Genomic DNA, 72089 nt, shown 5'->3' on the forward strand with positions numbered 1-72089 from the left:
AAGGCTGTAGTGATGGTTCCTGCTTTTGCAGGAGCAGCAGAGCTGTGTGCTAGAGGGATGATATCCCTACCATGAAATCCCTGCACTGCCACTGTGTAAGAATCATTATTTCTCCTCACGGGTGTGTTTTGAAGTGCAGGTATATCTGTAATGTCATTTACACGCAATGTGTGCAGAAGAGCAGCCTTGTCTTGAAGATTTTAGAATTATGTTCTAAATGTTGTGTTGTAGCAGAGAAAGTAACTGGGAGACTTCAGATGGAAAAGTGCCCAAAATCATGTGACTGTTTTAAAATAACAGCCTTTTATTAAAACATTATAGAAACCCCCTATTTTCTTCTGGAGCTGTTAAAATACAAAATCTACTCTCTTTGCTCTGTTACTGTTGCATTCCAACCAAGCAAAGCCAGAGCCTGGTAAGTCGTCTGTCTGGGAGGTTTTTAATCCTTTAGCTTCTTTCCAGTTCACGTATGACTTTGAAAAGCTTCAAAAAATATCAAAGGATAAAGTAAAAACTGAATCTGATGAGTTTTACAAATCAGTAAAGAAAGAATGATAAAAAAAACCTAACTAAATTAAATCTGCACAAATAGACCCGTGTAACTCCAAGGACAGCAGTGCTTATCTACACAGAGCAGTAGCAAAAGTAAAGAAAGAACTGGGAATCCTATTGATAGAAGAAAAACAAAGTATTTATCCTGTGGCCAAGGAGGAGATGCTGAAGCTGGATGGTGTCTGAACAGTGATATTGAAAATATTTCCTTTTTCATCTTTAAGGTCACTGACATGCTAACACTCTCTGGCAGTGATGAGGACACATTCTTTGTGTGTACTGAGCGTGAACCCCCTTTTATTCCCAAATAATTTTCCTTAGGTTCTTCCTGGTCCATCCAGTGTTTGGGCTGGAGCAGCTCCAACAGGGAAAGGGCAAAGGAGATCATCTTCACCTGACATTTGTGCTTAGGCAAACTTATAGAGCAAGAGAAGTAAAAAGTCAGAGATAAATAGGACAGACTGTAACAATGAGAGGAAAACAAAGCTCTCCCAGTACTGCCAGGTTCACATGCATTGAGTGCAGCAAAAAGCAGAGCAGGAAATAAATCCTAGACATAACAGACATAGACTCAGTTGAAGTCTGGAGATCACATCTTGCTGTTGAAGTTCTCCATCATGCCCAGCTGTAATATGAAAGCAGAATTTTCTGGGCTGTAATATGGCAATTAAAATTGATTTATGCACAGAGAGCCTTTGGCATGATATCCCACTGAAATTTCAGAGCCAAAGGTCTTGCCACCAACAAACAGCCAAGTGCTTCTGGGATCTTAATGACAGAGAACTGTAAATCAGGCACCAAAAATGTGGCTGCAAGTTTTGCTGTTCAGTTTGAATATTTCACATGGGCTCCTACCCTTCCCCCAAAATAAAGCCCTGTAGATGTCACTGACACAGAATCCAGTTTATTCTATAATTATAAGGGAAAGGGTATTAGAGCATTTATGAATAAAATTTGTTATAATTTCCACTGTCTAAAAGGCTGAAAGAACCCTGCTTTTCAGTGTGGAGGTCATTCAGGAAGTTCTGGGTGTCCTCAGTGTGCAGTCAGGTAAGCATCATCACTCACACAAACACACCTCCATTCATCAATTTTATAGCTCTGAGAATTTCTGCAGGCTGGATCAAATTAATATATCCTGTTTGAAATTAGAGACATTGCAGCTAAAATACTAAAAATGCTTTTTAAAACCCCTTTAAAAAAAATTATCCCTCTAAAGCTGTACTGCAGAGCTGAATAGTCAAGTCTGCTCTTGTTTGATTTTTACTCTAGATGAATTCTTAATAGCTAAAGTTTCCACTGAGATGCATAGGCACTCAGCATGTTTTAAAATTGGATAAGAGTATTTACACACAATTTTTGAATTTAAGAATGGTGGTACATGAATCCCGAGGATCCAGCCTGCTGAAGGACACTGATTCCTGGTGTTTTTGTGCTGTGCCACCAAGGGAATCCTCACCATGCTCCCCCAAATACTGGGGAATGTATTCTCCATCATTCTCCTAAGCCATGCAGAATGAAGCCCCTGAATGAGAGCAGAACATGAACCACATCTAGAGATGCCTTCTGCCCGTTATTTCAAATTGCAAATTATAAACATTATGCTAATTTTGTACAGTCTACATCTTGCAGTCATTCTGCCTCTTTCTTTTGCCCAAAGCTGTAATGGGTTACAGAAATATATCCAAAAAACATTCTATTGGAGGTTCATTTTTTGGTTTTCAATTTTCATGTAAAAAATAAGTGCATGGTTGGTTTATCTGATTTTGGGATTGCCCAAATACCCTTTTAACCTGTTCCAATCAGGAGGAATTGAATTCATACTCCTGGGCATCTGTTTAAAGGCATCCTGCAGAAACAGAGGGAAGAAGGAATGGGGGGAAGTAATCTTTAAGTTTTTGTTTGTTTATCTGAATGTTATATTTTGTACAGGGCAAAATAGCCTACAGTTTTGTCATTTAAGAGATGGGAAAAGCCTAAGGCATTTGATGTGCCTGAATACTTTTGTTGTATTGCCATGATATTTAGAAAAAGACATGTATTTATATTATGTGTTTTGTCTACCTAGAGCCTAGCATCTGTTTGGTAAAGGTTTGGGTGCCATTTTTTGTAATTTGTGTTTGCTTGTTTCCCTGCATATCACACAAGGTTACTGTTCCTGTATTCACAACATTTATTTCATCGTAATTCCCTGACAAACTACTGAGGTTGAAAGAAAAGTGTACATTCTTCATCATTGCATCTTTCACCTTTTTCCTTCTAGTTTTAGTTTTTCTTCTCCTTTCCCCTCTATGGAAGGGTGCAACGATGTCTAGAAGACAAGGAACAGGCAAAATTTTTTTGTCTTTTAAATATCTTTAATTGTTCTGCAATATAAATTATTTCCTACTTACAAAACAACATCTGAAGAAGGAGATGTTTTTAAAAATCTGACTCACGATTTCAATCCTAACATAGCCAGGAAACACACCAAAATGTTCTCCACTGTGTGAAGGAAGGGAGGGAAGAGAAATGTCAGTAATATTGGTGCTTGCCTCAAGTAATTCTGTTGACAATAGGGGCTAATTAACAAAATTAACCATGGGCTTTATGCATTTTTAAGCAAACACAGAATATTATTGCACAAGAAATAGTTCCCTCACTGGTGGGTGTGTAGCAGGAGTTACACCAGGGATTTGTTTGGCTCCCTGCTCTCATTCTTTGCTTGGCAGCAAGAGGGGCTAAAGAGAAGTCAGAAACAGAGAGTGCATGGAAAATATACTTGTTTTCCTCACAGAGTGCTGCCCTGGCTTGTAGAGTGTGTAAGCTTAAAAAGGGAAAGAAATTGGGTTAGAAAACTGTCCCATCCTTGACATTTCCAGTTAACAGATTCAGTATCCCCAGTTATCAGACTCATGATCTACTTCTACTCCTCTGTTTTGGTTTTCTTCCTCCTTTTTGGCTTCCAGCTCTCCTGAAGTCTTGTAAATGTAAGCACCTCAATATAGGCTCATGTGTCTGCTTTAAGTTCTCTACTGAATGTAGATCCTCTTTTAAATAATAGCTCACAAGGTTTGAGTCTCTGGTGAGAGTAGTACTTCTCCATTTTTCTCTTTTTCTATTTTTCTGGTAGTTTTTATTAGAAGGAACCAGATTCTTCTCTGATAAATAATTTAATTTACCCAAGTTGGTTTTTTTATCCTGTATTATTTCATCAAGCTTTGGACAAAACAGGAGTTATAACCCCTTCCACCTCCTCTTATCCCATTGCCATGGTGTAGGAGGAAAATATTTCAACGTAACATTGTGTGCAGAATACCAGGAAATAACAGGCATTTTGAAGTCTTGGTACCAAACATTTCTCACAGATGTTAACTGGCCACTTAGTATTGGAATTGTTTTAAAAACATTGGAAGTATTGTATGAGATGGTGGCTAGATGATGCGGAGTGAATATTTAATTTTTTCCAGAGTGAATATGTAATTTTTTTCTCCTCTCTCTCTGACGACAATTAGATGTCACAGAGGCAGTCCCACCTTTCAGCCATCATCATCCCACTCTCTCTGCAGGAACCACCCTTACTGCTCCAGAGCCTGCACTGAATTTGCTGTGCATACTGATACATCATTTATATCACAGAATTGCTGTCCATTTGAGGCGTACATGTTATGCTCCATACATAAGTATGAAATTTGAGTTTCTCATTGTCTCTGTCAGGGCTTTATTTTGGGATGGTTCTACTTCATTTTCCATGGATTGCACATGGCAATGTGGCACTTTTTGGAGATCAGAAAGAACATTCCTGTCTCCCTGGAGGCTGTATCTGAATGACTGTATCCAGCTATTCTTTTACTCTCTGGGCTCACTGAGTTTAATAGCACTGATTGATTTTCCTGAGAATGTAGTACAGGAGCCTTCTCTATTCACTGTGATGTGATGTGATGAATCCATGGGATTGAGTTGGTGCACTCAGTAAAAGCCAGAAGGGTAAATCCAAGATCATGTGTGGAATGGTGGCTTTTAACAGCAATGCACTGCTGCTTTGGTGACAGTCTGTTTAGAGGTCTGGACCAACAGCTGAATTTTGTAAATGCAGTGTACTATGATTTTGGTAGGCCAGGGAAACAGCAAAGTAGAAATAGAATTTCATACAAAGGTGGTGTCTCGTATTTGGGGTTGTTTTTTTAATACAAGGCTGGTACAAACCAGGAAGACTGTAGCTCACTGAATCAGAGCACTGTAGTTCTCATAATTTGCCTTCATTTGCTATAAATCCTGGAACCAAGTGACTTAGACCCAGATTTATTTTTTCTATCAAGACATGCTGTCAGGATTTCAGAGGAAGAGAAATGAAAACTCTAAACTGCTGCTGATGCTTTTCAGAGATTCGACCTCTTTGGTCCCTGACAGAAAAGGAGGATTGTTCCAGCATCTCTTTGGATGACAGCTCCCTGCTGGTGCCTTTCTGCTCTGCATCACTGCCCTACTCAGCCCAAGTGGGTGGGGAGATGGAGACACCTTCCTCACAATATTCTGATTTTCCTGTAATGGAAGGCAGCACGGAGAGAATTAAAGAGAGATTTAAATGCAGCATGTAGAGAATTAAAGAGAGATGTAAATGCAGCATTTAAATGCTGATTTAATGATACTGGTTGATAGTCTTGTGACTGTTTTCCCCACAAAGGAAGTTTACTTGTTTGAAGGCTGCAGTGTGTGAGGTGTGAGCCATCCTTTTCCATCCACAGCTCAGTGAGAAGGACAGGAGCCTGGCACAGGCTTGCAGCTGTCTCCATAATCAGCAGCTCTGCTTGCAGCATCGCTGATGTGAGAATGGGGCAGATCAGCAGGTGAAATGCACCTTCCTGGGAAGGTGTCAGGAGCTGCTGCACAGGGCACGAACCAAGAGCTGGCTGAGAAAAGACACAGAGATAACTGCTGCACCTGAGCAGCCTGAGCTGTTCCATGACAGAGCAGCTATTTTCCCCTGGTTATTCTCATCACCTGCCTTTCCAGAGGGTTCCTGACAAAAGCAGCACAGGGGCATGGCAAGGCTGCAAGGTCAGATCCTCTTCTTCCCTTTCAGACAAGAGAGCTTCACAAAAGTCATGGGTTCAGATATTCAGAGATCTGAGATTTTATACACATATCTATGTACACACACACTTCAGAGTAAGTGGGGAGCTGCAGCTGGAGCTGATAAAATATCAAGTAAGAAATCAGGCAGGAACTGTATTGTGGCAATAGATGAAGTCCTGGAGCTCCGCACAGGAACCTCCCTGGTGGGTGGCTCTGCTGTCAGACAGTATTGCCTCCTCCACATTCAGTGTGCTGGGAGACTAAGCCTGAAAAATTTGAAATAAAGATGAGTCCATCAGCCTGAGCTGAGTTTTCAGCAAACCTGTATCAACTCCAGCTGTCATCTACAGCCCTATGAAAATGTGCTGTACAGTAGAGACTGATGTGTGCAAGGGGTGAAGGTCCAGGCTCTCTCGCTGCAGTTTTTGTCATTTTTTTTTTTAATGTGGAAATCTGAATTTTAAAGTGCTCTGCAGGAGGTTTTGCTTTTATTTGGTTTATTCTAAAGGAAAGCAGAAATGCTTAGATGTTGTTTGAATAAGAAATTTCAGGGCTCAGAATCAGGAGGCAACTCAACATGAGGTCCTTATGTTACATGCCTTCCTGCAAAAGACGTATATATAAATAAATATATATCATCTATATCTATATATAAATATATATTTATTTATATGTAATATATAAAATATAAATATACAATATACATTTATATTTAATAATATATATTTACGCATAAATATATGTGTAAATATATAATGTAAATATATATTATATATTATGTATATTTATATTTAACAATATGTATTTAAATATATACATATTTACATATAAATAAATACATTATCTATATTTTATATAAATAAATAAATCTTTATATAAATATATTTTTTTATCTTTGGAGGTACTAGGAGGAGTACAGTGTATGGATTTAAGAAATTATATTTACCTGATAATCCAGCATTACTCAGACAGATGAAGCAGTACTATATATATATATATTTTTTTAGTGTCAATATATTTTATAAACTGCTGAACCACTCACACTAGTACAAAAAGAACCTCAGAAGAGAATTTAGGAATGAAAAAAATGTACTGCTGTGAAAGATTTAAAGAATTCAAATCTGCTTAGCATCTCAGGAAGAGAAGATGATTTGATTGCAGAGCAAGTATTTTCCTGTGGAGAAGACAGTGGATAGAAAAAAAACCTTTAATCTCCCTGAGACAAGCAGGTGAGAGCTGTGCCTGGAAGCTGAGCTAGAGGAATTGGAATGAAAACTTGTACAAATAGCTGAAAGTGTGATGATGATTAGCCTTTGGTATGTAAAGAAACAGCAGGGAAAACGGTAGATTGTCTATCTCTTGATACCTGAAATGAAGACTGGTCCTTCAGGAAAAAGATGGTTATGCTTTATTGAGCTTAATAGAGGAGTAACTGGATGTAATAGCCTGTGGTATACTGGAGATTGAGTGTGATGATCTAATGGTTCTCCTGGCCTTAAACTTTATGAATCCCTTGAAAATCCATGCAGACAGAATCACAAAATAGAGGGATTTACTGTAGCTCCTGAATGCAGCAACTGCTAAAATGTGCTCAGCTCTGTTCCCTGCACAGATGGAGTGGCAAACACCAAGTCAGACTGGCTGGACAGCAGGAATATTCCCAAAATTCTTGTCACCATTCTCTGTGAAACCCATCATGACTGACAGAAAACACATCTCAGGAGCATGGGCCTGCCAGGCTTATTTGGTAATGAAAAGGCTTGACACTGCTTTCCACACAAATGTAGTCTGGTAACTGTGAGGTAAAGTGTACTGTCACTCTGATGGCCCTTTCTGCCCCACACTTCTGCATATATATATATATATTTTGGGTCATCACATTAAACTTGTAGGCCTGGGGTTGAGCATGGAGCTGATGCCAGGTTTATGATCAATCAATTTCAAATCCTTCCACACCAGAGACTTCTGTAGTGTGACCCAGAAGGGGTCAGTAGCTGCTATCTGTTCCTGTAAAACAAAATATGCTTTACTTTTTATAAGTTCTTTGTTAATTTGGCAGATGTGGAGGACTCCATCCATTGTATGTGAGGGTCTACAAAAAACCCACCTAACTGGTTTTTCTACAAAAAACCCACCTAACTGAATTCTAAAAATTCAGGACTTTATTTATAATAATTTTGGAGAAGGACACAGCAAGACTCTCACAACAGGGGGATATTTCAGCCCTCAGAATTATCCCAGAGATGGGCTAGAAGTTAGAAGACTTTGTTCAGCAAATATTTTAGATATTTTACTCACCAAATAAAGAGGGTAGGGGTAGTCCCCCTCATCCTTCATAGTTCATAGTTTCTTAAACTTTGCAACACCTCTAGCATTTTAAGGGAATTCTGCTGAATTCCTTAAGCTGCAGTGCCAGCTCTTGAACTCCACATTGATTTTCCTTAAGTGTCCTCAAATAAAACATATAAAGTAGGCCTGTGTCTGAAATTCATGTTCCTGCCAGACACCGTTCCTATGATATATTGCAACAATACATCAGAGCAAAGCAGCCCTGGTGATCTATTGCAGTAATACTGCACTTGCTTGTAGAAGGAATGAGCAGGAGCTCTAAACTGAGAACTTGAACAGCTTTTTGAAGTTGTCTTCTGGCACAGGCACTAGCACCTATTGTGTTTGTCAAAAGATCAAATACTGAATGTAACTTTTTGTGTGCTCCTGGTGCACTGATTGGTGATAAAGTGATTCTACTTTCTAACTGCAGGAAGGAATTACAAATATTCAAGATTTTTTACAGTGTTCTGTAGTTAAGTGCTAAATACACACTGATATTGAAAACTTGCTTTGCATTTAGAAAGAGAGAAACTTTTTAAACTCATTTTCTGTGATGTAATTTGAATCAGAAAAGAGCAAAGAAGTGTTACTCATCAAGAGTGTAATGAAAACTGGGCCATTAACATCTGAAATTTATAGACTAATGAGGAACAGCTTCTGTGCCTTATTCTATTTTTCTAGAAGCAAAAGGACCTACTATTCACAGCTATTCTTATGGACTCAACAGTATCAGACACATTTCCCCTTAGTGATTTTACATGGATCTTTTTCACTGAGAAAAGGAGTGTGTCTTCCATTAAAATCACCTTTTCTCAATTATTTTATGTCTTTGATATCTTTTTTCACTGACCCGAAGAATCTAGACCTTGCTGTAGAGCCCTGCCAGTCTCCCTCATGTGCTCACAGCAGCTGAGTTTTGGTGGATGGTTCCTGCAGTGATCCCTTGTGTTGTTGCCATGGCTCCTTCAGTTTGCACTCTCAGATGCTTGTAACTAACCAGTGATATACTGAAATTTCACCAAATTCACACAGCCTCAACCTTGTGTCTTCAGTCTTATCAGAACATCAAATATTTCTGCTGTACTCTGAACTCTCTCACAGCAAAGGAGTATTTCTCATATTTCTCATCACACCCCACCACGCTGCAGTTGGTACTGATGGTTGTTCTGCCTGAACATTTGGGTCAGTATGGAGTCAGTTGTGGCTTTATTCCAGAAGGATTAAACTCACTTTTAGCCTCTGCCTCCACTCCTTAAATAATTGACTACAAAACTACATTTCCTTGTGAGGCATCTTTGATATGGACAGATTTTCTACAATTTGCTTTCCATCTGGAGCTCAGCTCTGCTTCCTTCAGGCCAATGATGAGGCTATTGGTGCTCCCCATCCCAGGTACTTGCTCTGGCATACAGCTTTGTAAAAGGGATCTCTTCTCAATTTTGGCAAGAAGTTGTATGATGGAGCCAAAAAATCATTTCTGGATACTTCTAGGATCTCATATGGTTCTGAATGACTCAAACAGGCCTTTTTCAGAGCAAATATGCTGCCAGTGATGTTTAAAGACATTTTAGCATCAGTGCTGTGGATTATTTGACCTGCCAGCTCAGCACTATTGCACTGAAAATGTGTGAAGTTAGGACAGAGAGCAAGGGAGAACTCTAGCTCTGGTACCTTCTGTGTCTCTACAGTTAATTTGTCTGGGTCCTAATCACATTTTTGTTTCCTACCCATCAGATTTCTTCATAACCTCCACCTCTCTTTCAAAGTATAAAGGAGAAAAATAAAAAAGAGGAAAGCCTAGTTTTAAAAACTAGGAGAAAGAAAGAAAATAACTTGGGAGGTAATAGTCTTTTTTGTTTCCTTCATTTCATTTTTCCTGGACAACCACCTTGCCTGGCTCTATTCCAACCTCCCTATCCATGTTAGAAGGAAATATTGCACTGTCTCTTAAGATTCAGGCCAATTATTTCTTTTGAGAGAAGGATATGTTCTTCTTTATGTCGCATGTGTAATACAGTATGCAAATTGAATGTACAAGGCAGCTGAAAAATAACTGAATAAAATTGCCACAAGAATACAGATATCTGAAGGTGTGGAAATGACCTAAGATTCTCACTTACTGCTATAGCTAGAGATTTTAAAACTCATGGCAGTCATTTTCTGAAACAGCCAATCTCAAAGCTTGAAATTAACTTCAAAATTTTAATATGCCTACGGTAGTGAGGTCAGGCAGGTGCCATATGCTAAAATACAGCAACCCCACAGTCAGGAAAAGTCAGTTTGTCACCTCATGAGGGCAAACTGGCTGCCATCAATCTGGGCTGGTATCTAATGGAGGGAGATTTAACTTCTTCCTGTTGCCACCAGGTTTCCCACCCATTAGATTCTCTGATGAGTAGGTGAGGTTCTGATATTCTCTGATGAACCACAGCAGGTCCATCAAAGGAAAAATTACCCACGTGTAGTCTGCTCTGCCTTGGCTTCTGCTGGCTGATCTTGAAATAGGCTGAGATGCATTTGCTTGCAGGAGTTGTCTGTTTTGATTTGCAGTGTGCCTGCTCTTGAAAACAAGAAACTTTTAAATGCCATGTTTGTTTTTGCATTCCTTAGAACATCAGGTATGCTGTCAGCAGTAGGGACCACTGGAGCCAGGCCAGCTCTCAGAACGTATAACTGCCCAGGAGCAGGAGAGAAGTGCAGCAAGAAATCTTACAGTGAACCCTCTGCCTTTAATCTCTGTTCCCCATCCCTTTTTCTGGCTTGGTTCCTGGATGTGGCCCTGAGACCACTCTGCTGGATGCAGTGAATGTGGATCAATTTGGCTTACCTACACCTGGCTTCCCCTAAGCTACTTCCTCACATGATCCTTGGTTAAAAGAGAGATGTTTTTTTTTTTTTTTTTTGTATAATTCATTCTTTAGTTGCTCCTCTTTCTGCAGAAATTTTTACTTTGTAAGGGTAAACCAGACAGAGGTCAGCAAACACACATGCAGAAACTGTACCTATGTAAAATATTTGATATTTCTTGCTTACAGCCTGCTCTGAACAGGTTGTGTGCTTGTTGCTGGAGCCACAGGTTGAGTGGGGAGTGCTGGGCACAGACCCCTGGGACAAAGCTCCTGCTCTGTGAGAGATGTTCTGGGCCAGAGACTGACATAATATGGCTGAAAGTGCCCAGCACTAAAATCCAGCACCTGAACTTCTTTTGGAAAAGCTTCAAAAGACATGGGGATCATGTGGCTGCACCCTGAAGTGACTGCTCTCTACTGTCCTTAACAATACTGGTGAAATGGGATTTATATTTCCTCCTCATCTCTTGGAGCACACACTCACTTTCTTTTTGTACAGTAGTTTACACTGATTAGTGAATTTGCCTTTTCATTCATATCTATATTATTTAGTTCATCTTTATATATGTATATGTATTTGGAAGTACTTCAAAGTTAATGTATTTGGAAGAATATTTCAGATAAGAAAGATTTTAGGTTAGAATCTAGAAGCACAATCTTTGTTAATTTTTGCTTCAGGCTCTAGGTAAAAATGGAACCTTACTATAATAGCAATTATGGGTGGTTATTACTCTTGATTAAAATTAAATTAAGCTGCAGTTGGCAACTAAAAAGATTAAATCATCACATAAAAACTGTCATCCTTTCATTTTAAACATCTGTTAGTTAAGCATGACAGTAGCACTGATGTGGAGTATTTGCCAGATACCTCATCAACAGCCACCTTTGTACCATCAGATAATTGAGACAATATGGTCTGAAGTGAATCATATTTCAAATATGACTGCATCTCACACACTGCATGGAGCTTAGAAGTCTTCCTTCAGGTCAGATGTAAACAAATCCTGTATTTTAGGATTATTTAATTCTTCAGATTTGGCATTCCCTGGTGATAAGTTGAAAACATATGTTTGTCATATCAGTATCCAATATATTGATGGTTGGGATCTAAAGGATTTCTCTGTCTTCTTCTTTCTTTTTCTGGCTCAGGTTTGCAATGTCTGTAAATCTCTACAGTCCTGCTGACATCAGTATACCAGGCTGATATGGCAGGTTGAATTTTTTAAAGGCTATTTAGAAATTTACACATTCCTGAGGACCTCAGACTAACTCGAGCCACTGTCTGAACTTCCTCCTGTGTCTCCTTTGTACCAGAGGAGGATTTTGTCCTGGTGCCAGCATGAAAGGGCTGTGTCAGCACATCCAGGTACCTGCCTGGAGGAATCCCTAGGTAAAGAGACCTCCTCAATGTCATGTGCTGTAAGAAAATGCAGTCTGAAACTGCCAGTGCACTTGGGGGAACCCAGTGCTGTAAGAAGAAAAAATATAATTCTAAGCTATTGTAATATTTAGACATTGATTTTGATCTCTTGAAGCTACTTGTGAAGAAGGTCACACATTTTCACTGAGTTTTTGATGTACAAAAGTGTAAAAAAGACATGGCCCAGTTTTAAGTGGAAATTTAAGGGTAATTTAAACTGAAAATTTGTCCTCAGTCCTACTGCAAAATCTGTAAGGAAAATGTGTTATGAAGACTAGAAATCCTTTATTTTTAGGGCAAAAATACTGTTTCAGTTTAAATTGGGAATGTTTAAACTCTGGCATGTCAAGGGATAGAGGTGGGAGGGATCTCTGCAGCCCACTGCTCACCTCCCTGGGGCTGTGTTTCTCCTGCTGAATTCCTTATACTGCTGCTCCCTACACCAGGTGCTTCATAAAATTAATTCTTTATTCTGAAATATCAGTGCCTATCATCACTGGGTTTATAATTTGTGCTAAACTGACAACTCAGCTGAGGCTTCTGGGTAATAAATATATTAATATCAGGACAACAAAAATAATAAATATATTAATATCAGGAGAACATCGGAAATCTAGTGCATTTAGCTGGGAAACAACTGGCACTGTAGCTTTGAGAAAGGAAAGGAACTTAATTAGCTTTTTGACAAAATAGTTTTTAAAACTCAATACAGCCCCGGCTTCTTTGCTTATTACCAAAATGCAATGAAAGCACAAAGGAAAATAATTAAAGGCACTGAGCAGTCATTGAAAGTTCCTGCACTTCAGCATTGAGCTCCATTGTCAGTGTTCAGTGAGAGCTGGCTGCTCCCCTCAGTCAGCAAGATGGAGGTCAAGTGGAAATTTCAGTGCTGGATGCTTTCTGAGAATAATTTGCCATTTCTACTGCTCCCAAAGTTTCACATTCTGGCTGCTATGCTTCATTTAAGAGATCAAATCTGTAGCAAAATATTGATATTAATATTTTAGAAAAAGAAATCCAGGGAAACAGAAGGAATAATTTTATTTAATAATGTGATTTATTAAAATTTCTTAAGAAAATCCTGGCTCATCTGTTGCAACTCTCTATCAGTGGAAATCTAGTTATCAACACTTATGTGGGAATCTGACACAGGGATGTTTACTCACAGTGAAGAAATCTGTCAGCAAACAAATGTCCTTATTTTAGTGCTTGACAGTCAAGTTAATGCCTTTTATTAATTCAGAAATGTTCAAATGGAATGTGTAATGTGATTATTTATTGATGTACAAGAGTGTCTATTCAAAATTCATGAAGCATTATTGTTATTGTTATCATCTTTTATTTGCTGACTCTTTTCAGGATGTCTGACATATAAAGACTTACAAATCTCTTCATTAAATGATTTGACCTCCCACCTCTCAGGGGAGAAAAAGCCTCTGCTATTCCAGCAGTGAGGTGACTCAGACACCCAGCTCAGCTAGAAAATGTTGTCTCTGTCTATGGTTTGCACTTTTTCAATGAACACAAATTCCCTAGGATGCTGGATTTTTAGGATTTTCTTCCATAATCTTGGGAAAAAAAGTAGTTATAACTGACTTTTCTCTGCTCCTTCTTGATGTAGAAAATAGCAGGACCAAAAAGTGGGAAGGTGTGGTTGAGATGCTTTTTGCTCTGAAACTGAACCCTCAGAGGATGAGTACTGAGCCCTCCACCTTCTCACTGACATGGGGTGATCTTTCTGTCTGATCTTGAGCTTCCCCTGCATCATTCAGGGCTGCTCTCATTGATTTTCTCCTCTTGCCTAAATTCTTGGTCTAGGATTCACCCATGTTGCCATATTTCACTTTCTATATTGAATAAAAACCCCAAACCCTCCCAGTGGATTTGGAGTCCAGTGGACTTTCAGTGGCCTATTTTCACCTTTTCCCTGCCAACATCTCCCTCTGAATGGTTTGTGTCTCACCCCTCTTGGCTGCCAGCAGACTGAGATGTGCAATTTGTACAGGAGGGAAGGTTCACCACTCCTGGTTTCACACACAAAACTCCCTGAAACCTAAACGACTTCACCTTAAGAACTCAGAATTGGGTATTAGGGGTTGTTTCACCTCAAACTCTCATCTCTCAATTTGCAACCCAGGCAGACATTGTTTTATATAATTTATGTTTTATAGCACCTTTCAAAAGAGAACATTAAAATCATTACTCTTTTCCCTTTAAATGAAAATGTAGGCTGAAGCACTGCCTTCTGCATTAACCCAAAGTGCACGTGGCTCCATCTGTGTCATCAGATGGGGTTTCTTTCTCCACCTCAGTTCAAAGGTCAATATTTGTCCCAGTCTCTTTTACAATTGGCTCTGTTAACTCACCTGTTCCAGATCTTTGCACATAGGGGAAAAAATTCCCAAAAAAAGAGCACAAGGATTGCTTCCATGTCTACAAATTCTCGCCAGTGGAAAAGAATATTTCTCCCCGAAAAGGATGATGTAGAACAGTCTGTGTGTTTAATCCTGGCTCCCATTTTTTCCTGCCATGAGTGTTGTATGAATTTTGTCCCTGCTCTCCAAGGAGAGTCTCTTGCCCAATGTTATGACACATTCCAGTCTTTCCTATCTGTCCTCATGGCAATATTAAATACTCTACTTAAAAAAAAACATTTATGGGCTTCAGCAGAGTAAGGCCAATGTGTCTATTAAATTGTTCTTTGCAATATGAGAGCTAAAGAAATGCACTTAGTTCCAATATGAAATTATGATAACTGCTGGAGTGAAGTGCACTTTCAGAGCAGGGAGAAAATGGCCAGAAGAGATACAATCTTTTAAACTGTTTAAAATTAACATATTGTACTAAACCAAAATTAGGCATAATTGTAGCACTTAATATAACCTGTCAAGAGATGTTTTAATGAGCTCCATTCAAATACTGCTGCCAAAGAAGGATTTTTTTTCCTTTTATATTTCTAAATGTAATTTCAAGCCTTGAAAAATTATTTTTTGAATACTAGTAATATGAATTGTGATGTTTGCAAGGACAATAGTCATCCTATTTTGGCCTAATATGTTTATTCCACATTTTTCCTTCATGGGAACAGATACTAAACAAAAAAATAGTGTAAAAATGCTTTGCAGAACAGGAAAAGTGTTTTCAATTTTCTTTTGCAGTAAAAAACCCTAAATAATTAAGCATACTTGGGGTGGCAAACCCAATAGATCTTGAAATACTAACTGCTTAATAGATTCTTTTCTGACAGGGCAGTAAGCACATAAAGGTCTCTTAAAAACTGGATAAAAATGCTTGGACAAGTAGTGTATAGATCTATTTTTATTATGGAAGCTTCATTAGTGCAAAAAGTGAGACAGCATCATAAATTACTTAAACTGTATTTTTTTTTAGTTATTAATTAAAATTAATTTGGTTAATACAGATGGTTTACTTATTTACTGTGTCTGAGCTATTTTTCCCTCAATATTTGCAGTGAGCTCCCTGCTGGATCCATACATTCCACTTGTTCCTTTCCTGGTCTGTGCATTAGTAGCCCTGCTCTGTTCTGTTTAATTCTGTATTTCAAATGGAATTTTAAAAACATTTTACAGTGGATTCTTTACTGCTGAGGAATTTGCACAGACAAATTTTATAGTCTATTTCCTCCTCATGGGGGTAACCTAAGATAATTTTTATCTTGAACAGCAACTTGGCGTTGGGGAAAACGGGAACGAACCACAGTGAGGTTTTTGTGAGGACTGAATCCAATTTCTGTCTGTTCCATTGGAAGCTGCATACCTGTACCAATAAATCTGCAGCACAGTGGAAAGAAAACAGATGCTGTTGTGCAAATACCAGCACTCCTTAAAAAGGCATTCTAGCAGAATAGAACTATATGAGATTCAAATTGAGTGGACCAGTGGTGGAATCCCTTGTGCAAACAGAGTCTATGAAACTGAGCGAGGTCAAACAGAAGAATCCATTCAGGGCAATATTTAATTAAAGTTTCATCACTGAGCTCCACAAGTTTTGGTAAATAATAAGGAAAGTTTTGCGCTCTCAGGAGTGCAGCGCACACCTTCACCAGTCAACTTTGCAGCAGAAATAATCTCCACACAAATTACTTTCTAGATATCATTAGGAGAATATTGGGTAGTACATTTGGTACTCTGTGGGAGTCTGCACATCTCCAAGGACAGGAGCTCTTGCTAAGCAGCGGATATTTATGTGGAAACAATCCAATATATCTGATAGTCAAGAGATTTTGTGCCAAGACTTCTCTCTTAAAAGCCAATCTAATGCACAAACATTTTGGCAAGTTTGTTTCTCAAATAAAGGTATTCCCAACAAACAATAGAGATATTTCTGGGCTGCAATGTTTATATATTTATTACAAAGACAAAGTTGAGAAATTATTAAAGGATTTTATTTCCAATTAGAAGGCCTGTAGCTAAGTCATCTGTCCTGTACTCTATCATAGGTGTATCAAAGGCTTCTCAGCATCAAAGAGTAAGGCTGCAGTAATTTTTTTACCCTGTGTTCTTTGATGTTTAGATTTTGATATTTTCTGTGGCTGACATTTTCCATCAAAAAAGCCTGACACTTTCCATCAAAAAAGGACAGTTGATGAATTTCCAAAGACCTTTAGCTTTCCTTATACCTTTGCAGATGGATACTCCTGCAGAAATTTGCTCAAAATACATTATGAGACCACAGTCAAAAATTTAATGTTGTGCTTAGGGATCCTCTGATATTCATCTGTTCCAATGCTTACAGTTATCTACACAGTTATCTGTTACTTATCTACATAGTTACATAAAAACAAGGAGAAAGGTTTCTGTTATTTGTTGTAGTTTTTAATATTTTAAAATGGAAGTCCACAGCTAGCAGTGTAATTCATTAGCATTTTGTGGTAGTCTCCTACATTTATTTTTCTGAAGTAGCTAAAAAATTTAGGGACTTCATCATGAACTAGATAATTTTTTCCATTAAGCTACAGTCAAACATACCAAAGGTTGGAGTACTCAGTTATTAAATGAATCAGTGTTAACAGAAATGAATAAATACATATCAGAATTATTCCCAGTTCAGGGGGAAATGTCACCAGTTTTAGAATTAACATTTAGAAAGGTGGATCAGAATAAAATGGAGGAAAGTAATGACACATTCGGTATTACGTTCAGCCATCAGACTCCTTAATAACCCTGACAAGGGCTCAAAGACTTAATAAAATAAACATTAAAAATAAGCTTTCAGAAAATGAAAAGGTGTTAACTAATGATGAGGAAAAAAGTTAATCTGCTGGCTTTATGTCCTTAGAGAAGAACTGGCATGAGATCTAAGAATATAAAATAAGTGTTAGTAAGGAACAAAACTGTGAGCTTCAAAAGCACTCTAAAATTATCAGTGTTTATTAGCATGTTTGGGAAGTGCTCATGACCTTAAATTATGAAGAGTTTGCAGGAATAAAAAGCAGAAATGTCTGAAATTCATGTAAGAAAGCATTACTGAGTTTAAGGTTGATATGCTTGGTCTCTGCACCCAGAAGTGCTCTGGTTTGGTTCTGCAGGTGTTTCTCAGCTGGCAGGAAGCATTGCCAGGCCAGGGAAGGTGTGAGGCAGAGTCTGAGCTGTCTTTTGTCTTGGGAAAGAGAAAACAGAGAACAGAATCTTGGAATAATTTAGGTTGGGAAAGTAAAATTAATTTAAAATTATGTGCACTTGTAAAAATATTCTAGTTAACTAAATGGATGATACCATTCTTTTTCGTAAAACTGCTGAACCCAATGTAAAGTTACTTTTCTGGGACAGGGACTGCTCTGATCTGAGCCAGTTTTTTATCACAACTAATGTATTGCTGTTGCAAAGTTAGATCTCAGTGATTCAAATATTTCTGCTCTACCTTCTGGCATGCAGAGGCTTTATCCCCCCTCCTTTAGTGAGACTGCAGCCCTAGCACAAAAACCTATATCCTTCAGAGGAAGGCAAGAATGCAGATCCTCTTCATACTGCATGGATTCCTGAAAGAGAAAGGGAAACTTGGAAGTGGATATTTAAAATAAACATCTTGGCCTTGATTTAGATTCAGACTTGAATACTTGTACTGCACCAGTATTTTTCCACATGAGAAATACAAACAGCATGACATTATTTGGGGCTCAGGGTGCTGCTCTACTTTCTCTGGATGTACCTGGAGATGGCTGGTAAAAGGTATAAATGTTTTCTGGCTAATTACCCCCCTGTGTCAGCAGGATGGACATTTAGGGAGGCATGGTGCAGGCAGGGCAGTCCCCAGGGTGTGCCTGGCCCAGCACAGGTGACTTTATCCAAACCCAGGTGAATCTTCTACCAAAACCCAAGGTCTCAATGGTAGAAATGCTGTTTATGCCCTCCCCAAAGGCATTATTTGTTGAAAAGCAATTAATAAGTGCAGTCTTCTGCTGCTTGATGTTCATTTTAAAAGAAATAAAGAAATGCTGATAAAGATTAGATACCAGTATATCATGCTTCAGTCAAAGTAAAAGTGTTCTTAATTGAACATCAGCTGTTCACAGGTTGTCCCTGCTGACTTTCCAGCCAGGAATCTGCAATATTTTGTAGCTCTTAAGTTGAATATTAAAAATATAACACTGCTGAGAGGGAAATGCTTTTTTCCCTCCTGATGCCCTCAAGATATGTTTCAAGTCTTCTTTGTAATCTTTGATTTTTTAAAAACCTTGTTGAAGAAGGAATCTATGAGGGGCAGTGTGGTAGGGAAAAAGGGCAAACAACTAGTCAATACTTGTAAACATAAAATTATCCTTCCCTCAGGTTTTCCAAGATATTTTGCATTGGCTTTGTAGAAATTAAGGAAAGCACCTCCAGTACACTGAACAGCATCAGTGTTCACTGCAGTGCTGAGTGCTTTTGAAACTCCTTTCCCATTTCTACTTAGCAGTGACCTTAATTTTCCTTTCCCTGAGTGAGTAAACAGCTTTAAAAATACTTGTTAGAAGCAGCACACAAACCTAGCAGGCTATTTGCCCATTTCCAGCAGGAAGGGGTAGAGAGAGGCAGCCAGACCACCTGCCATTGCTGAAATCACTGGGACTATTAGGCTCATTTTAATTCACTTAAGTTCAGTCCATGTCTGTCTTTCTTTTTCCACCCAGATAAGCAGAGGAAACAGGTGGAGGCTTTTATTGCTGTAATTAGAGGTATCTTAGCAGTGTGTGAGGCAGAGCAGACTGTGGAGGAGGAGGGCATTGCATGCTGGGGGAGGTGAGTACGAGTTCACTGTCCTTGCATAATGTGGAGATTTTAATGGTGTCAACACTGATCAGACTCTGAAATATACAGAAATGGGGTAGGTTTTTTGTTGTGATTGATAAAAAGCGAGCTCCATAGTAGTAAGTCCTCACACTGGCTTGTGAAATACAGCTTTTTTCTCCAGTAACCTTTAAAAAGCTTCAAAGCTGCCCTGGAACCTTGGTCCCTTTGAAGCCCAGCAGCATTTTGGCACAGCCTTCAAGGGTTCCCCTTTTGGCATCCCCTGCAGAGGTGCCAGAAAACACCTCCATTTCATTTGCCTCCTGGGAGTCTCACTGAAGCCAACACAAAAATCTAATCAATGTGTCTGTTGTTCTAATGCATTAAATTACTGAGGTTAAAAAAAAAAAAATAATAAATGAGTGTAACACATTTTTAAAGGCATTAATTTCCCTTGACTTCTCATTTCTTTCACTGTGCTCTTATGGAGGAGGCCCTGTCTGTACAGCATTTGATCTCTTCTGTCACTGTTGTCAATGCTTGACAAATTACACAGAATATTAATAAATTTTTTATGAATTTTAAACAGAACAAGATCATTTTCACAGGAATTTTTAAGAATATGATTGATACCTTTAGTAATTCTATTTTTGAAGTTGGATTTCCTGGGTTTATTCACCCTTCTGGTTTTGTCTGCACACAATAGAGAGGAGATTGCATTTTTAAATCCCATTGAGTTTACAGTTATCCAAAGGAAAGATTTAAAAATCACAGACATTTATTCAGTAGCATTAACAAGTGTTTGTCAAATTAATACTTAGACACAATAAACTTTATGCTACTTTACAGCAATAAAAGCTGTGTGAACTCAAGTTACTGATATTAATACAAATATGACACTAGAAAGAGTGTCTGAAAACTGAAGAGCTTAGTGCTTATTTACTGAATAATGGACTGATTTAGAGACTCATTTTCCCTGATATTTAAGTACCTTTAATGCACTGAAATTCTCAGTGAAGAATGATGGCTGTTGTAACAAAGCAAAACAAAAAAAAACAGTAACCAGACTGTTACAGATCCTTTTAAGAAAACTAAAAAATCTCTCTCTTTCTCATTGCCTATAGAAAAAGAACTTTTAAAATAGCTTCATTCGTTCCTTTTCATAACAGGCAACCTTTGCTCAGAAAAACTGATCTATGGAAAAGAAATAATTGGTGTTTAAAAAGGGAAACAACATTTTATTTGACAGATAAAACCATAGACAATATCTTTGTATTATCTAAATATGAATCAGTAAAATATTTGGCATTTCATAGCTTCAAACTCAGGGTAAATATTTTCAGCAGAAAATTTCAGTCTTTCAAGAAAAGACATTCATAAACTTCATCCTGCCCTCCCAGCAATCATACTGATGTCAACTCTGAAATAGAAGAGAAACCAAAATTCTCATTTTCCCAGTAACAGCACCCTGGCCAAGAGAAGCACAGGTAATGATCTTTGATTTTGGAGACTTGGGGTGTGATCCCTCCTTTCCCAGAGGTTTATTTCAGTTTATTTCAGCTTATAGAAGGGAGAACCATCAGCATGAAGGTGCAACACACTGAAACCTTGATGAACCTCATTTCTATAATTTATCAGTTAAAGGAAATGCATTAGTAAAACATTTGCAAATTTTAAACCCAAACCAGCATGTGAAGCAAAGGTAACATGATAGTGTTATTGATTTAGAATCTCTCAGTTGTTTCCCACATATTTTCCAAGGCACTTGTAGTTGGTTTTAGTTTTCTATAATGATATTTTAATTTTACGTTTGTGGTTTTCTGTGTTCCTGCAATAAGTCTTAATAATTTAATCTGTGAACTCTGTGACTTTTACCCACTCTTTACTTCTTGCCTTTCCAGGTTATGTTGTAAAATTCATAAACCTACTAAATTAAAAACAGCTTCATTTGTTTTGCACTCGAGCCAAAGACTTTAAGTGCAACAATTCAATTAATATGAAACATGTTAAATACTTTATTTTACTTTAATGAGTGCCATGTTCCTCCCTCTCTCTCTTGCTCTCTTTCAGCCAAGTGAAACAATTGTTTTCTTCTTTTCAGTTTGAATGTGTGAAGCCATTATTTCTGCTCACACATGCATATTATTTCACAGACACCCCTCTAGTGCATTGCCTTTTGTTTAAGAGGAAAGAAAATAATGTAAGACTCATAAATAAAACTCCATTTCAAACTTTGTCTTGAGGTTTTGCTGGCAGTGGATTAATGCCCTGCCTACCCTGCACTTTTCCCTCACTCCTCTAAGAGCTGATCTTAATCCCAGTTTTGACAACAAGCAAAATGTGTGAATGGTTCCAGATGAGTTCCCACATTTGTAACCTCCATAAAGCTGCCAATCAATTAAAATAGCCAAATCTTCATCTTTCTGCAAAGCCTTGCTCTGAGCTGCTGTGCTGGGAAATGGGAAATCAGCTTTGGGAAATGAGAAATGAGTTTGGGTTTCCCAAATCAACTTTGAGAAATAGGAAATGGGTTTCCTCTGGCATCTTCCTCATCCAATTCCCTCCTTTTCTGGGAGACTCCTACAGGGCTCTAAGCAGAGCAGTTCCCCTGTTTATGTGAGTGTTAAATCCACCTGACCAGTGGTGAAGACTATCCAGAACCTAGAAAGAGACACTTTAGGACAAGTTTTGAGAAACAAGATAATTAATAAAAAGCTTTTCTTTTGTTTCTTCCACTTTTGTTTTTCCTGACTGCTGACTTAAGCAGGCAGACAGCACAGGTCCAGCTCACCTGAGGGGCTTTGCAGGAGATGTCAGTGTGTCCTGGGGGACAGCAGAGTGCCTGAATGCCCCTTCCCCTCCCTATGACATGGATACAACTCCTGGGCCATGGTGTTTATGATTGCAGTGATAAATTACCTATTTTTACAACCAACTTGTTTTATGAATATTTCATTTTATGCAAAGCACTTGTCCTGCTGAAAGCAAAAGTAGCTGTTCCATATTTTTAGCTTTGGTTGCTAAAAGAAAGGTTCACTTGTTTCAAGCACTTGACACAAGGATGCTAATTTATGCCAGTCTTTTAGCTGTGGGATTGATCTGCAAACTTATTTCTTTAGAAAACTTTACCTTGCTTTTAAATGTCAGAAATGTTTTCCATGCTTCCTTTTCACATAGTTCTGCATTTTAATGAGTCACTTCAGCAATTATTGTGGGGTTTCTACATCACTCTTATACATAGAGAAGGTAAAAACTATAAAGGATGAGGAGAGTTAGAAATACACTGTGTGGTTCTTTTCTGAATTTAATTAGCTAAAATGTATTTGTCGTATTTTTTTCTCTTTTTGTGTTTCTTTTTTAAAAGTGTTTGTGGGTTTCTGTGATATACTCACACATCAATTAAAGGAATTAATTAATGAATTAATGCAGTAAGTTTCAAGAAATCAAAATCAGTTTAAAAACTAATAGTTATCACAAAGTATCATTGAATTCTGTCACGATGTGGTGGTGAATAATCAACTTTGGTAACAAAATTGGATATGGATTATCAATAGAGACATGTAAGAGACATGCAGGGGCTCCCACAAACTCTGTCTGTGGAAGAAATTAGTTGGTGCTGAATCTCAAAAACAAATTTGGTCTCATATGGCACAGTAGCTCTTGGTTGTATGGGATATAATGTTAAAGAATGGAAGTTTGACTGTGATTTCCCAGTTTAACATTTCATAACACTTGGATTTGTAGTATTCACATGAGGAAAAAAATTTGGAAGGAGCAATTTGAACCACGTTGTTCATGAGTTAATAACAGCTGCAGCTGGCTGCTGGTGCTGCTCAGCTGGACCATTCTTCCCAAGACTGTCAGTGCTCAAGAGCACAACCTGAGCTGAGGGCAGACATTGCTCCAGGTGCATGCACACAATGATCTGATGGCTCTCAGCCTGTGCCAGGAGCATCCCCTACCCAGAGTTTTTAACCCAAACATTAATCCATGCATCAGGCTTCAAAGAGCCTTATTCCCATTAGTGAGAATCCTTGGCAGATTAAAGGTATTGTTTCATAAATCAGGAGCCTGCCTGGTTTCCAGTTGCATGCCAAAACCTTCCTTCAGCTATTCTCCTTCCAATATCAGTAACCAGGTCTCAGCTCCGTGCCTTGTGATCCCCTGTGTGAGCAGAGCCTCCCAGTTTGTCCATAAAGAAGAGCTAGCTCTTTTTCATGGTTCATTTGGAATCAGCCTCCATTTCAGACTGTATTTGCTCTTCCATTTTCTAACTGAAGGATACATCCAGATATAAAAAGGCAAGAGAGGCAGGAAGCATAAATAATGGACATGTACACATTTGACTCTTGAATCCTTGGTGCACCAGAGGGTTTTTCCATAGATGTGCTTTAAATGAAAATAGAGTTCCTCACGTCCCATCCACATTCTTTGATCAAAGTCTGGAGTTTGGATTGTCCATACATATTAAAAACGCGCCTTCCAAATTTCCTTGCCTTATAGAGAGAATGAATCCTATTACAAAGCTGTACTTCATGTTGGAAATTCCTGTGGCATCTCTCAGAATGACATTTTTCAGAGTTTAACACATCCTAGTTTGATTATACTCTGTTTCCTTTATATACCATCAATAATTTCAGAGCAAATATGCTCCAAAGTCAGATGAAACCTTGATGATAACAACCTTGAAAGACTTCTCTGAACTCTGCCAATCTGAACAAGTACTGATAGGAACAGGTAAAATGTTTATGAAGGATTCACATTTTCAGAGCAGATTCTAAGCCCAGTACTGAATAAATCATTGCAGTTATTTTTTTTAAATGGTATGAGGAGCAGAGTTCTTTATTCCTCCAAAAACTGAGTTGTCTCTTTGGCCCTTGTGGAAGTTACAAACCTGAACTGCAAGGTTAAAAAGACATTAAATAAATGGTGCAAATGTGATGTGCTGAGGAAGGTCAGTGATCATGTTGTGGGGTTTATGTTGGGGGTAGGAAGATGGTTTGGGGGTGAATTTATTCCAGACTCCATATTAACAGAAACAAACCCAGGTTCTTTTCCTTTGGGATTTCAAAGTTTTTCAGAGGTTGTTTTGCCAGTGTCAGTTTCTGATTCACATTCAGTAAGGGAAAGAGAAGAAAGATAAGGGTACACCAAGAGTAAAGAACATGATTCTTATTTCTGTCAAGTGCTGACAGTGGGGGTCCTTTTTAATTTATTTGTTTAACAGTTCTATCTGCATATATTAGCTAGGATATCTGAAGTGATGAACCTTTTTTCTTCTTATCTCACTCTTTAAACTCTCTCCTTGCACTGTCAATGCTTAAACTGTAATTTAAGTTAATTATTGAAGGGAAAAGAGGGATTCAAACCCTTTTATTAAGTATGCTTTATGATTTCTGCTACATTTACCAAAGACAGTCCTATAAACATTCCCATTTTGGCAGTGAAGCAAGTTCTTTTAGTTTTTTTTTATTTCTGCTGGAAGTATTTCTGTTGAATCCTGAATAGGATCAATAAATGTATTTTTAATGCACAGGAGGTTACTTTTTATTTAAGCAGCAGATTCTTAAAATATTTAACATCCATTCCATTCTCTGGTGAAATGCTCTTCTGTTTCTTAGCAGTACATTTTGACCTTGGTATTATTGCAGACAGTATTTCTGTTTTGTCTCCTGGCAAGAACATCCTAAAAAGAGATGGCCACTTATTAAACGTATCTGTTGTGGAAGCATAAAAAGATAATGCTAATATACAGCTGGTTCTGCAGGTCAGATCCTTACAGAATAGCTAATATCAACAATACTGCTTTGAATCGCATCAGAAGAGGGTCTGACACATCCTCTTCAGTGAAATTGCACAGCCCTTGCAAAAAGCCTCTCTGAGGATTCCCCTGGAGGCTCCCAGTGAACACCACATGGGTGGGCTGCTTAAGCTCCTGTTCTGCAAACCCTCACTTGTGCAAATAGTCCCATTGAAGCAGGTTATTTTTATTATTGGGTTTAAGCCTGGATGTCTGATCACACAAATGAAGCAGGCGGGATTGTGCTCTTTAATCTGGAGAAAGAAGAATTATCACAGTATAAAGTCCACAACAGAAACTCCTCTAATCTTTCCCCCACCCTTTCAGTGAAGGTTTTGTTTAGCAGGATGTGATGGATTTGACACTGTTCAGCATCTGGCTCTTTGCTGATGAGCAGAAAGAATCTGAGCTCATTTTTTGTTTGAGCTTTATGTACAGAACACTGCTATTCCCTCCATTCCTTTCCTGCCATCCACTAATTGAGAGTATCAGTTGAGATTCCCAAGTTCAGTTGACTAAACACTGTGGGTTGTTTTTTGTTTGTTTTGTTTTTTGAGATATCTAGAAAGAATAAGTAGAAGAGGAAGCAAATTTACTGCTCTTAAATTCAGCAAAACAGTTGCTAATTTCTGAACTTTGAAGATGATCAGCAGAGCTTTGTAGCCAGAGGGTCTGATGAATTTCAGAAACTACTTCTCTCTCATGAAAAAGTCTGCAAAAGTTTGAGGAAAAAAAAAAATCTGAACTCTGAACATTCGTACTGTATCCATATAGCCTGACCTTCAAAAATTCACATTAAGCCAAAAATTATACTTCCAAAATTAACAGGTTAGGAGCTCCTCTGCAAAAAAGCTGCAATGCTCTTCTTCCTAGTGTAATAACAAATGGAACTAACAGGACACCACAATTCTCCTGGGACTTGACCCAAGAGCTGCCTGACTGAATTTTTCAGAGACTCCAGGAAGGAAGCACTGAATTGCCTCAAGTCCCTGTGCAGACTGGCAAAGACTTCACTCCTTTAATTCTCTCCTGGAGCTGGTGAGGTGCATTTGTAGTAAAACAGCTTTTGTAGAGAAGCTGCAGCTGTTCCTCTCTTTGCTTCTTTATCTGTGTTGTTTTAGTTTTTAGCTTTAGCATTCATGGTAGATGTGGACTGGGTAATGCGGACTGTGAACTGTTGCTCAGCACTTATCCTAAGCTAGCATGTCCTTGAGTAAATTCCATATTTATCCCTGGAGCAAAGGGTAGTATTAGCTACAGTGGGACCTCCATACAGCTGGTGTCATCCTGCAGGGCCTTTTGACCTCAGAACCTCAGGGATTTTTGCACATCAGTATTTGGTCTGTCTTAGATAAGTATCAGCAGAGTTGCAATATTTGAAGCGTCACTTGAGAAAACACCATGAGAGGAAGGGTTTCCCCCCCCTTTTTATTGTTACTGTTGTCTGCCATTCTTAAAGCTTAAGCAAAGCAATCTTAAATCTCTTTCATGCTCTGATATTTCTGCAAAGTAATCCCTGGATTTTTTCAGCACTACAATAAGCTGTACATCACTTTTCCTGATGATAAGGATGGCTGTGACAGTGTGTTGTAGTAAAAAAGAAATTACATATGTCACAGCTGGATTTACAGTGAGATGGATATTGTACTTCAGTCTGTTGGAGTGGGTACTAAGTTATGAGCATGAAGGTCAATTGATCCCAGAAAAGGATTGTGGAGTCTGGAATGATCTCTTCCAGTCTCAGGTCCTTGCTGTTAATCCCATGTTTTGCGGGGCTACTGGTGCTCTGAAATAGCAATCAATAATTTAAGAAGTTCTTCTGGGCTTTTCTTGCTGTGTCCTGTGTCCAGCAGCCCCAGGGCTGCCCTGTCTGTCAGTGATTATTGCCAGAACCAGGGAAGGAGAGGAGTCCTTCATCTCCTCCATGATGGATATTCTGGATATAGAGTATTCCTTTTAGTCTGTGACACATCCAGACTGAGGAACTGTGCTCAGCAAAGGGAATTTCATTTAATCTGAACATTGGGATGCCTGAATGTGTGCCAGGAAATCTCCTCTGCCTCTTGGTTCTTGACCTGTTTTTAAAAAGCATATTGGTGATGAGAAAATGGTGAGCTCATTTTCGGCAGTTTTAGCTGTACCCTCAGACATCCCTGCTCCTCCATGAGAGAAATGGCTCCCCTGGCCCCCCTTATTCCTGGTGTGATATGCAATGGGATTTGCCAATTCCAAGTTATTTAGGAGATGAAAGAAGGGTAAAGTTAATATATGCCTTAATTAAATCTTAGCTCTACACACACCCCCAAAATGTTCACATTTTGCTTCCCCTTATATTTTCTCATTAATTTCCTCTTATTTAAACATTTACTTTTCCCATCTTATAATTTTTGAAAAGCAAGGTATTCTTTAATTACCAATTAAGGAGGAAAGTGCAGATTCTGTCAGATTTCTAAGGTTTACTTCACAATCTCTTACACTTAGTATTGTCATTTTATGTATCCTCTGTAATTGATAGATAAATAGCAATGCTCCTGGTCTTCAAGGTATTTTCATATGCAAATGCATGCAGGATGAAAGTTTTGTGGACAACCTTCAAGCAAGTAAAGAAATCTTTAAAAAACTTTTTTTTTTTAAATTCCTTGGCATATACAGTTTAATAGAGTCAGAGGGGAGGCAGTTCTATTATATCTATATCTGAGGCATACATCATCAAATTATTACATCTATATCTGATGCTTCTTTCCCTGCAACACAATTAAATCTTATTCTTAAAAATAACATTTTCCCACATTCAAAACCCCAAATATCTGCACTTGGAAGATCTAGATTCTCTTCAGCTTACCTGAACCATTTAATCAGACAAAGATAAGTTATTTAGGAAATTTTAAAGCCCATTACTACAATTCAATTTAAACAAATTTCTAACTGAAATAGTCTTTTTTCAAGCCATGTATTGAAATAGGTTCTGAAAATGGAATATATCCTCCAAAATTATTTGAAATATCTGTCTGATTCAGACTCTGGCAGATCGATTTGACTTCATTAAAAATTTCAGTGATGTCGAAAGAGTTTTCAAGGAAGTAAATGATGTTTTGCTGAAATGTTCTTACAGTTCTCTTGACCTGCTTAAATTGCCAAGGTCTGTAGTGTGAGAGGTGCTTGTGCTGAGTAAAAACAGTGACTCTTGGCTGGTTCCTGAAGGAGTAACGTGATGTAAATAATAATGGGTGTATCAGCTTCAGTTTTATTATAGAATTCCTATTGAGGGTATTGCATTCCACTGCCCCTTCTGTGCCTGCAGTTCCTCCCTGGCCCAGGGAGTTGGCATTGCTGTCCCACTGTAATTTGAGATATGATGAATTATGCAGCCAAGTTTGGAAAACCAGCATTGCTGGAGGGATGCTATGGATGTACCTGCTCCTCTGCCTGCAGCACCCAGCAGTTGCCCAAATTGCTCTCTGCTTCAAAGGTGAAAGAATTCAGTGCTATAATGAGCCTTTCTGCAGGCTGACACCTCTAGCAAAGCCATGCCTCTCCACTGCTGATTTAGTGCTCATTTCTGTGCCTCATTTGAAGGACAGATGTGCTGCTTAATTACTGGAAATGGCACAAGTAGGTCAGCGCCGGACTGCCTCCCAGGCAAGGCTCTGTCACCTCTGCCCTGATGAAAAATTGAGACTTTTGTTTTCCTTTTCAAACTGTACAAGGTATTTTAAAAGAACCTAATTCTGCATTTGGTGGTGTTGCTGAGTGCTTTATAATTACATTTATTTGTGTTATCTAACTTAGATACAATTTGGTAATGCCTTGGACCTTTAAAATGTCTTTTCCCTCTTTCCAGGCTCTCTCAGTAGATATATTCTAAACATAATTTTATATACATATTTTTGCTAGATGATACAGGCCAGAAATTCTACACACATCACCTCTGCTCTAAAGTGTCTTTTAAAGGTTTCCAGGTACTAATGAACTGAGCTTCTGAGGCAATGAAGAATTATCCTTGTAATCTTACAAGAGCTCAGCCTACTCTCTCAGCGTTTATCTGTGCTGCTGTTGTTCAATATTTATGCCAAAGCCTGGTGTACATTGATTGTGTCTGGATCTGCCTCAGAACTTCAGCAGATTTAGTGCCAAGGGTAATGGAACCAAAGCACGAGGACTCACAGACTGGTTTCACTTTTATAACAGAAGGTGCACCCTCATATTCCCAGGCTGCATCCCCCAGGTATTTGTACAGATGCCCTGCTTGCCAGCATCCCTTTGCACACACATCCCTGGACATGTTTAAAGCCAGGTTGGATGGGGTTTTGGTCAAGTGCAAGGTGTCCTTGCCCATGGCAGGGGCTTGGAATGAGATGATCTTTAGGTCGCTTTCAACCCAAACCATTCTGTGATTCCGTGTCCTTTTCAGGATGGATATGCCATGCTCATGTGCATGGGCACAGCATAAAAACTTGAGAGATCTGATAACTCTAAGTTTAGATATTTTTAAAACATAAAAGCTTTCAATATTTAGAAAGTCAAAGAATTACCAACAAGATAAAGAAGCTGTAGCAGTTTATGTTTCTCACAGTGTGTCTGATTTTCCAGAGCCAGATTCAAAGGTTCATTTTTCCGTGGGTATTGTAAATGCAGGCAGCCCGACGAGAGGAGAGAATGATGCATCTGACTACATCTTATCAGAAGGCTAATTTATTGCTTTATAATACTATATTATATTAAAGAATACTACACTATACTATATTAAGGAATACAGAAAGGATATTTACGGAGTGCTAAAAAGATAATAATGAAAACTCACGACTCTTTCCAGAGCCCCAACACAGCTTGGCCCCAATTGGCCAATGAGTGAAAACAGCTGACACCAGAATCCAATGAAACAATCACCTGTGAGTAAACAATCTCCAAACTCATTCCACATGAACAAAACACAGGAGAAGTAAATGAGATAAAAATTGTTTTCCTTTTCTCTGAGGCCTCTCTCACTGCTTCCTAGGAGAAAAACTAGAAATTTTTTCAGAGAATGTGAATGCCACATGTGGGCATATGCAATTTTGTTTCTCCAATAGATAAATAAATATAAATCTCTGCCCACTAAAAGAAGCCCATATATTGAAAGAAGGGAGAAGTAAGAATTGGTAAAACAGCATTTAAAAGATAGGGTGTTTTTTTGTTAAATGCTGTATTCTGTAGCTGCCTTCTCACTGGGCAGTGCCAGCATATGTCAGGGCCAGCCCCACTGGTGTCCATTGTGCTCAGGCTACATTGAGGAAATTGCTTTCCCTTACAAAAAAACCTCTCTGTCAAGTTGATGTTATGTTAAACAATGAATGTAGATAAAACTTTTGAGCCACCACTTTAGATTCTTCCTCAATGCCAAGAATACTCTCAAGTATTTGAAAGAGATACTCCAAAAATAAGTGTAATCACCTTAGACACACACAGAATATCTTTCTTTTCAGGCAGCATTCCTAAGAGCCATGGCAGGAAACTTCTCTTTCTTTAATTGATCACAAAAACATCTGCCAGAAATGTGAATGTGCTTCTCCCACAAGTGATGGGGAAGGTGCCTTTTAGGCCATGCTGTGGGTGAAGCTTCAAAATCTTGTATTGATATCCAGTCTTGAGATCTCAAATTCAAGCTGAAATTTCATGACTTCTCTTTAAAAAGGGGACAATGTTTCAGGCTTGAATAATTATATATTGTGAACATGTGTTGCATATGATTGTGGTCAAAGTTTGAATTTGATATTATTGGAGGTCGTTTTCAACTTTAATGATTCTATGATTTTATATGACTCATCTTACACATCTGAAAATATGACTCAATATTTGAATATTGGTCATAATTGTGGAAAGTTTAAAATGTGAACAGTCTGCTTTAAAAAATCACACCAGGATTAATCTTCTATAGTGTTTTGACATCAATTTATTAATATGACCAGCTACTGCTCACTGCTGCAAAGCAAATAAACCTTTGAGCAGAAATCTGATTTACCCTTGCAACACCACTGATTATTTCTTATTTATGCTCCTGCCAGCTGCTTCTGTTGTCTGAGCCTTATCTGATCAGGGCTGCAAAAATGTGCATTTAGTGTTATCCTTATCCTGGTCTGTCTTCTTTCCAAATCCTTTCCTATCAGAGATATCTGATTTGCTGGATGTTGTTCCTGTTGCCAAGATTTATTCCCATGCCAGATCCAGCTGGATTTCTATAGATTCTACTCTGCTCATGTTTTCTTATGAGTGTGGAAGCTTCCCATTGGTTTAAATTAATTTTATTTTTATTTGGATCATTAAACTGTCACTGTAGTTAGCCTTTTTGCCCTGTTTTTATTGCATGTGCTCATAAATCAGATTATAAAATCCTTGAAATCTTGCAATGTCTCCTATTTCTCTTTGTTGAATGAACAGAATATTTTCAAATGTTGACCTGAATTCATGTCCCACATTGTTCAACTTTCCTCCAAGCCCTTCCAATGTTTACCAGTGCCTTACAGAGATTTCTTTCCACGTCCAAACCAATGGACCTGCAAAAGGCAGAGAGGGTCTCCAGCACTCCTGCCCTCAGTTGTGTGCATGTCAAAACAGCTTGACTGCTCCCCTACAAACTTATTTTAGCTGCACCATAACTTCCAGACAGAGAAATGAGGCCCCTTCTCCATAAATCTTTATTGTTTATTTCTTGGTGTTTGTCTGAGTTATGCCAAATAATAACTGGTGACCTGCCATCCGAGTTCTCAGGTGCTCCAGGAGATAATCCAACATTTTCTCATCACTGTCAGCATATTTTCTCTGACCATCAGGTTATGATTCATTTCTACATATGAATACAGTCTCAACATCTTCAGAATGCCATTAAAGGACTTTTTACATTTAAGAACTTCTGTTGTAATAGAAATGCTAAAAATAAGTTACCAAACTTAGATAGTTTGAGCTGACTGGAATTCCTGGAAAGGGTGTGATCAAAACTGTGGAAACTGGGCTGGTAAAGGGAAACTACTTGCATGGGGTTGCTTGTGATTAGATGCTCATTTTGAATTTATCCATCAGGCTTTGATTTACACACAAGATTTTCTTACCTTGGCTGCTTTGACTTTCACTTCCAGAGTCCAAGGAGGTGAGGTGCTCACTGGGGAACCACTGCAGTTAAGTGTGCTGTAGATGAAGGCAAGATGGTAATTACAATGGTAAAGATTTGTCTCTAAGAAAAACCCCCCAAAGCCTCAAAGGATGGTCTTCAGCTTCAGTGTAGAGTGAATTTCGATCCATTAGATGTCAGCAGGGGTTTTTGCTCTGTGAAGTTGATTTGGTGGCCAAGGAATGACTTCACTTGTTGATACATTCATTTTCTCAATAAATAAACTATTGCACAGAGTGGTAATAAATGCAACAGAGCAGACAAGGGGTAGAAAAACCCATTGGTACTCTTGTGCTGGACTGCACCATACCTTTATAACTGTGTTAGTCAAGCTGCCACCATAGAAGAGAGAAATGGTTTTAACAGCTGCCAGTGCATCAAAATGAATCCCCTGAATATCAGCATTCCATTTCCATCTCTAGAATTCAGGAACCTGGGGGTTTATAATGACACATCTGCAGTTGCACAAGATCTTACTTGGTTTGTAATGGTTTGAGGGCAGCACAAGAGTAAATATCCCATGTGAATGTACTACATTGCTTCAAAACCAATATACTGATAGCTTGGGTTTCTTTTATTATTCTGTGCTGCAAAAGAACCAAACCTCACCCTAGTACTGGGTAATTTTGTGCTGGCAGTCAAACAGTCCTCTGTAGAATGATGAAAAAAATTAATGAAACTGTAAGCATCATGTTGATATGTTCCCTCTTTGGAAAGTCTCGGGTTTCTTCTAACAGTTTAGGAAATTAAAAGGCACAAAAAGGCACTTCCGTGGTGTGCTATTTCTAATTAGCTCCTATACTGGAGAATCACTTTCTGGGCTGTGGCAGATATATCTCTTGCACATAGTTTGTATCATCCTGACACAGCACACTCTGCTTTAGAGAATTTTGGCAAATATTATGAGAAAAAAGCATGCTGAAAGTTTGCTCACTGACAACCTCCTAGGAGGTTCTGGGTCCTTATATTTAAGCCAAAGTAATGTGCTCTCAATTTTGAATAGTTTTTCACCATTCTGAAAAAAAACCCAAAACCCTGAATATCTGTTTTATTTTTCTAAGCCCATCAAAATGCTGTCTGAAAATCACTCAGGAATGTTCCTGTACATGTAGGTAGATGTTGGAGAGCTGCTGGGCTCTGCCAGTAGCACTGACATTTGGAACAGTGGATTGCCACAAACTGAGATAGGGGACACCCTAAGATTTGCATCACCTGTCCAATTTTATTTTAACATTTTTCAGGCCCATCATTGACTTCTACAATAACTTCTCTCTGCACTGTGGCTCCTCCTCATCCCTTGGACAAGGCAAGCTGGGTGGCAATGCCTAACCTGTGGGTTTGGGGTTGATTTTAACACCTGTGGCCAAAGGGAATGCTCTTGACCTCAGATTTACTGCACAAAACACCAGTTCCCTCTGCTGCAAACACTAGCTTTAAATCACCAATGTCAGCTCAGGTGCACCCAGAGACACACTGTGGTGTATGCAGTGTTAAATTGGGCTATTCTGAGGGATTTTATTCTGCTTTAGAAGCATATTCTGTAAATATTAATTATAAATCTGCATTGATTTGATTGTGCTAACTCATGTGAGACTATTCTAAGTGTAAGGTAGGTGAACTCTGACTCCCCATCAGGATAATTTTTGACCTGTGACTTTGAATGTTGTCAAGTTTAACATAAATTTGCAACCAGAAGCTTAAGCCTCTTATGTTTCACTGAGATTTTGCAACCCTCCTCCCCAGCCCTGTGTTATTAACAACCTGCTAATGAACTGACAGCTACTGCATTTATGTAAATGAGAAGCTTGGTGAACTGAGAGCTAGCCTACCTCAGAAAAAAAATAGAAATTAGCCTTTCCAGTCTGATAATTTATTGCTCTTCTCATCTGGTTGATAGGGAATATACATCTGTATCTATGGTGTAGATAATAATTCATGATGATGCATATCATAATTATGACCTTTTAAGTGTTTTGTATTTCTACATTTAGAAATGTAGAAAGAAAAGAGTCTAAATTGGCATAGATCAATTTCTATTTTAATTCCTACAAATGTAGAAGAAAATAGCCTAAATTGGCACAGACCCTCTAAAGGTGCAAGTTAATCCTTGGTTTTCCAGGCTTTATTCTTGCCTAGGATATACTCTTTATCTATACAAATATATATGCACATACATAGGTACATGTGGTCATCTCTAGGAGAATCAGTTGTAAAGGTCAAAATTAGACCTTTTGGAAAAGTCTATTAAACCTTCTGTATCTATTTTTAGTATCTCACACTCCATAAAATATGCACTAGTTGTAGTCTAGGGAACCAAAAAGGAAAAGACTGACACATTACAAAACATGACCTCAAAATGCATCATATAAAGATAAATAAAAATTGTGGATGGTGAACTTAATGATGAGAAAATGTCAGGGGATGTGATAATATTCTCCAAGGATTTAGAAAAAGAGAGGAAATCACCCATCTGCAGCAGCAACAGACCCAAATTCATGCTTGAAAATTTTCTTGAACATGTGGAAAAACTCCAATGATAAGAATAGTGAAGCACTGTAATGTAGGAAGCTTCTGGAGTGCCCGGTGTTGGATGTCTTTAGGAGCTATTTATGCACCACATATAAGATGTGACACAGTTGTACCCTAACTCATAGGTGGCCTGGAATAGGTGAGAAAGAATTAAGCATTTTGTGTGATACTCTGTTATAAATATTTATTACTTAATAAGAATTTCTGTTATATTAGGTAATGGTTTCTAAAGTTTATTAGGATTGAATATGGAAAATATTATTCTACTTCCAAATGGGTCTTGAAGACCAGGCCTTTATCTTTCCTGTCTCTTTCTCATCAGTATTAGCTGATACACGTTTTTTGCATTTTACTTGTTTGTTCTTATAGATTTCTATTCCATCAGTGTCTCTAGCAGTAAGTTATTTCACTGTGGGACAGGACAGCCCACTGTTTTTGATATCAGAGCATATAGTCCTTATTGTTGCAAGAATTTGTTAATCTTTGTGCAACAGCGGGAACTATCAATAGAAATGTAATAATAAAAAAAAAAAGTTTAAAATTGTCTTCTCAGCTCCTCAGAGGTAGGATCCTTTATGGTGGGTGTCTTTACTCCCCTCCTCTGAGAGCTGGAGATGGTGAGGATTGTCTCAGCTGACCTTGGGGATGGGGTGGCCCTGGGGGATGCCCAAGGCTCCTCTGGGGTTTTTCCTCACCTGAACTCTGCAGAAACTTCCCTCAGACCCAGAGCAGCAGAATTAGCGGTCCCTAATTATGAGATCAAACGGGATGAGCTGAAGGGAGCTTTTTCCTTTGTTACCATATTGCCTGATAATTCTGTCTCAGCCTCCTGTAAGCCTGAAGTCTCTTATTCCTGCTAATCGAGCCCCTGGTAAGGGAATAAAACAATGGCAGGGAATTAATGGTGACAAGCAGCAGTGATGTGTTACCGAGAATGGAGCATTTGTCTCTGGTTTATCTCTACCACCAGGGCACACATTTGTGTGTTTGTAACATCTCATTGCCAGACAATTGGAACTATTTATATTCAGTCAGAGTATCTGTGACTTGAGTTTGTTATTAATCATTTCACTCAACTAGAATCTGCTGTTATTTGTCCTTTTTTTGATATATAATGAAATCAGATTTATTATTCATCATTCCTCTCTCTTTTTTCTTAGCTCAAATTTAGTTTGTTTTGATATTTTTTATTCTTATCATTATATTTCTTGTTCTTATCTTATTTTTCTTTTCCATTTGTAGATAACCCTTCCCATTTCTCATTGTTAGTGATATATAAGCTAAATTAAAATAGAACAAGTTTTGATACATAGTATTAGTATTTGGTCACTATTTCTCTTGTGCAGAGGACTGAAGTATTGATTTCAATTACCTTAATGGAAGTTTCTATTAATATTTTATTTAAATAATATCTTAAATTAATTTTAAATAGTAAATATTCATTTTATATAATGCTTTTTTTCTATTTGTATATTTATTTAATTTTGGTTCCCATGTAGCTTACTGATATTTAACTTAACCAATTCTGAATCAAAGCTCTTTTTTTTCTATTTTTAGCTTTTTTGGATTGGGCACATCTCACAGAAAACGTGGCCAAATGTTAATTTCTTTTTTGCCAGCATATAATACTATTTTTTCACCAAAGCCTTTTGCACATCTGAGGTGAGATTCAGAACTCATTAATGTCTTGCCTGACATCAGGGACTTTAAATTCAACTAGTAGCAGACAGGATTATTTCAAGATATCTTGTGATGATATCTCCTGTCAGCTACACTAGCAAAAACTGCTTCTTGTTCTGCAAAGAACAGAGAAATGTTATTTTAATCTTCTCTGCTCAAAGCAAAGAATTGGAGCTGACTTCAGCTGTGCTTACAAAATTCATTTCAGAATTAAGAGTTTCCTATTAAAAAGTGGTAACAATTTTGGCAGGAAATTAACTAGTAGAATTCTACTCTGTGACTGGCAGAGATATCACTGAAAAATTAGTTCATGTTAAATGTTGACTATTAGGTTTCTGAAGAGTTTCTGAGTTGTTTGAGTTTTTTGTTTTGGGTTTTTTTTAATTTGGTTTGTTCATTTTTGTTTGTTTGGTTTAATTTTTTCTGGTGAATCTCAAAATGATTGCATATTTTGTTGAAGATTGGAATGGCAGGGATTTAAGCTTGGCTTTTGGCATGTGATGTGATACTTAGTCAAATTTTCATGAAACCTGCAAAAAGTAATTATCTTTGACACCTTTATTTTTTCTGTATCTGCTCTACGATTTAAAAATAGATTCAGAATTGTTTGGAAGGGCAAGGACTGAGATAAGCACACATCATAATTACAGACATTATACTTCCTTAGGAAGTCAAGGTAGGTAAGAGCTTGCTGGAAAAGTGGATATTTTGTTTTTGTGCATATGTGAGTCAGTGTTGGAATGAACTTTTTCACAGTTTTGAGATGCAAATTCCAATTTCTTTTTCCCAAGCCTGTAGCTGATTTTCTGCGTGGCCCAGCCACATTTCCACAGTGTTTGGAAAGCTGCAGCTAAGCTACATGGACGTTAGATCATTAAGAGCAATACAAGTTTTCCGTGGTTAATGTGTACCAATGACTGCTAAAAAAAGGCAAAAACAAAAAATTGCCGTTGAAAGAGCGCAAAGGTGACAAAGTCAAACGTGTAAAAGTTGGGAAACGTTGCACTGATAGCTCTGTGCAAGTTTAATTTGGCTTCCTTGAGTGCACGCATTATGATGGAGTCTTTAATTACCTGATCACACGCTGTTTTCTTCGTGGGGCTCCTGCCTCGCTCCGTGCACTGGATGAATGTGTCTCACTAAATGAGTCGCTATTCAGCGCTTCCTTTTATTCTCATTATTCTATGCACATCCCCATGACTTATTTACTGATCTTCTAATTCTCTTTGTAAATTCAGACTTTTTTATTTCCTCGTGGCCTTTCCAGTGCCGTGCTTCATTAAAGTACCAATGTGCTTCCCATATATCAGTGTCTTTATCTTCTTAAGGCAGCTGTAAGGTGGCATAAAGTTGATGCAGTTTTTGAGGGGAAATGGAGGCTTCTAATTGTACCAGTATTCATCAATTTTTGAGAATCTGCTTTAAGACCTAAAATCTGTATTTCCCTTTTAAATTTTATATCAATGAGATCTATTCTTCCTTTTGGGTAATCTTCAATATTTCATTTTGTATGAGACCTCATAATAAGGAGGATATTAGCAACCCATTTTTAACTAAGGTTTTAATCACTAGAAATAAAGTATCAAAAAAAGCTTTGGTCTGAGGATTTAGGCTTGTCCCCTTCCCCTCTTAAGACTGAAATGAATAGGCTCAATGTTTGTACATACCAACACCCAGGTGTGATTTGGTGGGTGCATCAGCAGTGCCAGTGGAGGGTCTGTGTCATCAATTTGTCCAAAAGGGGAATTGAGGGACAGAATTTGCCCTGTAATCACTGTGTGCATCCTTATAGGCCCCTTATTTCACCAGGGAGCTCTGCCTGGTCTGGTAAGCAGCCATGGTCTGGGCACACTTTAAACAAGTATGCAGTCTTGCCTTGCCCTTCCTGAGATTCCAAAAACTCTGGCTGAATATTGTCCCTTCCATAGCAACATTAGTTGGATTAGCTTTATATTTCAAATAATGTATTGTGTACAGACAGTGTCTTAAGTATCATTCATCTCAATTTCAGCTGGCTTGCATTCCTTTTACTCTATAAATGCCTATAGGAAATATGACTCCAGTGGGTATTTATAGGAAAAGAATTTACAGCCAAGTTAAACCAGAACATATAAACTCATTTTCACCTGAAGATAATTTAGAGAGAGTGATCATTAGCACAATATGCATGTTATTTTATGTATTAATATTTTAATATACTGTGTAATTCAAGTCTGCAGTGAAGTGCACATGATTTTAGATGTCAGAAATAACAAAGTGCTGGAGCCTTACTCATTGCAGGTGCACGCAGGAGTGGAGATATGAAGGTTTTGTCTCTGATAAAATCTCAGCATTGAAATTAATCAGTGCAGTCTTCTCATCGAGCAAGTTGATTTAATGCACTTATGTAAACTGCATTTATCACTGTCTCCATTTTTGTATAACTGGGAAATTGGCTTATTTTGGTGCATCCCACAATACCCGATTAACCCTCCTAAAGCATCATGGATGGAGATATTCAGGAGAAGTTTTCTGTGTGATTTCCCAAGCTGCTCTGTGCTCACTGCTCTGCAGAAACAGGTTTTGTGTTGGGTGCAGCATAAGTGAGGCAGCCCTGCTGCACAGGCACCCCTGTTTTCCTTTTTCCTGTTTTCCTTTTCCTGTTTTCCTCTGTTCTCCCCTCCTGCTTGCTCAAATTCCTTGGAACACAGGAGAGTCCCAGGCACAATTTTCTTTCTTGAAAGCAAGGGAGGTAACTCCTGGTCTAGTGAAAGTTGTCCCTGCCCATGGAAAGGGAGTTGGGAATGAAAGGATCTTTAAAATCCCTTCCAACACAAACCATCCTGCGAGTCTAGGAATTTTAAACATTTATTTCGCAAAACAAAGCTGTGATCCTTGCATTCACAAGTGGTTTTAATTCAGGAATTTGGCAAATCATTCAGATTCTGCAGTCTAGTTTAAAGTCTTAAACCTTAAAGAGTCCTTTACCTGGAGCTTTACTGGAGGATATGTCACCAAATTTGTGCGGAAGTAATTTGACTGAAATGTCATATCATTATTATCTGATTCCTATCTGCAGAGTGAAATAATGTAGTATAATTCTGTGGGAGATATTTCCCTTGTCACAGGAATTTATGAAATTTTGAAATTGTTTCCAAAGTACGGGTTTTTGTTTTGGTTTGGTTTGTTTGCTTGTTTGCTTTTTTTGTTTGAAAAGAAAAAATTATTTCTCTAAAACTACAGAAAACCTTCAAACCTGGAAAAATCAAAGTACATACATATACAAGTTACATGCAAAGTAACTTTTTCATGATCTTTTTCTATTTCTTCTAAAATTTTTTTAGAGTACAGCACCTAAAATGTTTTTGAATATTAAAAAAAAAAAAATCAAACAAAAAATAAGACTGTTCATTGAGAATATGAATTAAAAGTGGCAGTTTGGAGGATTTTTGCAAAGTGTATTTTAGATCCACTTTTCTTAGAAATTTAATAGTGGTTTTAATTTTTAGTAGATCTGAATTTGTCTAGAAAAGGTTACCTGAAAATTTCTGTTCATCTCTCAAATGCAATCCTGTCTTGCAGAGATTGCAGTATGATTTATTTAACATTTCTGAGCCTTTTTGGAGATGCAGAATGCAGGAAAATGTAAAGCACTGGTGCAGAGGGGAGTGACTAGGATGCTGTAGCAGTAGAAGAACAGAAGTGAACATTGCTGTCCTTCCTTCAGCTCAGTGTTTATACAGCAGCCCATCAGTGAGTGAATCACCACTGTGGGGAATAAAGGTGAGAAAAGCTCCTGCTGAGATCTTCTGGCTGCTATAAATTATCAGCAGTGTCAACAAGACCAGGTTCTTTGTCAGGCAATAAACAAGAAACCTTATAAAGGATAAATGACTTGTCCAGAGAGAGCTCCAGGGACATTAAGCCTGAAGGATCAACTTTGAAATTAGCTGCTGTGCATTTGTGCAGTGCCCAGAACCACTGGGTATCATCACTGCTGCTGCTGCTGTGAGGCAAAGGAGGAAAAACTGAATTGTGCTGTAACCTATGAGCTTGAGCTGCTACCCAGGTTATACAAAAATTAAATGACAGACAAAGACAGTGACCCAATGAGCTTCTCTGGCTCCACTATTTCACTTATCAAATGCAAAATTTGGGCTGTAATGGGGAATGACAAATGACCCTTGAGATTGGCAGTGTTTAGCAGAGGGAATCTGGAATAGTCCTGTAACTGAGCTCATTCACAGACTGTATGACATGATATATCAAATAAAAATATCATTTTGCCAGCAACTTTCCAAATCTTGAAAAGACTTACACCTTTTTTAGACCCTCTAGAATATTTTTCAGGTTAAATGATATGTGCTGCAGTAAATTTATCCATCTGAAATAATCTGAGTAGAATGAGATCAGCAGCAGAAGATCAAAGAGGGTTTCAATGGCCTGTTAATAGTTTGTGTGTGGATTCATTGGTGTGTATCCCTGTATGTTCAAGTGTCTGACGTAGTTACAGTGAACATGATCTTCAACCTGTGTCCCATCTAATCCCCATTATTAACAATAAATAATGGGGATTAGATGGGACACAGATGTTTCTCATTATGTTTCTGAGTATCTCCTGGGAGGAATTCAGATTATCTCCCATGCCTGCTGGAAGCCTCAGGAGATGGTAACTTCTCAACCACCTCTGACATCAAAGCTGCTAAAATTGGCTGCCAGCTGGCAAGAGTTTTCCACTGAGCTGAATTTAGCTTTATTTACTTTGTTTAAAGGGCACATTTCAATACAAATTCATTACTAAGAATGGAGGTTAAGCCTGTGTTTAATGTTTAGAAGTCGTGCTAGTTCAAAGTTTGTCAATGAGGAAGGAAAACATGCAAGGAGAGCAGGCAGACTGCTGTCCAGAATGGAGATGATTGGCAAATGAAAGTGGAAATTTCCAGGAGGGAAAACAGTGGGAAAGACTAATTGCTTTGTTGAATTGGAGCAGACAACCAGTACTGTGTATTTTGACTTCACGTGACTGTGGTAGTGCAAGCTTGTGCTAAAAACAAACAAACAAAATGCAAACCAAACCAAACCCCTCCCTTATCGTCATGATTCTTAGGCAAGGCTACAAGCAAGATCTCTGCATAACTGATGGGATACAGCTTGCCTGGGTCTGAATACTGCACAATATTCTCTCTCTCTCTGAAAGTCATAATCAAAGCATACTTCCCATATCATGCTGGCCTGTGGCTCTACCACCATTTGTTTCCTCAAGTGAAGAATCAATGCCAGGAGAAGAATAAGGCAGAGTATTCAGAGCTAGCCAAAGGAAAAGTTTTAATATCCAATAGAGTGATATGAAACAAGGATTGTGGCAGATCCTGGTGTTGGAGAAATTTCCTGTAGCTGCTCTCTGGCAAAAAGCAAACCAATAATTTCTTCTGAATTTCATAATTTATAATCTCTGAATTCATAATTCTTAATCTTTGCTTAATCAACTCCTCAAATCTTTCCTGATACCCTGAGAAATTATGTCTGTCGTGTTCTTTGATAATTAGTTACTAGCACAACAAAGCATTTGGTGTCTTCTGCTTTTTTTGTTTTGTTGTTTTGGTTTTTTTTTTTTTTTTTTTTTTTTTTTTTTTTTTTTTTTTTGTTGGTTAAATGATGTGGATCTAGTGCTGAAACAGAAAAAGGCACCTCAGTAAACAAAGCAGTACAAGCAGCTTGCAGGCACTGTCAGCTGTTCAATGCTGCTGAAGCTCCTGAGCAGAGCCAGGTAGAATGAGGTTGGGAAAATGGATTGGAGCAGCAGAGCAGCCACAGAGAACACAAGGAGTCAGCTGAATATTGAAAGGAGAGTGAAATGTGTTTGCATCCCTGTACTTATGCACAGAAGATAGGGTCGCTGCAAAACTGATGGAAAGAGCAGCCTCCTCTGCACTACCCTTGCAAGAATATAATTTGAATTTTTGCACTGTATTGCCACCTTTTACCCCCTTCATGGTGTGTATTTGCTGAAGTTTGCTTGCTCTCAAGGAGCACAGCTCCTCTATAAGCAGGTCCAATTTCAGAGCTTGCTGTGGAAGAGCAAGCTCTGGGAAAATGAATTTCTGAGCCAAGTTCAGAGATGACACCAGCTGTGATATTGTAGCAAATAGACATTAATGATCATAAAGTGTTGGTACTTGTATGTCCAGGAGATTATGCTGCAAGTCTTTTCTGTGGGGAATGAATAGCAGGAGAGCACAGAGCAGTTGAAACTGCCTAGAAGATGATTTGTTTGACTGGAAGGTTGGAGATAACAGCAAATGTATGGTGAGGATGCACCTGTTTATGAATGTGTTGTTATCATTGCTTTGTAAAGCAGCAGCAGCAGCACCTCTCTCTGCCTTATCTCTCCCTGACCTCTGAAGCTCTAAAGATGAGTGTTGTGCCATTTAGTTCAGATCTCTTATCTCTACAACCAGCACCTTCTCAGAGAAAAGTCAGCTTCTTATTGTTTGTATTCCACTATGGAAAAGTTTGTGTAAAGCAGAAAGGAAACTGATCTCTGCAGTGTCTGCTGTTGTTAGGCTGCTGCTCATTCCCTGTATTTAGTGTAATTATTTTAGGGAGAACATACTTGCATATGGCAAAATTCACAGCTTTTATTCAGTTTTTATTGACTGAACTTAAAAATATAATATTTTCTTTAAATGTAGCTTAAACTTATATTTACCAATGCAAAATTTGTACTCTTGAGCTGACCTTATCTACAAGCAAATGTCTGTGAGATATAAAGTCTTTGTGTTTGTTAAGTAAATTCCAAATGAGCTGAACAGACTCTCCCCTATCAATTTGGGTGTACTCCTTTCCCATATGGTCCATTAAGCATGAGTCCCTGGAGGTTTACTCTTTCTGAGTGTCTGTTTTATTGGACACAATTTCCCCATGAGTGGCTTTTGTGCTGAAGGAAACATTGTGTGTGTAAACGAGACGTTTATAAACTACAGCGAGCCTTGAGCAAGGCAATGGCTTCACATAATTACAAATGGGGGAAAATTGATCAGTTAAATCCTGAAGAACAGTTTCTTAGATTTGTGTTGGGCTGCCAGATGTGATTTGGGGTCAGAGTAGAGCTGAAGAGTTTGGGATTAATCTTTGGGCTCTCTCTCTTTCTCTCTCTCTCTTTCTATAATGGAGGCACCAACTTTGCAAACAAAACCGACTCTTCTCCAGTAAGACCAAACCTTACCCTGCTTTGCAAACTGAGATCCATTATTTTCATATAACCATTATTTTTACATAATCACTAGTTCTTTGGCTAATTACATTGAACCAAACCAAATGTAATTTCTTGCAAAATGTTTCTCTCTAGTCCATGCTGTAAACTACTGGCTACATTCAGGAATTTAAAGAGCAGTTATCAGCTTCAGGTTCTTGGCTCTGGATTTGATTTCAAGGGTCCCCAAGTCTCTGATGGTAAAATGTGTCTTAGGAAAATCAAATTCCCTTTATTTAATCTTTACCACGGACCCAGATTTTAGCACTAAACACTAAAAGTGCTTGTTTAGATGGGCACTTGTGAAATGCAGGTTATTGTGGTGGTGTTCACAGGGGTCTTAGGATGAGGGAAGAGACGAGAATGTTGACTCCATGTTTCAGAAGGCTTGATTTATTATTTTATTATATATATTATTTTAAAATTATACTAAAGAATAGAAGAAAGGATTTCATCAGAATGTTAGCTAAGAATAGAAAAAGAATGATAACAAAGGCTTGTGACTGAGACAGTCCGGACAGCTGGACTTTGATTGGCCATTAATTAGAAACAACCACATGAGACCAATCACAGATGCACCTGTTGCATTCCACAGCAGCAGATAACCAATGTTTACATTTTGTTCCTGAGGCCTCTCAGCTTCTCAGGAGAAAAAATCCTAAGGAAAGGATTTTTCATAAAAGATGTCTGTGACAGGTTATGACAGTTTGTCACTCAAAAAAAGGAGCCTGGGTAAGGGGCAAATGTTTGCCAATATGAAGAGTTCAAGTTTCTTCAACAGGAGGTATCTAGTTTCAAAATCAGGAGAGACTGCAACAGATAAGAGTAACAATAGCTGAGTATTCAGTGAGCCTGTGACCACAACTCATCTTCCCACAGGAGTCTGGATACACACCTTTAAAATTTATAATTAGATATGTCTATAAATAGATAATGTCTATAATTATGCAAATTAAAGAAATAGAAATTTTTTCTGGAGGATAGCTCATAATCTGAGGGAAAATATTAGTGGAATTAACTTTTTTTCACAATTTAATGTGAAGTTTCCTATTGCAAACACATGACCCTTGTACAGCAGTAGAAGAACCAAAATTAACATAATTTGTCATAATTTTCCTACTGGGTGTCTTGATGGGTTTAATTTCATTTTGTAATATTACCAGGTTTTTTAATAATCTTTATGGAATCATATTAAATAGTGCCTTTGGGGAAATTAGAAGAGAAAATATTTTTGTGAGAGAAGATGTGTTTGAAATATTCTCCAATAGAAATAAATATTTTCTTCAACTCTCTAGGCCTCTTTCCCTTGGCCTGGCTACTGCTTTACACTTTATATGATGAAACAAAATTATCTCTTCTTTTTTCTTCTTTTTTTCCTTTAATTCTTGAAAATGAGCATGTTTTGTGAAAAGAGAGCTGAGGAACATCATGCAGAGAAATCTACTTTGGAAATTCAATGAATTACAACTGAGTTTTTCCATTTCTCTGAACTGCATTTGCATGCTTTAAATGATTTACTGTTCATTAGTTCAGGTTAGAAAAAAACTTTTACTCTGTTGCTGTGAACTGCAGAATTCAATACAAGAAAGGAAAATGTTTCCCTTGCAGAGATGCTGAAAGGACAATTATGGTTCTTCTGAGTTTACATTGGGATATGGCAGCAAGATGCTTTCTTTTAAATCCTTAGTAATTTAAGAGCGTGAGTCTCAGAGAAACATAATGGGCTTGCAGTCTGAAATCACTCTAAATGGGAATTTCAAACATCCCACTGACTGTTTGTGTTAGGCAAAATTGTTCCAGTCTTTGTTGGACCAGACAGGGGATGATAGGAAATAAGCCTGACTGTTACTTTTCTGCTTGGCTTCTGCATCCTTTTAGCGGGGGCAAAAAGATAATCTGAATTTCTTTCAGCTAATCCTGGAGTGATCCCTTTTAGACAAAGGGTTGACTCCAGCAGCTCAGTCCAGCCCCAAAATAAAAGGAATTTATATATATTCTTTCTTGAGGTCCATTTAGCAAAGTAAATACTATCACTGCTCTGTAATGATGTGGGTTTTTTTTCACCTGGGGTGGCAGAAAGGACACAGAGACAATGGGGAGAACACCACCACAACTCTGCTGGCATAAGAGCCAAGGAGATAAGATTTGGGAGCAAAGCACCAGTTGATAAGATTTGGGAGCAAAGCAGCTGTCATATGTCTGCTTTCTAAATGCCCAACAAGGAAATCCATTCCACTTATTATTACTCATGAGTGGGAGCTCTGCTTTTCCAATCTCAGTGAGCTCCTCAGAAGGCAGGATCATTTTTAGGGCACCCTAATTTTTAATTAGGGCACTGGCTTCTGCAGTGTTTTGCTATGACATGAGCACCTTGTTCCCTAAACCAGGAGTGCTTCCAGGCCAGCTCTGCAGCAGGCAGAAGTGGGCTCAGGTTCTGCTCAGCGTTTCTGCAAATTCCTCTCCGTTCCTTCCCTTCTCCTGAGTATTTGTGCTGCTGTTTTTTATGCAATATTTGAGGCGAGTGCGAGTGCTCCCAGGACAGCAGCTGCCAGCTTTATTAAGTAATTGGAGTGCAGGAGTCATGCCTACAGCTCAGCCTCTGCTGATGGGAATTCAGCAGGGAGAGCTGAACTTTATTCCAAAGTACAGCACAGCCCTTCTCCAGAGGGGCCAATGAATGTGAGAGAAATATGTGAACAGGCAGGTCCCCTGAAACACTCATCACTTATTAATGGTTGAAAGATAAGAGCACTACCTTATGAGACTGCCTCAAGTTGCTAAATACAGATTTTGCATCTGCTTTGGTTATATCAGCTTCATTTTCTTACTTTATAATTTCCTGGATAATGTGAAGAAAGTGGAGAGAAATCTTTTCATGCCAATCATAATTATTTTCTCCAACTATCTGGTATTTTTTCTCCTTCTTTCTTTCTTTCTTTTGCAAATTTTTTTGTTTGGTTGAGGTTTTGTGTTTGTTTTTTTTTTTTTTAATGCTAGTGATTTTGAAATTGATATTTTACAGCAAAATGTCATAGCACTAGTTTGGAAAATATTAAAATTCTTCTGCTCATTCTGGTGTTCTTCCTCCATAGTTCATCCTTTTTCTTTCTCTTCCCAAATATTCTACTCATCAAATCTAGTACAGATTTATTGAAAATTTTATTGCCCTGAAACTGTGGCTTTTTTTTTTTTTTTTAACTGTTGTTGGAAACCAGCTTCTGTTGGGCTCTCTTTATTACTCAAATATTTAATAGTCCTATCACAGGTGTATGTCTTAGTGAGTAGCATCCCTAAACCTCCTCAGTGTCACCTTATCTCCAAGCATGTACAATTTCTTCATTATTCCTTGGCCACTTGCTGTATTGTGATTAATCCTTCGTGGTCATACATACACTTCATATATTTCATAGACATGAGAGAAATATACAGGGAAATCAAAATTCCTGGAGTAAAACACCAGACAGACAGAAGCATGCAAATACCACTAAATCAGAAGTTTGCTCAAGTAATTGCCTGTTCTCCGTGCTCTGGATCATGCCAAAGTGTCTGGTGAAGGAGGAAAGAGAACATCACAAAATGATTATTTCTTGACTCACCCTGCCTGTCTGACAAGCAGACTCTGTTATTTTCAGAGCAAAACAGTTGAGAACCACTGTGGTGCTGAGTCTGTTCAGTGCTCCACAGCACCCTCCATCCCCTCCTCATCCTTTTTCCCCAGCAAAGTTCCAGGGAAGTTTGTCTGGAGCGCTGCCCTGGTGATGCCTCAGAGCTCAGCGAGGCAGAGCTGTCACAGTGAGGGATTGCACAAACTTTGCAAACTGATTAACGTGCCTGCAACACTGAAAATATTAAACTCTAGTCCTTAGTTAATCATAGAGCCAGGGGAGAAAGGCAGGAACAAGACTGATGTGGTTCAAGCAGCCCCCACAGTGAGTAATGTGCTCAGAGTGGTCTGTGATCAAGGTCACCACTCCCACCCACCCTTTATCCCCCAGATATTTGGGATATCAGCTTTCTCCTGACTCTGAGCTTTCACATTGCCATGTTGACATAAAAACAAGCATCTCTGCAAGACAGGTTCTCTCCTGTTGCTCACCTGCCTGTGAAAATCATGTACTGACAATTGAAGTTTTGGAAGCAGAAGTGAATAATGTACTTGTTAGTGTTTGCATGATACAGTTTTCCCTCGGGGACCTCATGTTCAACTAATCCATTATTTAAAATTCCTGCCAAAAATCAATGGATCCTCCAAGTATAGAATTCTGCCAGAGCATCTCTACATCTGCATAAGTAATTGCTGCTGATCATACCCTGAGCCTTTTGAAGAGGCTCTTTGCTCAGATGATTTCTAGAGGAGCTCATACCAAAAATGTGCTGTCTTGTCATCCCATCAGTATTCTGGAATATCAGCAAATATTGCAATGTTATGAAATAGTCAGTGGTAAAAATACTAACCCTACCTTAGGCTGGTGTGGTTTAGGAGAGTGGCATCACACAATTTTTAAGATGTGCCTTCACTTTCTCCATCTCTGAGCCTCCAAGCTGACAGGAGCTACACAGGTAAGTTGATTAAAGATCCTGGGAATATTCACCTGAGTGAGAATCATCTTGCACATGGAAAATCAGTATAGGTTAACATAAACCATTGTTTATTAATAGTTCTTTTCCTGTTCTGCTGAAGACTAAAGGATCTTAGCTAAACTACCTCAGTTCAAGAAACTGTTTATGACAGTTCTTCACCATTTAACCAAAATATGAAGTAACTTCCTTTTTTTAGTTAGGAAACAAAAAGGGGCAACAGTGTAACCAACCCACTATTTTGTTTGATTCTCTGTGATTTCCTACCATAATATTGTATTTGAGCTACATTACTTCCTAGATGTTTCACACCTTTACCCTATTTACAATTACTTTAAATGTCCTTTTTGTGTAAAGGAGTGCTTGTACTGTAGATTGATATCCATCAGGATTTGCAATCTACAACGAAAGGGTAGAGCAATAGCAATACAAATATATGGCAACCAGATGCCAGCCAAGCATGAAGGCAGGAAAAGCTGATATGGGGCAGCTCACAGCAGCTCAGCAAGGAACAGCAGAAAACAAATGCAGGGAGATTTTCTAGATGCTTCTAAACTCTTGGAAAGCTTGTATGAGCCCTGTGTTAGCTTATGCACATCCCACAGCGTCCAAAGTCTGAAGTTTTTGATAAGAGTGAGGCTGTAATTGAATACACCTATTTTTTTCCTGCACTGAGATTCTGTCCCTGGGTCACTCTCCTTTGCACCAAAGAAATAGGACAACATTTCCCAAAGTCTGAGAAGAGTGTGAACTATGAACTGTCAGGAAAACACAAAGGGCTGCTGAAGAAGGATTCAGAAATATTCAGACATGATGAAGAGGGAGGTTTATGTAGAAAATGAGGGCAAAAGAGGACAATAAAGAGAAAAGAGTTTTGCAGTGTTCTACTTTTACAGTCAGGAAAGATGATACACCCTCATTAAGATATAGTTTTTGGAACTTTAATGGTTATCTAGAAAAAGGAAGGAGTAAAATCCTAATTATGTTGGTGCTGATGAATATTTTCCTCTTTAACTTGGTGCAAAGAATATCAGAGGGTGTTAATTCCTTTCTGTATGTAAAATATCATTTTACTAAAGAAATTGAATAAAATTTTAGGTTTTTCATTTACAATTTAAGATTAGAAAGTGCCAAAATATGAGATTATTTATAATTCATTGTTTTTATACTGCTTTGTGAAGGAAGGACAGGAAGACAGAAGAGAGTTCTAGGTGAGATTCTCCAGCTCTTTCCTGCAATTTAAACTTAAGAGTTCTGCCTTTAAATTAGCCAGACACATTTCCTCCAGTCCCCTAAAGGAGATGATGTTACAGCTCTCATTATCCTAAGGCTGAAATGATAGAGAATGGTAAATTCATAAGTAGTTGTAGTGAACAATTTTTTCATTGATTTTCAAATTAAATCATATTAAATAGTAAATATATCAAGCAAGAGGATATAGAAGCATCCTGTTCTATGTGCAGCAGCAGCAGAGGCTGGGTTTGGAAGTGTGCAGGAAGTTTCCTCATGAGGGGAAGTAGAGGGGCAGGCATTGATCCCCCTTCTCTGTGGTGACCTGGGACAGGATCTGAAGGAAAGGCATGAAGCTGGACTTAGTTCAGTGAAATGTAAGGTTGGAATTCAAATGTGTGCTGCTCAGCCCCAAAGTTCCTGAGCAGTCACTTAAAGGCATGTCTCTGTAGGTATTTCCAATATGTACACCTTGCACTCTTCCAAATACACTTGTATTTCTCATTCTGCTGCTGATCAATATGTAAAGTTACACATGTAAGTGTCAGCCATTTGTAATTTATGCTTTGAAAATTATTCACTATAATTTACTTAATGGAGCTGGATGTGGAGTCAGCACTTCAAACCTCTGTTTAATCTGAGACCTCTATTGTTAGTCCAAGCTCATATATACATATTTCACTGCCAATGAAAAGTATATTTGGAGCTGGATATTCCAGTGATGTTAAGCCCTGCTGATTCAATGTCAGCTGAGAATCTAACTTGTGCTTCATATTTTTCATTACTAAACCTTTTGGACTCAAAGGTAGTTCTGTGGGTGCATTTTAAAATGCATTTTTACCAGGCGATTTGGAATGAGCTGTTTAAAATGCAGCTGTTTTGCATTTTCTTGAATCACAGAACCACAGAATAAGCTGGGTTGGAAGGGACCCACAAGGATCATTGAGTCCAACTCCCAGCCCTGCACAGGAGTCAGAGAGCCCAAGATTCACAGCATGTGCCCAAGGTTATTTTCCAAATGCTTCTAGAGCTCTGTGAGGCTGGAACCCTTTGTGCCTGACCCATGAGCCAGTTGCTCACCCATCCCATGGTGTGTTTATCCAGCTGTGAGCTGGACATTTTGACCACTATGAGAGACAGCACTGAAAGGTTTACTGACATACAAAAGGCTTCCTCAAGTTTTGGCACACTGTCCCACCACTCATCACTGGTCAGCCTGGTTTTGTCCCTCCCCCCCTTCCAAACTTGTGTAAAACTCCGTGACAAGTAGCATCTCTTGGTCTAGTCAAAGTTTTCAAGACTAAGGAAATTTAAATTCTCTCTGAAGCAAATAAATGTGTGTTTTTCCTTTCCCTGTGGTGGCATTCAGGCAGGTTATCCCATTGTGATAACTCATCACATGTTGGACAGCATCGCTCAGCTGTGAGTGGCTCAGGGCAGGGACACAGGAATGGCACAGGGGCAGGGAGTTGGGGTTGCTCACTGTGTCCAGGGTCAGCACAAAGAAAACTTAAAAATTACCTTCAGAGAATTAAATTAAATCAATTAAAAGTACAGGAGGTATTCGGTATTTGCTGAAAAAGTGAAGTCTTTATGCAAACTGAGAATACTCTTTAAATTAGGGTGCTTGGCTAAAGTAATTAGGTTTTGAGATAATGATACCTTATTATGCTGTATAATCTATAGTTATAATATTATAATATATAATAATATAATATATAATATAATATAATAATACCAGAAACTGCTGGTAGTACCACTCCATGAAAAGATGCTCTCATTCTGTTACAGAAAATATTGTTTGAAAACAACAAAGAATAGGTATGCTTACTACTTCGTATGAAGAATTTATTTTTGTTTTTAAGTTGAATTATCTGACAGCTATTGGAGTGGATGAACACTGTGTGTCTTTATTCATATTTTTACACATAGGGGACATCAGTTTTCAGTTTTTAATTGTATAAATCTGGTTTAAGCTCAGGGGAGTTCCTCCAGATGTGCTCCATGCTAATACATAAAGTTTGTGGCATTTGCCTATGTAAAATTGCAAGTCTTTCACAATTAACTCCTCCTGCTAAATGATGTGGCCAATCAGCAAACTGCAAGCAGCTGTAATAGAATTTTGAGGGCTGCATTATCAAATTATCAACACATTAAAGTCATTATCAGTTAATTTTAAAGCAATCTGCCAAAAAGACGTGCAGTTACCTTGGAGGAATGAAGAAGCATATTAAAACTGGCAAGCAAACCTATCAGTAAAGCTGGTGATAATCAATCTTGAAGGAGTTTAACAAATGGCTACACCATGAAATGGATGCTGTCATGAGCTGTAAACTTCTTGGTGATGACTGTAGAAGGGTAAGAAAAAGAAATTTTAAAATGCAATTATGATCTAAGAAAATAAGAAAGAATCAGGTGACAAAAATATAGCTTTTATACATTTTGTGTTGGTCAGTACTTTTAAAGAGTAGCTCAATGGAAAAATATTATTCAGAAATACAAAACATGCTGACCAATCACTAAGAGCATTTTAGGGGATGCATTTAGCATCTTCAGCTCTGTCAAGATAACTGTATTTTCATTTTCAAATTCAAATTAATGGTTTTCAGCATTTTTCACATATTGTAGTTTTTCACCTTTGTAAATCTTTTGGGTGCTCCAAAACCAGAGCACCAAGCAGAGAAATGTAGTTTGATATTAAATTCCATAAAAACAAAATCAGACAAAAAAAAAAAAATTTCAAAGAAACATTGTTCAATGAAGCAAGAAAGATGTGGCCAAGCCAACCTGAAACTGGCATGCTGCAATTTTGGGTTCCTCATGGTAGCAGGGAGCACTTCGGGGTTAAAGATGGTAACTTGCCAAGCTGGTGATGTAGAAACTGCATTTCCAATTGAAAACAAAACAAAAAAAAAAAACAAAAAAAAAGAAAAAAAGCCACAAAACCTGTAAGTTTTGTTGGAGCATTTCTCACAGCAGGATAGTGAAAAAATGCTGTGAGATTATCAACCCATGAGAAAGGGAATGATAGACACCAAGCAAAGGGGGTGGCAGCCTTTCCAAACCTCAGCTCTACAGATTGTCCTCTAGCAGGAGGAGCTGGAGCAAACCTCATCTGCACCAGCTGGGTTTCTTGAGGATGTTCACTTTTATGGTCATAGTCTTCATTGTGAGGGTTGGTAGGATGTCATAATGTTTAATTTCCTTTTGGCCTTAACATTTTATACTTCTTAATTCCTTTTCCTTCTGTGTGCTGAAACTTCACTGTTTTAATTAAATTCAGCTTGGAAAGCCATTGGTAAGAGAGACTGGGTACATTCTAGCAATTTGTTTTTTGTAGACGGTCTCTGATTTATGCTTTTCTTAGTATCATGTAACAAGCCTCAATATTCTCAAATGCAGACTCAAATACTTGAGAATGAAACATTTAATTCAAATTCAAATAGATTCTGGGGTTTTTTTTATTATTTTCACAAAAAATGTAATATTTCTGAATCACCAATCAAGGAAAAATACAGTCAAAAGTATTGCTTTACACTTATGGACACAGTATAGAAAAGCCAGTTAAACTGACATTTCCCCACATTTTAAAGCTTCCTTTAACATGTTTTATCTTCATGTAGTCATGTGCTGTTGGGCCTAAGAAACCCAAGAGAAATGAAAAAAATTTGGGTAGAGCCAGATTGCCAGATTGAAAAAAAAAAATAGGAATCTTTTTTATAAATCCTAAATTTATTAATGTATTTTAAAAGAAAAAAAAAAAAAAAAACAAAACAAAAAAAATAGATGGTGGTGTCTTATCCATGTGGGTACCATTTCCCTGTGTCTGTCTTCAAGGGGTTTACTTTTAAGGCACTGTCCCCTTGTGTGGTGAATTAGCAATATTAATGAATATTGATCTCATCTAAATTGCCCAGGGAAAGCAAAGCTGCTCTGGAGCAGCCTTCTGCTTTGCTTAGCAGGCTTAGGAAAAGATCTGTCATGGGCAATAATGAACATTGCAGGGGAAACCAAAAGGAGCAGGTGCCTAAAAGGCACAGAACATGTGCTTGATTAGAAATGGACAGTTAAAGAAGAAAACAAGCAGATGAACTCAAATAGATGGAACAGCTGATAAAAGATAAGCAAACCCTACATGTTTTCTTAACAGAAGAAGATATATTTTTCTTTTCCACGAGAACAGGTTCAATTTTTTTAAAGCAATGATCATTTTATTACAGACTTTCCAGAAAAGTTCTCTAAGATCCTATAAAGCAGCAGCCAACCGTGATGCACAACTGCAACAGTGTGAATTATTGAATTGCATCTGTCTCTCAGAAACTGCAACATTGACATTTCCTTGCCTTCTAGTTTATAATTAAAGGACAAAGTGACATGTGGTATGGCACTGATCTAGTAGCTGGAAAGTCCTGCTCTGAGGAGTTTTTGTACTGCTGCAGATGAAGAGCACTCTCCACAGAAGTAAGAACAATTTGATCTTTTCATTTAGCTGTGATTATTCCAAATTTCTTCCCAATTTGTGGTCTTCAATTTGTGGATGATCACTCCAACACTCCCAATTTCCTGCAAGTGTCTTATCAGCACTTTCTGAAAAACAAACATTTATCTAGAGTTTCAGCTTTCATCACTTTCAGAAAATGCCTTTCTTGTTGCATCCATCTTGTGTGTGAATGCAAATGGTTTGTGTACTACATTACATGCACATTAGATTTTGTAATGTCATTTTGTACATTTGCTGAGGACTATGCAAATCTCTTAGCTCTTATTTTATATACATAACTTCCTGTAGCTAGACTCATAAAATCATGCCATGGATGAATTACTTTATTTTATTTGAGTAACTGAAGAGACTATTTATTATCATACATTTTATTAAGGCAAAATACCCAGACCAAAACAGTGAAGGGATATTCATTTCTAACCTAAATATTTTCACAATGTTACCTTTCCCATAATAAGTCATTGAAATAACTTGGGGCAGAACATGTTTCTTTGTGAGCTCAGTATTTCTGACCTAACCTTGAATTCTGCAGCAGAATTCAAATACACCAGCAACATAGTCATACTGGGTCATAATATCCAATTGAAAGAGAATAAGAAAAGGTGAAAGTGTAGTAAGTAAAATATTTTTAGACTGTTGAGAGATTTGGAAGTAACCTCAGAATAAATGAATATTTGTCCAAAATAGTGTTCATTCAGTATGGAACTATTGCACAGAAACCATTCTGTCTCTTACCTCTATCTTGCCATAAAACTGGAAATGTACTACAGGCACAGAAAGTCCCAGATTTTTAGAGACCTGTCAAAATCCTTTCTAGGCACTTTTAATGTGTGCAGTTTGGAGCTGCCAGTAGCTGCTCACATTTCTCTAATGCACAGAAGCTCCCTAGGAAGCCAGATTCCTGTGACCTGCTTTTGTAACCTATTTGGCTGTACTTTGAGGGGATTCCTTTCACCATGCAGAGTCTCAAGCCTGCATTTTCTAGATTAAAATTCTACTTTGCATAAATTGAACCTTTTTAGTAGTGTTCCTAGGAAGGTTTTCAGCAAAGACAGGAACAGCAGTACATGTGTTGGCACTCAAAAATCACCAGAGGAAAAATGTAAAAGTAAGGTAGCAATAGCTAAAAACCTAAGGCTGTAATCAGTTCTCCATATGTGCCCTACTGTTGACGATGCCATGGGGATTTTTGTGTCCATCATGTTGAGAATGCACTTCATAGAGCTTCTGTCTAAAATTCAAGGTTTATTAATATGGAATAATTAAATGAATGCAAGAGGGAAATATCTGATTAGTGATATGTAACTAGAAATCAGAGTCTGACTCACAGAAAATGTTTGGGTGTGAGCAGCTCCTGTTGAAGGCAGAGAGAGCAGAGCATTCAATGGAATTTCACTGGGGGGAGAATTAATTAATGCTCCCAGTTTCCTCTGTCTAAATAAGTCCTATTATGGGAATATTTGTCTTTGATAAAATGCTACCTCAGTTGTTTTCACTTGATAGAAAACTATTCTATCAGAATCATGTTTGTGTCTAGAGAGAAACACTCTAAATCAAATAATTGGTCACAAGGATTTGATTGACTTTATTTCAATATCAGTGTGCTCTCAGCTCAAGGAGCAGCTGCCAGTTTGATTCTTAGCCCTTAGACAGCACATGTGGATGTGTGTACTTGGGTAGGTGAAGGTGGAGGGGTGTGGCATCCACATTCTCTGAAAAAATTCCCTCACACAGGGTTTTTCTCCTGGGAAGCTAGAAGGTAGCAGGAGGAAAGGAAAATGATTCTTTTCTCATTTGCTTCTCCTGTGTTTTGCTTTTGTGGAATGTGTTTGGAGATTAATTACCCACAGGTGATTGTTTCATTGGATTCTGGTGTGAGCTGTTCTGACTCTTTGGCCAATTGGGGCCAAGCTGTGTCGAGACTCTGGAGTCATGAGTTTTCATTATTATCTTTTAGCATTCAGTAAGTATCCTTTCTGTATTCTTTAGTATAGTGTAGTATTCTTTAATATAATATAGTGTAATAAAGTAATAAATTAGCCTTCTGGTAAGATGGAATCAGATGCATCATTCTCTCTCCTGCATTTACAATAGAGGGGGTGTGCAGATGTGTCTGAACAAGCCAGCTCCAGTCCTCACTGATCTCAGCACTGCTGGAAGACAAAACACCTTAATTCTAGTGTGGATCTTGCAAAGAAACCTGCAGGGTTTGCAGAGGTGCACTGGCCCTTGCCCAGTCAGTTCAGTGCCACAGAGACCCACAGCTCTGTGCACTGCCCTGCACACACCCACTGATACCAGAGCAAAACTCTGTTCCCACACTGGTTTGCATTCCTCCCACCTCCCAGCTGCAATATTTCACGATGATCAGAATACTTACCGCATCCTCTAGGCCCTGTTTTTCCAACAGCTTTAATTAAACACAAATGAGCCACTGATGTGGCTGCCCTTGGTTTTGATTAAACAATCATGAACAGCCCTGGTGGTATGGGCAGGGCAATAGGAGAGTGTAAGGTACAAAAATCCCAGTCTGGAGCATAATTTTGTCTGAAAGAAATAAACCCAAGAGGTGTTAATGGTACCTGGAATGGGCAAAACAAGAAATGCAAAGAATTCAGTCCCTAGTGAATTGAATCCTGGGCCAGCTCCCCTCCCCTCCCAAATATATATTTAGAGACAACCCTGTGCACATAAATGTGTGTGCATATGCTCCTGAAAGAAAGCACTTTGACAGGAAAGAGAGACAGAAGATATGGAAAGACCACATAAACTACACTTTGAGCATATGGGCAGCCCTCCAACACCGTTAGTCTGTGCACAATGTTGGCACACCTCTGTCTTTGGTGTCCTGATGGCCTCTTGCTGCTATTAGCAGCAAAGTTTACCCTAAATTAGGTCCTTGATTCCTTAAGTTATGAGCAGGAAAAGAGAAAAATTCATTAAAGAAAAAAGAAAAAAAAAAGTAACTTTTTATTTTGGAGCTGTTGCTAGATTTCTATTTGTGCTGGCTGCAACAGATTTTGTAATTCCTACTGATCATCTGTGGTGATTACACTAGAAGACACATACTCCTCTGGCATCATAAATTCAAATAGCATTATTTTCATCTCCCTAATACCTATCCTCCTGTCTATTCCCATTGACTTACGCACAGAATCAGCTTTTTGTGCCAGATTGTCTTTTACAGGGTGACAGTGGTAACTAAAATTCAATGTAACATAACAATTTTGAAGAATCGATACTCCAATTAAATTAAAACAGAAGCAGTTTATGACTTTTTCTGATTATAAACGTGGGTAAAACTCAGCTGAAATGAATTTATTGACATCATTTACATTAGGAGAGATTTTGGCCTTGATTTGCAATCCTGGAAAGAAATGTGGCACTATATTGTTCTTCCTCCTTGCAGTGACAGAAGCTTTCACAATAAAAATCTGTTTTAATTTATGACTTGCCATAAAAGACAGGGCATGACAGGGTTCTCTAGTACCACAGCCACTTGCCAGGGACAGAGCAACTATTCATTATGCCTTCTATTGTGGAGTCACTTATCATGTTTCTTACCCCACTGGTCTATCTCATTATTCTCCAGGAAAGCCATTTTAGGGACTGCCAGCAACTTAAATTATAAATGGGTTTATGCCACTTTTGGTTGTGAGCAAGGAGACAGACTTTTGTGAATTAGGAACATGGGGTTGTGCTGCTTGGTAATGTGATGTGACATTGTGCCTCATCCAAACAATAAAATATCCTTCTGAGGAGAAATATGAAGTGGCATCTTTATATGTATTTGTTTCCTCAGATGAATTCATGCAGCCAGAAAGACATAACCAAATAATCTGGATCTATAAAGTGTCTTAGCATTTCATTTCATTATTTAATTTCTTTCATTTTTTTTTTTTTTCCATTTGGTGAATAACAGAAAAGGTCTTGTTGTAGAAAATTTGGGCTTGGAAGGTCCCATGGATTACAGTTTAGCTCAGGATGAGAATGAGGAATTATCATTGCACAGCAAAAGGGAACTGGAGCGATGCATTGGAGTGAGTGGCATTATTGTGAATTAGCAGCAAAGAGTGACATCTGCTCTCCAGCCTGAGCAGTCTGGCAGCTGCTCCTGGCCTGCCCTGGTGCCAGCACTCAGGGCTGGGTGGTGCCACCCTGGCTGCTTGAGGAGCATCTTGAGATGAGCTGTCTTGTGTTTGAGGGTTCCCCGATGAAGGCAGGAATGATGAATCTGACTCCGTGTTCTCAGAAGGCTAATTTATTACTTTATGATACTATGTTGTATTAAATAATACTATACTAAACTACACTAAAGAATACAGAAAGGATACAGACAGAAGGCTAAAAAGATAATAATAAAAACTTGTGACTCCTTCAGAGTCACAGCTTGACCGTGAGTCAAAACAATTCACGTGAAACCAATGAAATAGCCACCTGTTGGATAAACAATCTCCAAACACATTCCAAAGCAGCAAAACACAGGAGAAGCGAATCAGATAACTATTGTTTTCCTTTTTCTCTGAGGCTTCTTAGATTCCCAGGAGAGAAATCCTGGGCAAAGGGATTTTTCCAGAAAATGTGGCGGTGACAGAGGTGAAAACGTGAAAGGAGAAACTTGAGAAGGAAAAGAGTGAAATCTCCACGTGGTCCTTGAAACCCAAAGCAGGGTGGGCTGGGTGTGCTGCAGTGCCCCTCCAATTGCAGGGCAGGGCAGGGAGGTGGCTCCAGGTTCAAACATCTCATTGGGGGTCTCTGGGCTTTGCTCTGACTCTGAATCCTCACTGCACGTTGAGTACTTGGGTATTTTTTCTGATCTCTTTTGCAGAAACAATACTGAGGTCACAGAGCTCTCCTGGGTTGCTGAATAACTGGCACTTAGAATAAGGGATATGTTCAATTCATTTACAGCTGTGGGAATAGAAAATGATTTTTAGTCTGCTGGTAATTTTAAAAATATGATTAAATATAGTTTTGAGGCTAAGAGAATGTTAGTTTAGCAATAAGTGCATTTCTTACCCGATGTCTTGAAAATCTTGAAAGACTTGAAAGCCCCATATAACCTCAAAAGAAAAGAAGGAAAGTGTATTTTAAATTGAGTAATATATATCAACCAAAATAATTCACTCAAGACATATTTATCAAAAACTTTGTGTTAGATCTGCATTTTCTGTTTTGGCAGGCAAATTTTCTTCTTTGTTCTCTTCCAAACTGAAAACTGTCTCTGATTACAAATTTCTGTATTTATCAATCTCTGTATTTTGCATGTCAATTCTGACAACTTTAGGACATCAAAATGTTGTTCCAATAATTGCATGCCATCTTTTAAATCTAACATCAGTTGTGCTAACAAATTGATTTAATATATTACAGTGACATCAGAATAATAAATTCACCTTCAAATGCTGCTTTATATTTATAGCGTGTGGTTTACTAAAAACAAGAAGCTTATTGTAACAAACTTGTTTTATGAAAAATCCTTTCTTTAAGGATTTTTTCTCCTGAGAAGCTGAAGCCTCAAGAACAAAATGTAAACAATGGTTATCTGCTGCTGTGGAATGCAACAGGTGGATCTGTGATTGGTCTCATGTAGTTGTTTCTAATTAATGACCAATCACAGTCAGCTGTCCAGTCAGTCACAAGCCTTTGCTATCATTCTTTTTCTATTCTTAGCCAGCCTTCTGATGAAATCCTTTCTTCTATTCTTTAGTATAGTTTTAATATAATATATATCATAAAATGATAAATCAAGCCTTCTGAAACATAGGGTCAACATTCTTGTCTCTTCCCTTATCCTAAGACCCCTGCAAACACCACCACAGCTTATAATATTAGGAAATATAGAATATCATTTTCTTCTCAAACTGTAAAAAGCAATTCTGCTGCCATATTTTTTGAGGTTGAACTGCTCTTGACTAGTTTCATATTAATTTCTTCCCAATGAAATCAATTACATTGTCATTGATTGAAGATACTGTCCAAAACCTGTCCCCTTTTTCAACCAGATCCCTGTAAAATTAGAAGATTGACTGCCTGGGCTTTTTCTATTGGACATCTCAAGGAAAGCAAGCTCAATGACTGCAGCATGCTTGATGGACTGCACTAGGAAAGTATTGCTGTTGGCTTTCTTTTTTCCTCCCTAGCTGTCTGATTTTGGCTCCTGCTGGAGTCTACTGGACCAACAGATCCACTGGGCTGTCCTCATACATCCATTTTTATGGGCAGTCTCTGCACAAATCCACCTCTGAACCCCATCAGCTAACCATGCTACCAAATAGAGAAGCTGAAAATATTAAGAGACTCATAGGTCCCCTTCTCTGTGCTTCCTTAAGTGCCTGTGCTGACACTGGGAGGTGGAAAAGTGCCTGCCTGCAATGTCAAACATCCACATGGTGGTAGAAGACATGTTTTGAGGCAGGAGTTTGGGTTATAGCTCTGAAATCTTAGCATGACCTTCCTCTCTCCTCAGATTTATAGTTTGCAGCTCTGGTGAAGGCAGTGTGGTTGCAATGCTAAAGGCTCTCAAAAAGCTTTTAGCAGCTTGAATTCTGAAGCCAATTTATTCCTGAGTTGAGCCCTGAGTTAGTAATAAAGAAAAAAAAAATAATGGTTGATTGAGTGAGCATATTGGGCTGTACAAGTGACTTAATTTTCATCACACTTCACTAATGGCAAAATTACATGTTGGAGGTACAAACAGCCTGGGGGAAAAGGAGTGTCTGTTTCTAATATTGCTGTTAGAAAGTTATTCTGGGACTCTCTGCACATTGAAAGCTGATTACATTTCAGCGTGGTACCACAAGCTTTCCTGATTGCAAATTCATACATTTTCCCTACACAAAACAAATAAAGACTCCTACTTTCACAGTTGTTGAGAATCCAGGCATTTTGCCCACTCCTGCTCCACACTATGAAGCAAAATGCTTCGACTCTTTCAGTGAGAGATGCCAGCCCAGTCTGTGTGCTTCAGAGTTTCTTTATCTGTTTTTCCTCCTGAGAAAAATTTGTTATGAAATCATTGGAGTAGAGTCCAGGAGACTGGATTTGAAATTTTAGCTATGTCACAGGCTTGTCAAGGAATGTTCAGGGAAATTTTGGTCCCTGTGTCTGCCTTTTGTCTCTTTGGTAGAGCTGCTGGAGACTTTAGGACTAACTTTATTTTAAAATGCTTATTAATATCAATTTTTGATGACAGCTGTTAGTAATTTTGACATACTAACTAATTTTCTAGACTTTCAAAACTGAAAAGAATGTGAGGGTTTTTTTAATTCTTTGGGAAATTCTGACAGCACTCACATTTGCAAATTTTAAAGGACAAGGAAATGTCCCTGTTCACTGGAAATGTATTGACTGTCAACACTTTGCAATGTGGTTTTGCTTATGTTCTTGAAGTTTTAAGCAAGGCAGTGTCAGGTGGCTGGCACATGCTAGAACGCAATGACAGCAGGCAGTTTGTGTGGGGTTGCTCTGGTTTTGGATGCTAAAAGTGATTAGGAGCACAGATGGAGTCCAGTCTGTGAGAACTGGCTTCAATGGCAAGGAGTAACTCTGGACACATTTAATTTACCAGTGAAAATGTAGTGCTGTTTTTTTTTTTTTTTTCCACTGCAAATAATTTATTTTTAATTCTTGAGTTACAATCAAAAAGAGAAGAATAGCAAATGTAATTTCAGCTAAATTGAATAAAGAATTTCTGCTGGTCCAAATGGCACTACTCTCAATTTTCTGCTCATAAAATTTGGAAGAATTTAAACTTTCAATTCCAATTTCTTCCCTTAAGTTAAAAAAAAAAATCAAAACCTCAAAAACTATTGATGAAGTGATGGAGTTTGAGTGACTTAAACTGACAACTGAAATGACCCCACCTGTCCATACAAAACCTTGCCTGCAGTGCCAGCAAATATTCCATATCCCACCTTGTCTGAGAAATTGTGTGACTCAAACTTTATTTTCAATTTAGAAAAAACAATTATTAATATGTTAAATTAATATAAATATTATTAATAATAAATATTTAAATTAATAATTATTAATAATTTGTTTTAATTGGTAGTGGTTTTAAAGTTCAAGTTCTCTGAGTCTTTGAGCTGAGTTTCCTTGAATACTTCAGTGGAAACACTTCAGGATGCCCACACAGTTTTAAAGCAAGCTGAGGGCACAAATACGAATATGAAAATATTCTGTTAATTTTTATGGATAAGAAGTTATTAAAAATTCCCAAGCATTAGCAATCAGACTGATAAATAGACACTTGATTATTAAATTTTGATTAAATATTAAGCAAATACTTGGAATTATGTATCCTCTCAGTAAAGGCAAAAGAGAATCACATAATATTAAACTAAACAATATACTTAACAGAACAATTAATTAGAAAATTTTCAAAGTCTTCTAAGCATATTCTTGTCACATAATTTGGCTTTTTTTCAATATCAGCTATATTCTGAGTAGTTCCTCTTCTCCACTGGTATTTGTCTCCCAAGGCAAATGTAGGGAGCCTCTCCATACATTTGGTTACTAAATAAATTGAGTTCTTTTCAGCTAAATACCTTTTTTTTTTTTGCAAGGCAAGCACAACATCATGTCCAGTTTCCTAATTTTTAATTTCTGAAGTATCTTCAGGCCAAGATGTGGAATGCACAGCTTCTCTTTTCCAGGTCATCCTTCTAGAAAATATTTTTTTAGGTTTTCCGGAGTTGTGCTCAATCTCCCTGGAGGAGTTTCAGACAAGCAGAAAACCTATAGGGCAGGAGGAATCTCTTTCCTAGGAAGGTGTTTGGGGTGACAGTAGCAAAATGACCCATCTTACAGAACACCACTCAACAGGATTTTGATCTTAACTTTGAAGCGCGACTTTAAAGCAAAAACCTTATACAATACATGAGTATTGTATTCCCTGAACCTTTAAATAATGGAAACTTTAAATCTGGCATTTGGGCAGTTGTCACAGAGGACAGTAATGAGCCCCTTATTTAACTTGAATGGTTGAATAGTCACTGCCCTCATTCTGCCTATTAGCTCCAAGGGAAATATTTTTACCTTAGCTCATTTTCTGCTAAACTCCAATTTGAAGTGTTTTTTGGTTAAACTGTAATTCTCTGAATGTCAAAATACATCAGGACTAGGAGGAAAAAGAAGACATAAAGTGATGAAATAATTTCACTTGAAATCAGGAACAAAAATATACAGTAAATGTTTTAGCTACATTTCAGCAATAGCACAAACCCACGAGGGGCATCAGGGTCTGAGGAAAATGTACACAATTAAAGCCAAGAGCCTGAGGCAGTGGTTGCCTAAGCACCACGAGGCTGCACATTGAGATAGTTCAGAGGTTTGGGGCAAGATTTTCATCAGAAAAATGTCAGTTCATTGGGGCTGAAACTTTTCACATGAATGTATTGGTCTTGAGGTAATTTCCACTGGGAGAGGTGTCTAATCTCAAATGCAGAATTTTTGTAGAAAGGAGAATACATTAACTACCTCAAACATCTGAATATTGGGGAGTGTTTTGCAGATTCATATAATCTGAATGCAGCTGTAAACACTGTTGGAGCTTGGACAAATGCACTCTGCAGTGTCTTGCTTTTGTAACCTGGGTGCTGAGGCATCTCAGGCACTGGAGGATTTTGCTCATGGAGGCTTTTGGCTGGTAGCTGAAACAGTGATTTGGAGGAGTGGAAGTAAAAAGAACTGAAGCCTGGGAGCAGGGAGGAACAGTTGAATCTCAACTAAAAGAAAACATGAGTGGAACCAGAGTAGGGTCAGACCCACCCCAACAACAGAAGCACCAAAAGTGGAAATGACTGAATATTTGTCATGGAAATGAACATGCAGTGTGATCTTTTTTGAGTGATCTCACAAGGGTTTCATCTTCATTTTAAATGACCTCTGAAATGAATAAGAAACATGTAAACAAGATTATGAAACTATATATTATTTAAAAGAGGATGTATTTTTCTACATATTTGCTAACAGACTTCAGGGCCTTCTATTTTGAACTTTTGTGTATAGGAATCAAATAGTCTCTCTAGTGGAAAACTTTTAGTATACATATAGAACAAAGTATTTCAGTGACTTGTGCAGGAAATTATTTTATTGAGTAGAAAACCAACACAACAAGGCTCCATTTCAACCTTGCTTGCTTTCAGTGCTACTGTGTGCAAGAGACCAAGACCCTGTGACTTTAACTATGATTTCAAGTGACACTGGGCATGTGGTGCTGAAAATTAGGTGTTTTGCAGGTCACTTGATCCCCCAAAGACTCACAACTTCCTTGTAGCATTTGTTGTTACATTTCTGTGTTTTTCCCATCGCACTCAATGATCCATCACCACATGAGATTTAATGTATTTTTACAGACTGTATTTGTTGAGAGTTGTTTGTTGTTGTTGTACACCATGTATTTCTGACCCCTTGGCTTTCCCAGCTCTGTGCTGTGGTGGCTCTGGGATCAAGATGTGTTTGAGGAAAAACACCACACAGATAACCCAAGCTGCCTTCCATCATGTCAGGATAACCTGGGAAGAAGTGACAATTTCTTAGGTTTAATTAACCCTAATTGTGACTCTTCCCTCCTCTTTTCAACCTCATCTCTCAATGGATAATATGTTTATAAGATAACAAACACCATCTATGGAATGGTCTATGTCAATAATGACCATGAAGCATCAAAGTTAATTAACTTTTAACAGTGGCATTTACCTCTTGGTAAGTAACTCACAGATTTTCAGCCTATACATGCACAGTTAATATATTTCTGTAAATAAAAAATGGCCTCTGCACTTATACTATTCTATTTAGAAAAAGTTCTACCCCCACCAGATTAACTTAAGATTCATTCCTCTGCTGAGGAAAACAACCCATATCTTGAAATTAAATGAAAATATCCTTGTTAAACACTGATAGCAAGGACAGAACTGATAGCTGGCAGGAAAAACCAGATGGATATTACCAGTGATAGCTGGTATAAACGCAAAATACAAAATTTGCACGACTCTTCCAATTGCATTACTGATGAAAATTTTAAATAGCAATTATTAAACTTCTCTTAGAAGTGCACAAGTATTTTTTTTCTCATTCATCCTCACATGATGACTCCTTGTTAAGGAGCCTGTAATGCACTTTTTACTTATCCTGTGGTTTGTACCTGGCTGGGCAGCAGCCCTTTATTCTGTTATGGATAATCTTTAGTCAGAATTCCCAGATAATCAGCTCTCACTGCCTAGCTGATTGCATTGATCCTGCAATCAGTTTGAGGTTTTTCTGCTGCACAGCTATAATGGGGGAGTGAAGCATCCCTGGATTTTGGATCTGTGTGTTGTATCCTTGGACACATTTCCATGCATGCCTACCCGCTCCTTCATCCACCCACTCACACATGTCTGCATGTGACCAAAAGCCTCTTTTATGTCTGATTAGATCAGGCAGAGAACTAATACAGTTTCTTGTGGTGCTGCCTATCTGTTATTTGCCTTTGAATGAGTGTGCTTCCTGTAAGATTTTTTGCCAACAGCCTTGAGAAGCACAGGACTTCAGGTTTGCTGCTCACATCCAGAATGTTCTCCCAGGGCTCTGCATTGGCAGGCAGTCTGCATTCAGCTCTGAGCAAAGGGCAGCATATATTTGCTTTTTTTCCCCCAGAAGCAGAGCAGAGATCAAATTATAGCCACTTTCCAGTTTATTTGGTTGTCCCCTAGGGAAACCCAGCTGAGCTCCTGTTTCTGAGCAAACTCTGCCTTCTCCCTGCCCCTCCAAACAGGAGCCAGAGGCTCAGAGTCATTTGCCTCTCATGGAGATTTCTGCTCCTTTATTCCCCTATTATCTACATATATGGAGTCACAAGTGGCCCTCAGTTTTTACACTCACTGAGTTGTTTTTCAGACCTTAAAAACCCTGAGACACAGGAGGAATTGAGAGGGTGCTTTCAGGATCTGTGGGAGTAGCTGCAGTTCTGCAGCTCAGCTTCCTCCAGCATCTGTGGAGCAAATTCTTTGCCCACCCTCAGGAGATAAAACACCTTCCTGACACCCAGACCTTGTAGCTCCTATGGGACACAGCTGGTTCTGTGATGTGTGCTTTGAGAAGGATTTTTTCTTTAATATCCATTTAATGAAAAGCATCAACTTAAATGAAGTCTCCCTTCAAGCCTGCTGCACAGACTTAATAGTGGCTGCTGTCTTCCATTTGCTTAATTTGCTCTTAACTTGCCCAAATCTTTTGCAGTTTGCTTACATGGAAGTAGTGGAACTCATCCTCTTTGAAGAGCAAGGCTGCTTTGTGTTACATGCAAATTCCTCTTTATTTAATTATTTAGTTCTTATTTCATTTTTAGTATTGTGTCTGTGCTGCCTGTCATGTGCCTAATCCTTATTTTTCAAATTTGTTATTTAAAGAAAAGGAATCTGGAAAAAGAACTTCTGTTACTTTACTGGATTTAAAACACATTTTGTATTTGGAAACAGCCCATGTAAAAGTGTATCCACATGCTATTCTTTAATACAATTTCTTTTCCTCTACTCTTGATGTGAACAAGTTTCTCTTACTAAGGTCTCTGTACATGGCAGCTCAGCTGTTGTCAGAAAATAAAACATTGAATCATTTCATGTGGAGGAAAAAAAATAGATGTTCAATGTTCCATGGACTTCAAAAAACCTGGGTGAAGAATAGACCAGACTTTGTTCTGACCAAGCTATAAAAGTCCTTAAATTAAATACTTAGTTGAGCATCTTCTAAGCTGGTATCTTAAACTAGAACCATGGCATATACATCCATTAAAAGTTGAGTAGAATATCTTGTGTTTAAATACATCAGGCTCTGAAGACCTGTCCATGCTCAACTTCTGTTTCTAAGGTGTAAAAGCAGATCCATCTCCATGGGCTTTTCTTTGGTCAACTCAAGTGTATTGGCTAAAGTCTGCATGTAGGACACAACTGCCACTAATAGATTGATTACAAAAAAAATCCCCATTATTTAGTTTTCTGTTCCCCCAATTATTTAAGATTTAACAAGTTCTATCAGGTAGAAACAGTTTACCCTAATTATTTTAGATCTGACAAGTACTGTAAGCAACAAAGTTGTCTGAATAAAATGATGAGGCATGTACATGTTCGTGTTCCCTGCTGAGGGGACCTGAGTCACTGCAGGCTGAGGTGCACTAATTAATCCCAGCCACAGGTTTGTCCTCTCAATCAGCAGCCCCTTAGATAAGCTGTCTGTTTGATCTACAGCTGCCTGGTGGGAAATACCCAGGTTGTGCAAGTTTTATGGTTCTGACTCCCTAGGCCAGCTCCAAAGTTATTTCAAGGACAGGAGCTGATCTGTTGTGCAGAGCAATAGCCGTGTGTGTGCTCTAGGGCAAATCCCATCAGGTAACTGCAGCAGAAGGCTGGAGTCAGCATCCAAAGGATGAGGAGAAATGTGCCATCAGCTTGGCATGCTGCACATTCCATCCCTGAACCACACAAAATCCCTCTCATGATGTTGGCATTTCTGAAACATGGCGAAGGGAGTTTGTATTCTCATGACTGTCACAGAAAGTGTTCTGAAACTGTCCGAAAATGCATTTTAAATTACTGCTATAAAATATATACCTGTGTGTAAACATCACACACAGTATGAGCCAGGCCTGAGGAGCCTCAGTAACCCTTTAGTTATTTAACACTAATAACCCTGTTTCCTAGCATAAAAGTAACAGCACAATTTCTCTGGCCAAAGAGATGCATGTCTCTGATCACGACATGCCAGCAGGGGAGTCAGAAGGGCACATAATTTGTGTGGGAGTGGAGAGGCCCAGCTGAGATACTGAACTTGAGCAGGGTTTAGGTGTGTCAGTCTGCCTGTCTATTTTGTTCTCCTCTCCAGTTTTCTCCTGTTTCTCCTGGGCATCATTATTCCCCTTCATTTCTGTCAGTGGCTTCATGGAAGAGTGCCCTCAGCCTGGGATAAGGCACACAGAGAAGCAGTCTGTCTCCCCTGTTTACCCAGGCTGAGACAAGAGGCCAGACCCTGCACCTGCTTAAACTCACCCTGTAGAAACTGAAGCCATAAACTAAAGTGAAATTGAAGAGGGGAAATGGAGAATGTTTCTCTGAAATCTCAGTTGTGGCTCTCTCCCTCCTCAGGATTCATTAATGGAATCTGAGTGTGTCACTTTACTCCAAGCCCTAGCTGCCACCAAGAGACCAAGGCACAAGAGCACTGGGATTAACCTGTATCCTTTAATACTTTAATACCATCCTATTAGCACAGTGCTTAAACATGCTGGGAAATTTAAGGATGATTCAAATTGCACACTTCAAGACTTTTGGCACTTGGGATGAAAATAGAGTTTTTGACTGATGGAGCACAATTCTTATCCCAGCTGCACCTTTGTGACTTGCACACCCTGGTAATGTGATGGAGGGGGCTGCAGAGTCTCCAAGGGATTTTTAATTTCAAAATGGATGGCAGATATCCATTCACTAATAAATCATCTGCAGCAGTTCTGCAGGAAAGAAAAAATGCTCAAGGCATCTAATTTTGGTCTTGTGTATTTTTCCCACCCTCTGGGTTCATGGAGTTAACAGTTGTTTAAGAAGGGGTGAGCAGATGACCAGCATTAATAGTTGAGACGTTATTTATACAAGTTTCAGTTTCATTAAGTTCATAGTAAGTGATGTATCAGTCAATACATTTTGGTTTTTTTCCTAGGACCTTGTTCTTGCACTTTTCTTTCATGGCACTGCTTTCTTTTGGCCAAGAAAACTCATATAGATTTATTGCCTTTCTCTTTTCTGTGCCACCTTGCCTAATGAGACTACTGCAGTGGCTGTAGCCTGTGAAATTAGCCCATGAACTCTTTGTATCTTTGTCTGTCTGTCTCAATACCCCTCAGATCACCCTGATAAGAACTGTGACCATATCTGTCTTTTTTATTATAGACTATTGTTGGTGTAGGTGGCAGACTGATGAAATACAGTGGGGGGGTTTCCTCTTTATGTTCAAATTTCTGTGCATTTCTTTTTTTTCTCTTTTCATTCAGTGGGGAATCCAGTAAAATGTCTAAAATCAACAGTTACAATATACACAGGCAGAGCATAACTATGCTGTGCCTATGGCTTTTTGGATGGAAGTACCAGAGTAATTTCAGTGATAACACTCATTTGCATAAAAGCCAATTTTATATCTACAGTCTGGTTGTGGCCAAAGAAATAAAAGAGAATTAATGGCTTTAGATTCAATGGAGTGATAAATACTGTCAGTAAAGTGATTTATTGCCTATCTACCGATGATTTCAATTAAGCTGCAGGTGTTTTATATACTTGGAACTTGTTCTTGAGCACAGATACTGGGTGTAAGTTCACGGCCTCACCCTGCTGTGCATCACTCTCTCAGTTCCTATATAGCAAATAAAATGAAGTGATACCTCTGCATTAATGACTGGGGCACCAGGGCTTTATTAAATTCAGATGTCTGGACTCTACATCTGCATATCTGTTTATGCCTTATTTACTCCAAACCACTCCCAAGTGTCCTTTTGTCTGCATGTGAGTGCTCATAGATATCTGTCTCCTGATTTGCATGTATGGTTTGTGCCAGACAAGAGGACTAACATATGATCATGGGCAAGGAGAATCAATCCATTTTAAAATTATGGTGCCTGTTATTTTTTTGAGTGAAAGGGTGAGTTCTATAGGGTTTTTTACCCCTGACCACTGTATTTTGGACAGTTGCTCTCAGGTCTTAAGATGGTACATGATGCATATACAGGGAAATGGATTCTCTGATGGCTGTTAGCATCACTTGGTGACACCTGCATTAACCAGATTCTTACTGAGTAAGAGGACATCCAGAATAACTTTTTGTGTCAGACTGATGGAGTGAGGATGGATGCTTTATGCTGCAGGCACTGGCCTGGAGTTCAAAACTGTGGAGCTCAGTTCCTGGCATTGTCACACAGTGACACTGTATGAGGGTAGGTGAGAATCCTGGGGCCACTTTTTCCTCCAGCGCCTAAAGTACCTAAAGTGAATATCTACTGGCATTTTCCAAAGAGCAGGGAATTGGCTTCCATGGGGCTTTTCAGTATTCCCAAAGAGCTGGGAATAGTCCTCCACCATGGAGGACTGCATTCCCAAAGTCACCCAGGAAATGTGATCACAATGTCCATAAAAAAGGCATCCAACACAGTTTTCCTGAGCAATCTCTGAGTTTCCCTCATGAGGCAGGAGTCATTAAGAATATTTTTGTTGCTCTAAGCTGATATGACAGGTGAAGACTATTTTCATTATTTTCCTGCTTTTTGACACTCTCAGGCTGCTAACAACAACAATAATAATAACTGAAATAATGGCCTTTGCTTTTATGCTAAATAATCACAGTAGAAACAATTTACCTATTACCCTAAAGAGTTTGCAAGTAGCTACCTGGGGACAAGAGGAAGGTTCCTCCCTGCACAGGGCAGGCAGAATTGTGTGCTCCCATTTCTCAGTGATCTCTCAGTGATTGGGGATTCACCTCACTGGGGCTGTCAGAGCCCTGCTCAGGGAGCAGTTCCACATCTGAGGGTGCTGTCAGCTACACTCAAGTGGCTGCTGAAATGAGATGCCTGAGAGCCCACTCAGCCAAGACGTGCCATCTGCTGCCTGGTGAGTGACAGCAGAGAGATCTCCCCTGCTCCTGCCAGCGGAATTCTGCCTCTCAGAACGCATTCTGCAGTGCCAGGATCACTCCCTGCCATGCCATTACAGACTCAGACTCTCTGTTTCTCTAGCAATTTTACAATTTCAAGTCTTGTTCTTTTGGTCCAGAAAAATTTGAGCAACCCAAGTATCTCTTTTTAATTTTCCATATCTAAATCTTTGCATTATTGTCTTATTGTTCAAGGAAACAGTGAGGTTGCTTGCTTTTGAAAAGCAAGCTGAATTAAAAACAAAAGTTTCACATTGAGTGCTTATTCCTTCTTCTAAATGATGTGGGAAAAGGTTTTTCTTTAGTGTCTTCTTATGCAAAATATTTAAATGCAAATATTTGTTCATTTCTGACTGGTGTTGTCTTGTACTTTTCTGCTTCAGTGGTGGTGCACGCTGTGTGAATTGTTCACAGAGTGAATGTCATTTAGTTCAAAAATAGTAAGTAATATTGTACTAGTTTCTATGGCTTTTTAACAGGGAATATATAGCATAGAATAGCCTTCTGCTTGCAGAAATCACTTAACTTTGGTCAGTCTCCAGCACCCCAAGAGAGGGACTGACTGCCCAGCTGGAGCTCAGCTCTTATAAGATTTCTGAAAACCAGAATATGTCAGCAGCCCTAAACTGGGAGCTTAAGAGTGGACTCACAGAAACACCTTGTTTCCTGAACCAACACTTGTTTAACAATTTGGTGACATGAATGCCAAATGGGGCATTTTTCAGGCACAGCTGAAGAAAATCAAATTGTAATCAGGTGCTAAAGAGACGGAGTCACTCCCTCCACATCCTCCTGCTCTCCATACCTGTTTGAATACTCCTGCCTTTTCCCTTGCACTGGGACTGGAGTTTGCTTCTGCTGGTGAGCCAATTTAAATCTCTAAAACAATAGAAATGAAATTCTGATATGTTTTGGGGTTTTTTTTGGTTTGGCTTGTTTTTGGGGGCTGTAGGATTTTGAGGTTTTTTGTAAGCTGGGTGTAAACTGCTATACTCATTTAGCAGGGTTGATTGCTCATGCTGCCTGTTTCTGTTCCTTCACCTCCTCCTCAGCTCTGCTAGTTACAGGTATTTTCGCATCCATGCCTTGAACTACCTCAAGGGATCGGAACAGGCTTAAAATAACCCAGTAAAAATGGCTTTTATTATTCTGGATCAGTTCTTCCCACAGTGTCACAAACAATTGTACCAGAATGCCTCAAGGGAGATGTTGGAGGGAGCTGGGTGGTCAAGAGAGGGAGAGGAGAATGGCACAGGCTGCCAAAACAAATGGATGTCAAATCTGCCCTTAGCACAGTC

Source organism: Ammospiza nelsoni, chromosome 7 (genome assembly GCF_027579445.1).
Source record: "Ammospiza nelsoni isolate bAmmNel1 chromosome 7, bAmmNel1.pri, whole genome shotgun sequence".
Lineage (NCBI taxonomy): Eukaryota > Metazoa > Chordata > Aves > Passeriformes > Passerellidae > Ammospiza > Ammospiza nelsoni.